At 45.8% G+C, this 60,948-nt stretch overlaps 1 protein-coding gene and 1 long non-coding RNA gene across 6 annotated transcripts; one reads left to right on the top strand and one right to left on the bottom strand.

Moving 5' to 3' along the window:
- Positions 1 to 1,833: 1,833 nt before the first annotated feature.
- On the bottom strand, positions 1,834 to 38,828 carry FAM20B (FAM20B glycosaminoglycan xylosylkinase). Of its 5 annotated transcripts, none has more exons than XM_028152094.2 (9): positions 38,675 to 38,828; positions 26,665 to 26,777; positions 25,587 to 26,095; positions 19,700 to 19,786; positions 13,422 to 13,531; positions 10,616 to 10,787; positions 10,213 to 10,404; positions 8,220 to 8,279; positions 1,834 to 5,636 (listed from the first exon to the last, which is right to left on the bottom strand). In XM_028152094.2, exons 3-9 carry the CDS (start codon positions 25,961 to 25,963, stop codon positions 5,405 to 5,407), a joined length of 1,230 nt encoding a protein of 409 aa, XP_028007895.2. In that variant the 5' UTR covers positions 25,964 to 26,095; positions 26,665 to 26,777; positions 38,675 to 38,828; the 3' UTR covers positions 1,834 to 5,404. The 5 variants fall into 5 exon arrangements, with proteins under 5 accessions (XP_028007895.2, XP_054567437.1, XP_054567436.1 ...); XM_054711462.1 differs by having other exon boundaries at positions 38,784 to 38,798; XM_054711461.1 differs by lacking the exon at positions 38,675 to 38,828 and adding an exon at positions 37,920 to 38,019.
- Positions 38,084 to 43,723, top strand: LOC129147862 (uncharacterized). The gene is made up of 3 exons (XR_008555081.1): positions 38,084 to 38,358; positions 42,229 to 42,326; positions 43,692 to 43,723. It is a non-coding gene; the product is annotated as an uncharacterized LOC129147862 (long non-coding RNA).
- The last annotated feature ends 17,225 nt before the right edge of the window (positions 43,724 to 60,948 follow it).

Below are 60,948 nucleotides of genomic sequence, written 5' to 3'. Positions count from 1 at the left end.
CCCCCAGCAACTTCACTATCATCTGAGTGGGACAATTCCCCCACCCTACTGAAGTCAGTCGGAAAACACCATTGGTCTTGAAAACAATCTTTGGGTAAAAATCAAATCTATCTCCAAATAAGCTTGGCATGCAAAACGCAAACCCTGAAAACATAAAATGAATGTTTTCACAGCTTGTCTATATGCCAACGGCTCCTCTGTTTACCATCAATGCCACAGAGACATCACAGTGGACTGTGTCCTCCCCAAAGACAGGCACAACTGGCCAAACCACAGGAAACCCTGGAAGGGACATTTCTGGTGACCCAGGTACCAACAACAGAGCACAGGCCCAGGAGGCTCAACATTTCTGGAGACAGGGGTTCTACACACACCGCATGTCAGGCCTGGGTCAATCCTTCTTCAGTGAGGGTCCTGTCTACCTCCCCCCTCCACACACCCATGGTTCTTTCTTGGGTCTTATTTTCATTGTAATGAACTTACATCATTCCTGAGGCATTTGGTACTTCACAAGCAGCTTTCTTCTGCTAGGATTACAGGCTCTTTGAAGAAAGGGCGTCATTACAATCTTGATGGCATCCATGGCTCAGAGCACAATGCCCAAATGTCTACTAAAGGAAGATCAAATACTTTACAAATCATGACTTACTACTGTTATTCCCTGGGATTTATACAGCTACCTACCTTACAAAACCCAATCAATGAATGATTCCCTCTCAGAGTCATTGATGTTTCTATCTTTCTTTCCCTCCCTCTCTGAAATCAATAAAAATATGTATTTTTTAAAAATCCATCCTTGTTATACCAGTAATTATGACCATTCTTGTCTCTTACAAAATGAGGGCTGCTAAAAAGTTCTTATAGGCAAACACACTGGGTAAAATTAGCCTATAACAGAAGCATGCCCTCCCTACTCCCAGCTGCCTTTTCAAGCTATACTCCCAGTCTTTCCGATATGCTTGAAAAGCGAACGAAGCCTGAAATCTTGCCGGGAAAAGGATTGATGTGGTGAGCCTGGAAGAACAGGCTCCTAGCCTCCCATTGGTATTCAAGTACAAATGACAAAAACTGGCACAAACAAAATGCTGCAAATCAAGTAAAAAAAGTCTTAAGAACTCTGCTCAGTTGTCTGGTTGAGACTTATGATACTCGATTTCCATTTCAAAAGTTAAAAATCTGGGCCTTTGCTGGTGTGTTCAGTGGTTAGAGCCCCAGCCTGTGCACCAAAAGGGTCTCAGGTTCAATTCCTGTTCAAGGGCATGTGCCTCTGTTGCAGGTTTGATCCCCGACCCCTGCTGGGGCACATGCAGGAGGCAACGAATCGATGTCTCTCTCTCACATTGATGTTTCTCTCTCTCTCTCCCCTCTCTCTCTTTCCCTTCCACTCTCTCTGAAAATCAATGGGGAAATATCCTCAGGTGAGGATTAACAAAAAAAAAAGTTAAATTATAAAAAAAGTTAAAAATCTGAGTGTCCTAAGAATTATAATCAGGGCACCTGGTCCTCTTTTCCATGCCTCTGCGGTACTGCCCTGACAAGTTCTTTAGGATTCATAATTTTTTATCTCTAAAGAAGCTGCAAGAATTGAGTTAACTACTAAATGCACAAAAAGCATCCAAGAAATATCCTTTGGAAAATTTTGGTCCAGTCACAACCTGGTCTGGGCTTTTTGAAGACTCCTAAGGAAGCTAAAGGTCTTATCCATCAGATCCTGTGAAAGTATAAGATGTAATCTTCTGTCCCCTACTAAAATAGATAGGAAAATGAAAAAAAAAACACTGGAAGTATCCTAAAATGGGGGAGAAAGAATAAGAGGAAAACGTAATACATCAATACTTATTAAAATCTTTATTTTCTTTTTTCAGAATTGAAACCCATAGAACATATTAGAAATTTAGGTATACATCTGTCTTGTTTGGTGACTTACCCAGCACAACCTCTATTTGGGAGGAAATCCTTGGTAGATCAACAGAGAGTGGTGTTCTTACACTTCTCTTTTAAGCAAATAAATTAGCTTCCCACTAAGTTATTCCCAGTTCCCACCCATTCTGCATTTGTAACCCCTTAGTTCCTTAAAAACCTGTGGCAGACCCTACCTTTCAACCCAGACTTGAGAAATTGGAGGAAGAAAAACTGGCTTTCCCTGTACAAGAGGTTTCGTGAAGTCAGGTCTATCTGGCTCATACATGTGCCCAGTGGGGCTGGCTCACCAGAGTTGCTCAGTAGGCTTTTACTGAATGAATGATCTCTATGCACGTAGGGTCCACGCTCAGAGACTGAGAAGAGAACCTTTTACTAGCTTCAAGTTCTTCAGCAACATAAATCAGTGTTTCCCTGTGTCAAAATAAATACATTTTTTCTTGCTAGAATACATATATGACTATATACATACATATATCTTTACTCACGTTTCCTGAAGCTTAAGCTCCAGGATATAAGTCAGCTAGCTCGCTGACAGATGCCGTGTTACCATTACTGAGGTGTGGTCACTTGTTGGTCAAACAAGAATACAATACAGGGACCACTGAGAAGGGAGGTTGAAGGAATATGGTGGATGGGAAGGGGAGGCCAAAAGCCTTTTGTTTTGTTTTTGAGAAAAGATGGATTTCTTTGGAAGAACATTGAAAAAATTGCCATGTATAGGATTAATCTTTCCCAAAATAATATGAAGTGGATTCACCCAAATTCTCCCATTTCATTCTTAAGTTTCATTTGACACATTAATTCTGAATGCAAATGCCTTACTAATATACTATTGAACAAATATGCTGAGCAAATCAGGTCCTGTCTATAATTTGTTTTGTACAGAAAATTACTTATGGCCAAACCCACAATATAGACTCATGTTAAAGAACAGTTTTAGAATGAAACCTCTCTCCTATTTCCCTACTCAGACTCTGGAATAAACATATTTAAGAAGTAGAAGGAGATAAAGAAAAAGCAGTCACTTCTGATTTTCCTAGTTTTATAATATTAAAATGTATTTACTCTACCTTTAGATGTCAGCTAGACACACTCTTCTTTGAGCTGACCAAAAACCCTTCCAATGACTTGTCTACTAGTGCTAGATTCTAATAAATAAACCATCAAGGGAACAGTGTTAGAAAACTTTTGAAAAGATATCTACCTGTTTCTTTTTTTTTTCAAATAAAATTTAGTGTTTGTGAATTTCAGGGCTATGTTTATGGTTGATTTTCTCTAAGGTTCACCCAAACATACTTTTCTTGCTTAATCCAATCCTGACTTCTACTATAAATTTATATTCTCAGTGTCATATAGTCAGCACAATTCTAAATATAACCACTACAGATCTGAACATCTTTTAAGAGCATGAATTTTTAAACAGCAGGGAAAGAGAAGGAAATTATTCATTTTCGGCAATGTTATAAAAAGGGATGAGACAGTTTCAAAGCAGCTGAGTCTTCTGCTTCGACATTATGAATCAAGTTCGCAGTCTGTGAACAGCTCTTATGCACTCCAGTGTGGCGCACTGAAGGGACCATGTGCTGAAAGACACTAATCAATTTCGTTCAGCGAACATTTACCCAGGAGAGTGGGGCTGACATCCTTCCCTACCTCACTCCCGCTGGCTCGCTGATCCTGCGGGTACACTCTCTCCAAGGTATCCTCCCGCTCAACTGTGGATTTCTGGGCATGTACACAGTCAATGGCCTTACAACTGGAATCAATACCGCCTTTTGTCAACAATATTTTAGTGTTTTGTGCTAATACTGTCTTCTAAAATTCAAAACCTTTTTAAATAACTCAGCCCATTCTTTTGTACATCTCAAAATGTATATACAAAGTACAAAAGTATCCTAATTTCATGCTCTTTTAAAGTAGTCACAGGATACTTGGTTACCTTTCAATGCGAGGACACCGGGGCATACATTCTACACTGCTTTTGAAAGGGTGGTTGCTTACAACTGGTCTCCAATGGCTGGCATTAACTGTGTTCAACCACACTGTTAACTATTAGTCTCTGCTTGACAGAAGCACAGAACTGGAACAGCACACAGCGCGGAGGACACACTGAGCGGGCACACCAGACCTGCCTCCCTCTGGCCCTATATTTTACTGCAGCTGCTTACATGGCACAACCTCTCTGCCAGAACCCAGAGCTCAGCCTGTGTTTTAGCAACCTGAAATCTGAGAATGCTAACAAGAGACAGAACACGGGTTAGAAACTCCGAACAAGATTAAATGACGAAATTAGGTTTTGACGTAACTCAAAATCTTAAGGCTCTTCCTGGTACACCCTCCTTAGTTTTAAGGCTCAGAAGGCTTAAATCTTTGTTTCCAGTCATCCACATGGCTCAAATCATAAGTCAGCCCAGCCAGCAGCAGGATGTACACGTTCATCTGCCAGAGTGAGCTGGCTCTTCTCACAAGAAAGGCACAATCAGGGTTGCCAATCTCTGGGAATAGCAGCTTCCAAGGCCTTAAAGGCCGAGATGGAAATTCATCTCAGAAGAGAAACCAGGATGGCAGAGGTCACAAGTAACCTAACTGTTATTCAAGGTATTTTTTGTTTGCTTTATTAATCTGGAAAGGATTTGTCTCCTTTGGGCAAAATAAAGAAATATAAGTCTCATAAGAGATTCATGCTTGGGTTGTAACAATAAATCCTTCAGAGACAATTTTTTGGTTAATTAAAACACAACTGTGAGAACGCAAACTTTACTCAGGTACAAGTCACATTAGCTTTTACACACCTTAAGAACTTAAATAAAACCCAGGGGAACCTGCTTTTGCTAATCCAGTCATCTCCCCGATTCTGGTCACCTTCTCTCTCCCTTCTTCCCTCCTCTAAGAATCATCAAAAGTGCTACTGCCTAATCGCTGAAAAGCCCAAACATCTTTCCTGCTTTTGTTCTCCCTCTAAAACATACCCCCCTCCAACAGAGCCTGTTCCTTTGGCTCCACAAAATGTCAGGTTTTACTTGCTGCCACTCCTCAGGAGGCAGTAAAATTCTCAATTTGACTAGTCCTGGTAAAAAAGGACCCAAGAGATTGCAAACTGTTCTCAGAAAATCCACAGGCATGGTGAAAGGACTGTAAGAATGAACTCCAAATACCCACTCCAGAACCAACCCCAGCATGAACCTATCCAAACGTCACACCTGTTGTCCTTTGGCATGAGAATTAAGACTGACCAACTGCGATGCCCACTAGAATGGGCAAGGGCCGAGGACATCAGGTAACTCAGCAGAACATCCGTGTTCTGAACTAACAGTCCTCACTGCAGTTTCTACGATGGAAACACCAATGAAATCCAAGGCCACTCTGTCCTGCCACCAGAACTTACTGCCGGCCATTTCCAATCCATCTCATACCATTTGGAATTGATTGTGCTGTTTCTCTATCTTTGTAAAAAGAAGTTTCAGTTATTCTGTGCTGCGAATTACAAGTGAGAGAGAGGCATCCTGTCTTCCACCAGCACAGTGTCCATCCCAAACTGGTCCGTGCACTGCTTCACAGTGGCCAGGACACTCAGGAGCCGCTGGTCCACAGCGTCCAGGTGCGGGTCGGACAGCACTGGGGAGATGGGGTCATGGGCCATGGCAGATTTTAAGGCAGACTTCAGCACACCATTCTTTAGGTAATTCAGTCTGTTCCAAGTAGAAACCCGAATGCTGGAAGAAAAAGGTTTCGGATGGGTTACATAAAACCTCTCACTATTAAATGGAGTTTAAAGCCTGCTTGGCAAACAAAAGTAAAGAAATTATTATGTAAAATACCTCAACTAAAAAAATCAGTATGAGTAAGTCACATTATCACATTTTGATATTTTTTCTCAAAATATCAAAATGTGATAATGTGGTAATTGAGAGGTAATATAAAGATTTATACATCTTCACTGCAGTGCTATTTATAAAAAGGAAAATGTGAACCAAACTGAATGTCCAACAATTGGTAAATAATTAAATAAGTTTTGGCTCATCCATTCAAGTTAAATACCATGCAGACGTTAACAGGAGTAAAGAAAATGTCCATGATATTGGGTATATGGCAGTAAAGAAGCTGTTTTACTCCAAATCTATGGGGAAAGAAAATGTGTATTTGTATACACAGACACACAGACACGCGATTAGAAAGAAGTCACTATAGTGTGAACAGAAATTATCCTTACATCTTGATGGGTAATTTTATTTCCTTCTTTTTACATTTTTGAATTTTAAAAAATTTCTACCATTAATATTATAAATGAAAAGTTTACTATAAGGATACCAGTTTTCATTATTTCACCAAGTAAAGAGGATCTTTTATCTCAGAAGAAAAGTACTGATCTGCCTGTGGGTACTGTGACAATTACTAGGTATGCAGGAAAATTGGACTCTGTAAGAGGCAGCCTGTTCAGTAACTACTTAAAAAACAAAGGATATCAAACTTTGGCTAAAGCATGGAAGGGATGAACAAGCAAGGAAACAATGTGGTTTTGTATTTTTAAATACACTACTAATGCCCCGAGCATGTGAGCTTCCTGTGTGTGATTAAGGTATCACTTGATACAGTCTGCTATAATGGACAGATTTCCTTTAAGCATCTCTCTCTCCTAAGCTTTCTCAGCAGAGGGCGCTCGAGGAACAATGCAGAAGAAAGGGGTTCTCCAGCTGCTACTGGCTGTTGCACAGTGGGTCAGTCATGTGTGGGCGAGGTCATCATATGGAGATCTGCCCCGGCCACATTCCCAGAACGGGCAGGCCCTTGGTGATCTTGCAGCTTCAGCCTGGCCTGGTGAAAACCATCCTGAGACCCGGCTGATACGGAAACCATTGTGCCAAAGGCCACCTGCCCATTCTGGCACCCTGCAGACCCCAAAACATGCCTTGCTCGCAGCCTAGAGGGCTTCTACCTAGTCATCCGTCCCTCTGTATTTCACGATGCCAGTTATTGATTGCCTGTACCTTGCCTGCACTCTAGAGAGTTGCTTCCTGCTCACCCAGGGCCTGCAAAGTCATGGACTTCTCTGCCTTGCAGTGGGCTGAACGACAAAGGGGGTCCCCTTCAAAGCTTGTCCTTGTTTGGGTGCTCTCCCTCAGCCCTCCGTTTTTCTCATAGTCACTCCTGCGTCAGAGTTAATAATTCTTTACACTAAACTTTCCCATTTAACCCACTATGTTTTTTCCATCTCCTGACAGGACCAGACTGGTAACACTAAGTATTAGTATAAAAACATATTCCTTGAAAGATACAGTTTTTGCTTTGCTGTATCATTACTTTCCAATATTAATTAAGATAATTAAGGGTTGCCTGGATAAGCTTTCTGCAGAATATTTCTGTGATTAAAAAAAGGCAAGCCCAGCCATGGTGGCTCAGTGGTTGAGCGTCGACCTATGAACCAAGGAAGTCATGGTTCGATTCCTGGTCAGGGCACATGCCAGGTTGTGGGCTCGATCCTTAGTGTGGGGCGTGCAGGAGGCAGCTGATCAATGATTCTCTTTCATCATTGATGTTTCTATCTCTCTCTCCCTCTCCCTTCCTCTCTGAAATCAATAAAAATATATATTTAAAAAATAAAAGGAAAAAAATAGATAAATAAAAGTACATTTAAGAAAGAAAGAGAAAAGAAGGTGTACTGCCAGGAGGAGCAGTCTCACATGGTCCCAGGGACCCGGAGAACTGACCAGTGGGAAGTGGTGCTGCTGAAATTGCATCTCTGTGGGGATTCCAGCTGATTCTCAGTGCTCACTTTAAAATTTTACCGCAATCAGGAGCTTCTTAGAGCCAGTTTTTAATTTTATTTTCTTGATTTACCTTTTCTTTGTTCTACAGCATAGACTTAAAAAAAATAGCATCAGTTACTAAATACGTATGGGAAATGTTACTTTCGGTTTATACAATTTCAAATTGAGATATGCGACCCACAGGATGTTTGTGGTGGTGAGAGGACTTGAAACCATAAGGTAAACACAATACAGCAACCAGGGACCCAGACTGTACTAGAATTTTTGGGGGGAGGGACTATATTCTGATATTAAAACAAACATGGATGTATATTACTAAATAGAATGAAGACTTTTATTCATACAAAAATCAAAATGAATTCTGAATTTTGGGTCACCAGCCTCCACTTTTCCTTTATCCTCCATATCAGGCCCTTAAGGGGTTCTAGGTTAGAAAAGCATGAAAAGCACTGCTCAGGTATTAGAAAGTTTTAAGGTCAAGAACACTGCTGTACTGTTATCTGAACCTGGCATTTGATGTGTGTAACTTACATGCAACACTGATAGAGAGGGGCAAGAATGCTTCTCTCATCCAGCGAGGGGTTCCCAAAGCTGAAAATGAAATGAAATCTCGGTGAATTAGGTAGAAGCACCAGTTCCCTTCTTAGCATCAAAGCAAGAACAAATTCTATAAGAAACCCAAATGTGATCCTAAATAATGTCATGCTCCCACAGCTCAAGTCACTTAAAAATAAACAGGGCATGACCAATTAGACACAGATTCCTAACAGCTTGTGCTGCAGCATCGAACAACAAATATACGCATTTACCAGAACCCTCTCTCCTGACAAAATACAGCAAGATGCTGAGGCACAACCATGGTACCACAGACCAGAGCGGGAAGCTGAAGACCTCTAAGCCTGGACAAGTTTTAAGTGTGGGTGGAGAAATACAGGCTATTCATGCCAAGTTCCCCCCAACAAGCAGATGGTCATTACTTGTAAAAACAAGTTTTGCTGTTCTCCTCCAAAATTACCAACCAGAAAAGGTTTGGATTATCCTATTTCCTGCAAGTATATGAACAGATTCAGAATGGAAAAACTACTCGCAGAGGCTGAGAAAACAGTTAGTTCAAAGCAGATGTAAAAATGATCTGAGCAGTAATTCAGGGTAAGAAAAGGAGAACTGGTGCTCTCCTTCCCAGGAGCACGCCCTCCTATGCCTTTCCCTGAACTCCATCACTTGTTTCCTAAGCCCATTTCTTCTAGGAATTACTTTTTCTACCTCTGTATTTTATCCAATAAATGTTCTCTTGCAATTTGGGTCTTGCTCTGAATTCTTTCCTGGCCAGAACTCAAGTACACAGATTGTTAGATTAAAAAAAAGGAGAGAGAGAGAGAGAGAGAAGGAGAACTGATTCTAGAAAAACTGTTAACCTCCTCCTCTTCCTGGAAGCTCCTCATAATAACCAAAGGGTCTGGTAACCCAAAGCACAATGCAGGCCCTCAAATAATAAATGGCAAAGGCAACTATTTCAATGTATATTTCCATAGTTCACGTGATCTTTAAAAAAAGGATCATTTTTACAAGGATAAAAAATTTTCCGGAATGTATGTAGCACTGACTACTGCCTGCTCTGCTGGCAAGGGGTGGGGTGGGAGGGTGGGGAAGAGGGCGGTGTTTGCTGGCCTCTCACTTTCTACAGCTGTTATCACCTTTCACAGAGCACGAGGTGCCTGTGCCCAGTGTAAGATGCTGGCATCATTAGCAAATGCTGCCCAAGTATTCTTTGCTGAGGACCCATGTCTCAGCTTACTCTCAGCAACCAATGTTAACAGCAGTGACCTGGACAATTCTGGGCTCCAAAGAAGTATTCTATTCGGCAAACAAAAGTATTCTATTAAGTATAACAAAAGTGAGGTACTGAACTGGGCACCATGGAGAATGCAGAGTGTAAATTGAAAATACAATGTGTTCTTCAAAGAGTCCAGACTTAAAAAAATAAGGACAATCATTGATTCAAAAATAGTAAAATAATCTTATTGAAGATAAAAGCAAGTTGTCTTTATATATAATCACTAAGCAACTCCTCTTCCTCTCATGATAGCGAAAAGTCTGGGCAAACACTTCTACAAAAATAGCAAAGCAGCCTATCAAAAAAATTAATCTTTTAAACGGCATAAACCTTTGGGTAAAATAAGTTGAACAGTAATCAAATTTCATGTTCTATTATGTATTTCTCAAGATTCTAAATATCATAGTCAAGAAAGAAATGTGAGTGGTGGCAAATCAAAGGCCTTGGTTTCCAGCTGTCTGTGAACAAATCACAGTCTTTGACTCCTGGGACAAACCACTCTTCCATTTTTAAAGTTCTCAGATCCCTGAGGGTGGAAGGAGTGCAAACCTGAACAAGACAGAAGAATGGGATCGCCAACAGAGAAGACCCCAAGCGGAAACAGGAACGATGCCTTCTGTCAGGTGTGCTCTGGAGTTTTCCAGGATAGCCTAGAAACCGCCCCCTGACAAGGTAGTCCTGTGGTCCTACCTTTTGGCATTATCGAGAAGGATGAGCATACTGGCACCCTCATCATCTTGGAAACTCTCATAGTGATGGCGGTCAGCATTGCCAATCAGGTAATCAAAGACAGCCGTGTCAATGATATCCAAGAGACGCGGGCCGGAGTCATAAGGGGATGTTTTCTTCACTGCGTCACAGTAGCTCTCATCGTACTCCCACCTGGAGGCAAGCAGCAGCACCAGGGTTACTGACTGAGAGCCGACATTGTCCCTGCATTGTCTCAACACAGAGAAGGTGAAGTCTCTGCCTAGCAGGTTTGCCCCTGACCCTCCACCATTCTCTTTAGTCTTGGACAGAACCCCTGGCTGCATATGAGCGGCACTGGGCCAGGCACAGGAGAGGACCCGTAGTGACTCACAGGAGCACTTACCTGGCCAGTTTGCCCTCTCGGTAAGTCCTGCCCCAGGGGTGTCGGTGCTTCTGCAGAGGCCACACATCTGGAAGCCAGAGGGTAACAGATCCCTCCATCATGTCTCCGTCGGCACAAGCTGGCTCTGTTTCTCGGCAGTAGTAACACTTCCCATAGAAACAAGTATTATTTCCTAAAGGAGAGAAAGGAACCAAACACACTTAAGGGGGGGAAAAAAAAAGGAAGATTCCAAATTCTCCCTAAACAATGGAGAAGAGAGCAGGTAGGTAAGCAGATACTGTGAAAACCAAGATCCTGAACTTACATTTAAAACAGTATAGGTAATCAAAGCACACAGTATAAAAAAAGTCAAAAGGTACCAAAGGATATACAGGAAAAAGTCAGTCTCCCTTTCTCCATGTCCCTCCTACCCAATCTCTCTGCAGGAGCCCCCTACTGCCACAGTGTCTTTCTGGACTCACTTTAAGGAAAGGAAAGGAAAGGAATGTCCTCTTCTGTTTGGCCAGAGCACTCGGAGGAGGGAGATGGCATGCACAGGGTGGGTGGGGAGCGTATACAGCGTGGATACCCTGGACCAGGGGAGGATTTACACGTCCCGGGATGCACAGACAGGTGAGATGTCATGACGCTACTCAGAATGGTGCACAGTTTAAAACTTATGAACTGTTTATTTCTGGAATGTTCCATTTAATATGTCCACCAATTCTTCCCATTCTAGAGTATCAAATACGTTACTTCTGACTTACTGCATAAGAATTCACTCCAAGAGCCCCCAGTGCTTAAGGAGAAAGTCTCGACTTGTAGGTTGGTGCACAGGGCCCTCTGGTGCCACTGTCCTGACCACCTGCCTTGCTCAGTCTCCAACCCCACACAGAACCTTAACTTCAGCTAAATCACAGTCTCCTGAGCTGTCATGCTCTTCTCGACACCCTGTGTGCTCTGTCTTCCACCCGGGAACTGGATGGGAACAAAATCACAGTTTTATTTTCATTAACTTCTATTTGAAACTTAGCATTTCCTTCAATTATTATGGTAGGGAGAAAACTATACAAGTATTGCCATTATCTGTGACTTTTTCACTAGAAGAAATCACAGTTTTCATATCATAGTAGCACTGTTGTTGCAAATACTACAAGGTATCATTTGTAGTCTCAAATTACAGTAGTTAGTAGATCTGCTAGGTCTTGTTATTTAATGTGTTAAATAACAAGGCACAAGTGACCATCACAAAATTGGTTTCATTTGTAAGTCTATGCATCTATTTATTTATTTAAAAAACATTATTGTGGGAAAGGATCCATAAGCTTCTCTAGACTGCCAAAGGAGTCGTTAGCACAAAAAAGGTTAGGAATCCAAACCTAGGATGTTCCTTCCCACTGTATCCTCCTGTGGGATTGCTACTGTCCCTTTGAGACTTGGTTGCAATAACACCTCCACTGAGTAACATCACCCTGGCCCTGACTTCCAGGCCCCTTCCCCTCCACGGCCCTCTGCACATGTCTGGCTTCCCCATTAGACAAAGCTCCTTGAAGGCAGGAAGGTATCATTCCTTTTTTTACATTCAGCATCTAGCACAGAGTCTGCCACACAGAAGTTAAACCAAATGTTGTTGAATGAATGAATGAATATTAAAGAACATAAGCAAATTAAATATTTTAGAGTTTTAAAATCTGAGCCTGAATCCTGGATAACAATGAGTAGCTTTGTGACTTTGGAAAAGTCATTTTACTTTTCAGCCTCTTTCTCAAGTATGACATGCGGCTAAACCTCCCCAACTTACCGCGCTTTTTGTTGAGGATCAAATATAGTAACTGCGTAAAAGTGCTTAAAATTGAACAAGCACAAGTGCTTAGAAAATATAAGAAACAAATCAGTGACACTGTATGCTTTTGGTTATTTGTAAGAACAGCATAGCTCTAGCCTTATAAGTTTAAACTCTCACAAGTCTTTTAAATATTCAGTTTCACCTCATTTTAAATGCAAACCCATTCACTCTAGCAAAGCAAGGCGAAGTTCATCTTGCAATGACTGTTTCAAATCATAATGTGAAGCACTGTGTCATTGAAAATGTCTCCATGAAGGGGCTGGGACAAGAGACCACAGCACCTCTGAACTGTCCCAATTCTCACTGTGCCCACAAGAAGAGGAGTGAGAATTTTAGCTCAGATCCTGTACCTCAGAGTGAGGTACCACCAGATCCTGTACCTCAGAGTGAGGTACCACCAGATCCTGTACCTCAGAGTGAGGTACCCTCAGAGCAGGGCCCAGAGGGACTGTAGCCAGTTCCATGCACGTGAGTTACAGGCTACCCCTTGCAGAGTAGAAGGCAGTGGTGATCTTCCAGGTCCAAATGCAATCCTATAAGGGAATTTCGGACGTTCTCACAAAGTTGCCTTAAGGATTCCTCAATTCTAAGGAGACAGATCCCAAGAAAGTACATGTATATGAAAAAAAAACTACCCAGCCAACAATATACAGACAATAACAGTTTTAGGCCAAAATTTGAGTTTGTGGTCTAGCTAAGAACAAGCAGAAGGAAATAAAGTTACCAGTTACTTACATTATCAGTAAATGATCTCACTTCCTACTTCACAGACACAACGAAGTGCACATTAGTGAAAACTTTGTTTCCTGCCATCTACCTTTAGATCCATTTCCCCCAGTAATCCAAGAGCAAGTTGCCTGGCTTGCTTCTGTATTCCCTTCAGTTCTTCAATTCCCGCAAGTCACGAACCAGCTTGCTCAATGACGCCCCACTTAACTTAATAACTATTCCACCATCTCCAAGTTCTTTATATCTTCTTACCTACAGTTAGGAAGGTGCTCAAGAGCTGCTCCGTGGCCACAGGCTTGATCTCTGTCCGAAGATTAACAAATCTGCCAACCACCAAGGGGGCTCGGCGAAAACCCAGAATCCTGGTTTGGAGGGTTGAAGAACAGAAGAGAAAAATCTTTGGGGATACAATTTAAACAGCAGTCTTAAAAATTATGGTTAATTATGTTAGATTTATACAGGAATTGTTGACAGGTATAAATATTTTTTAGAGGTGCATATATTTTTGAGTTTAATATCAAGATGTATGTAACTGATTTTAATATACACTTCAGAAAAAATGATAAGGCAAATCTGGAAAAATGTAAACTATTGTTTATTCCAGGGAGTGGATATATGAGTTCATTATACTACTCTACTTTTGTTAGAAATTTTTCATAATAAAAAAATTTAAATCAATTTTAATAAAGGTAAAAAAAAACCCAAAAAAAAACAGAACAAAAAAAATAACCTGGGTCTAAATCCATACTTGGGTTCCAAGCTTTGGATAAAACAGCACACTGACAGAAAATGATACGGCTTAATCTAAAAGGTTAAACCCACAGGACAAATTAAACACAGATTTTTTTTCTAACGGTCTAAAAGTAGAATTTTATGGTTGAGCACAATAATTCTTTCTTTAAATGAAATTTCCTGTCTAAAAAAAATACACATTCACTGAAGAAATGTTGGAGGGGCAGGATCTGGAACACAAAGACAATTTATAATGAAGAAAATAAAGATCACCCATAATTCCAAAATTCAGAAATAACTGACATTTTGGGATATGAGCATTTTTTCTTTACAAGTATATATAAACACATACTCACTCTTGTGTATATATATACACAATATGCAGTTTTGTGTCCTGTTTTTCACTGATCATTATAGCATGAGCCTTTTCCCATGTTATTACAAAGCCTTTAAAAATGGCTGTGTAGGCCGAAACCGGTATGGCTCAGTGGATAGAGCGTCGGCCTGCAGACTCAAGGGTCCCAGGTTCGATTCCGGTCAAGAGCATGTACCTTGGTTGCGGGCACATCCCCAGTAGGGGGTGTGCAAGAGGCAGCTGATCGATGTTTCTCTCTCATAGATGTTTCTAACTCTCTATCCCTCTCTCTTCCTCTCTGTAAAAAATAAATAAAATATATATTTTTTAAAAAATGGCTGTGTAGTACAGTGGTTACCAGAGAGAAGGGGGTAGGGGGAGGAAGAAATGTGTCAAAGGGGGTCAACTGTATGGTGATGAAAAAAGGCCTGACTTCAGATGGTGAGCACACAATGCAATGTACAGATGATATATTACAGAACTACACACTTGACAAATATCTTAACAAATATCACCCCCAAAATTTTTAAATGGCTATGCAATAAAAGTCCATTGTTCAGGGCTTCTGACTTTGTCCTAAACTGAATCTTAGAAAAGCCACAAAAGCAGAGATTAACAAATTTGTCAAAATAACATAAAAACAGAGAGAACCTCCTGAGGCTAGAGAAAGGGGTAAAATCCTAATGAAAAGAAGAAACAGCAACCCAGAGCAAAAACGTGTGAGGAGCCATGGATTGAGAAAAAGTGGGAAATGTTTTCTCCCAATGGCCATTATCAGGCCAAAGAACAGCAGCCAGCTTAGTGCCGAGGAGACAAGTCACAGAGGTGGCAGTTAACAGAAGGGGCGGGGTGACTGGCTAGAGAATATTTTTCAGATTTTGAGGTAGGGAAGGACCTCCCAAAGCACAAGTCATAAATGGAAACATTATCATATTTAATTAACATCAAAAGTAATGATTTCTGTACAAAGACTACTCTACTCTAAATTAAGGGGGTGATGTGCTGTGAAAGGATAAAAAAATACTAAATTTTGCCAATAATTGGGGAATTACAAAATAAAATACCACTTTACATATGTTAGATGAACAAAAACTGATATGTTGGATAATATAAAGTACTAGTGACCCGGTGCACGAAATTCGTGCACATTAAAAGGGGATTAGAGGAAATAATTTAATATTGCTATTTGCCCTTTCTCTATAATAGAAGTGTCAGAGATGAAAGAAAATTAGTAAAACGTATATGAAAACCTTCCTCCTGTCAGAGTCTGGGGCTCACCACGGGACCCAAAGTCAAGTCTCCGCCTACCCACATGCACTTAAAAATCGCGTGAGACCCAGACTCAGCTGCCCCCCCCCCCCCCGCCCCATTGGGCTAGATCCAGACCTGGCCAGTCCCACCCTTGTCAAGCCCTGCCAGGCAGGGGATGTAGCCTCAGGTCCCCTGGCCCGGTGCCAGGATGGGGGGTGTGGCCTGAGGTCCCCCAGCCCAGACCGGGGCGGGGGTCGTGCCTTGAGGTCCTCTGTCAAGCCCTGCTGGGTGGGGGACATGGCCTGAGATCCCCTGTCAAGCCCCGCTGGGTGGGAGGCATGGCCTGAGGTCCCCCGTCAAGCCCCGCCAGGCGGGGGGGCACAGCCTCAGGTCCCCTGGCCTGGCACCAGGAGGGGGGCACAGCCTCAGGTCCCCCGTCAAGCCCCACCAGCAGGGGGGCACAACCTGAGGTCCCCCATCAAGCCCCGCTGGGAAGGGGCACAGCCTGAGGTCCCCCGACCCAGCTCTGGGGGTGCACCTTGAGGTCCCCCGTCAAGCCCCGCTGGGTGGGGGGGGGCATGGCCTGAGGTCCCCTGTCAAGCCCAGCCAGGCAGGGGGGTGCAGCCTCAGGTCCCCTGGCCCAGTGCTGGGGAAGGGGACGCGGCCTGAGGTCCCCTGTCAAGCCCCGCCAGGCAGGGGGTGCGGCCTGGTGTTCCCCGGCCTGGTGCTGGGGTGGGGGGAGCAGCCTGAGGTCCCCTAGCCCAGCACCAGGACGGGAAGTGCACCTTGAAGTCCCCTGTCAAGCCCTGCTGGGTGGGAGGCGCGGCCTGAGGTTCCCCTGTCAAGCCCCATGGGGGCGGGGGAAGGCATAGCCTCAGGTCCCTGATTGCTCGTTAAGGCTCCTTAGGGGAACTTGGCCTCAGCTGTGGGTGCATCCATTTTGTGACAGAGTGATGGTCAATTAGCATATTCCCTTTTTATTAGATAGGATTGGTATGGATGTGAGAAAATGACCTTCACGCACTGCTGGTGTACATCAATAGGGACACAGGGAGGGGTTTGGGGATGAAGAAAATTGGGAAACAAATGACGTATTGGAAAGACTAGTTCTAGTGTACCATCAAGTGATGAGTAGGATTTACCTAACTCTTTCCCATTAATTCTTAAAAGAAGCAGTGAAAATTCATGGCATTGTGAACAAAACATTTTAACCTTTTCCATGGCATTAGATGTTTCTTAGATTGCTACCAGCTACAGCTAAGATTGTGGTATATGTATCTTTGAATTTCTAATTATTTCTCCATGGTCCTTCCTAGAAATACCTTAGATAATATTCATACCCTTTGATGCAAATAAGTTTTTTGACACATAAGGCCAGAGTTCTTGATTGAACCAATTACTGCCAGAGGCAGCATCTGAATCTCAATGAATTCCTGCCAATGAAGTCTGTGTTTTTTTCATTTCTGCCATTTTCAGCAGGAGAAAATAGCATCTCATTGTTTCAACTGGACTTTTTGTATTACTGGTAAGGATGAGCCCCCCAACCCTATATTCATTAGCAATCAGTAATTTCTATTCCATCAACTGTGTCCTTAGACCATTTTCTACTAGAATTTGAGTATATGTATAGATTTGTATAAATATTTATATATTAAGGCTATTAATGCTTAGATTACATTAGATTCAAGTATTTTCTCCTAGTTTGTTCGCATTTAAATTTTGTTTGATGTTTCTTGACATGTGAGTTAATTCTTTAATTTAGTTCAGTCTACTGAGCTTTTTCTTTGTTATTTTTTTAAGACTATCAACTCTTATTCTTAGAAAATCCTTCCTAATCCAAAAAGAGACAAAAATTTACCTTAATTTTCTTCCAATTTCCTTATAGCTACATTTAAAAAACATTGTGGCCCTAACCAGTTTGGCTCAGTGGATAGAGCATCGGCCTGCGGACTGAAAGGTCCCAGTTTCGATTCTGGTCAAGGGCATGTACCTTGGTTGCAGGCACATCCCCAGTAGGAGGTGTGCAGGAGGCAGCTGACTGGTGTTTCTCTCTCATCAATGTTTCTAACTCTCTATCCTTCTCCCTTCCTCTCTGTAAAAAATCAATAAAATATATATTTAAAAAAATTTTTTTAAAACATTGTGAATATTTCTTTACAAATCTGTCCATGTGCCTAATGAATGAGCTGATCAGAAGAGCAACTGGGATACTAGACAGTTCACTCACAAGATTCCTGCTGAAAAAAAATGTTAATTTCCCTAGCTAACTTATACATATAGAATTCATGCCTATTATTTTTCCTTTGGAATTATTAGGGTTATTGAAGCTGTGCATATCCTACCTAATAAAAGAGTAATATGCAAATTGACCACACCTTCACTACACCCACAAAGCCACGCCCACCAGCCAATCAGAGTGAGTGTGCAAATAAACCCAACCAAGATGGCTACAGCCACAGAGAGCAAGGTTTTCCAGGCAACAGAGGAAGCCAAGCTTTCCGAATGCCTTTGCCGGCCTAAGCCTCCACTCAAGCTACAAAGTTTCAATTATAGAAGGTAAACAAATCCAAACAGAAATGACGGCAGCCATGGAGCTGGAGAGAGCAGGCCAGGGTTTCCCCCAGCAATGGAGGAAGCCAAGCTTTCCACTTGCCCTGGCCAGCCTAGGCCTCCACTCCAGGCTACAAAGTTTCAATTATTGAAGGTGAATTAACCCCAACAGAAATGGCTGTCGGCCATGGAGCGAGCAGGAGGCTTGGCTCCGCTCCAGGCTACAAAGTTTCAATTGTAGAAGGTAAATAAATTCCAGATACCAGGGCCTCCGCTTGGGTTGCCAGGGGGCATGGCTGGCCTGCAAACCACCACAGGCCCCTTGCTCAGGCCACCCCACGCCCCAAGGGAACCCCCATCCTGATCCAGGACACCCTTCAGGGCAAACCAGCTGGCCCCCACCCCTGCACCAGGCCTCTATCCTATCTAATAAAAGAGTAATATGCAGATTGACCATCACTTGAACACACAATATGGCTGCCCCCATGTGGTCAAAGATCCTGCCCCCATGTGGACACAAGATGGCCACCACAAGATGGCCACCACAAGATGGCCAGCAGGGGAGGGCAGTTGGGAGGCACCAGGCCTGCAAGGGAGGTCAGTTGAGAGGGACCAGGCCTGAAGGGAGGGCAGTTGGAGGCGATCAACCCTGCAGGGGAGGGCAGTTAGGGGTGACCAGGCTGGCAGAGGAGGGAAGTTGGGGGCAAACAGGCTGGCAGGGGAGCAGTTAGGCATCAATCAGGCTGGCAGCGGAGTGGTTAGGGGGTGATCAGGCTGGCAGGCAGAAGTGGTTAGGGGCAATCAGGAAGGCAGGCAGGCGAGCAGTTGGGAGCCAGCAGTCCTGGATTGAGAGAGGGATCTCAGATTGGAGAGGGTGCAGGCTGGGCTGAGGGACACCCCCCTCTCCGTGCACGAATTTCGTGCACCAGGCCTCTAGTTTTATATAAAGGACAATAACATTCATTATATACGTCATGCTCTATGTTTCTAGCAAATGGGGATAAGTCAGTATTACTTCCTTAAAAACAAAACAGTGTTGCCAGGCTCAATAAATGACCAGTTCAAATTAGAGATCTGAGTTCAAATCTTGGTTTTCATCCTGCCATTTTATTTATCAGTAACATCTTCATTCATGATAATGACAGAGGACAGACCAGAATGAAATAACCCAAAAAAGTCTGGAGTTAAGAAATGTACTTTGGGCCTGGTTGGTGTAGCTCAATGGTTGAGCATCAACCTATGAACCAGGAGGTCACAGTTCAATTCCTGGTCAGGGCACATGCCCGGGTTGCAGGCTTGATCCCTAGAGTAGGGGGCCTGAAGGAGGCAGCTGATCAATGATTCTCTGTCATCATTGATGTTTCTATCTCTCTCTCCCTCTCCCTTCCTCTCTGAAATCAATAAAAATATATGGAGGAAAAAAAGAAAGAAATGTATTTTGGTATTCCTAGTACCACCTGAATTATGAGGGACTCATACAAATTTCACGGAATCAGTCAATCAGATCTCCAAAGTAGGTAACAAGTCAAAGTTATTAGTGTCACAGCCTTTATGGGGGGGAGGGGGGAGTTCACTAGCCCTCTCTTCCAGGATATTTTTGAAAGGAAATAATGCAAGTAAACCACTGTGATTACACACATACCTGTCCAAGTGAAAGGCTGCCACCTCTGCATTGTGTCTGTCATAACCAGCGTAGGGTTCGCCTTCTACCACGTAGTCTCGGTTATACCTGCAGAGAGAATGGGAAGCACAGATGGAGACATGAATACATCAGTACCACAGGTGCCAGCACCAGGGCCAGTGCACAGATACTTCGGCAAGCCTGGTTCTGCTCCATAACACCTTCCCTGTCAACCCTGAGACAATCGTGGATGACACTAGTCACTGGTAGACAGGGCGAGGATGAAGTGGAGAAGAAACCAGTGTTCTCTCTCTATCGCAGCAATCATTCTATTAATAAAACTCAGAAGGTGTTATTTTTTATCCTAGTTCGAAAAGACTTTCAAACTACAAGGTAATTTTCTGGAGGGCAAGGACCATCTTTGTATCTCCACAATAGTGGTAAGGTCTGTAGTTGTTTGGCTATCGCAAAAGGCTTGTAAGAGAAGTTTAAGTTTCTTGGGAAATGATCCCGATACACCTTTTTCTGTTAATAAGTAGGCAAAGGTGCATTTGAAAAGAGCTGGTCTGTTTCTCTTTATGTTTATGATGATACAGCAGAAGAAACACTGGGCTGGAGTAAGAGCTACCTGCCTGAGCAAAACCCTTTTCTCTGGACCTTACATTCCTTACCTACAACACCAGGGGCTTGATTAAGAGGCAATTTCTAAGATCTGTGTCACCTCAAACACCATTCTACATCGTATGCATGACAAACACAGGATAATGAAAACTGGCATATTTCTCTCCACTAATCGTAAAAATAGATACAATTTAAACCTGTTAATTGAGAAGAAAAAGACACCTAACTCACCTACATTTCACTCTACTGTTCACCTACATTTCCTGTTTCAAAAGGAGACCTATTAGCTATACAGGGAACTGTCAACTAGAAATAAACTGAGATTGAAGTAGAGTTGCTCTGCTGAGGACACATGGATCTCCAAAGCTGACAAGAATGTGGGGAAGTGGGAAATGGTACTAGAAAAGGCATGACCTTCAACATAATGACTGTGGAATATAAAGTGAAAGCATGTCCACGAAACACATTTATCAAGGCAAAGTGATGAAACACATGCTAGAAGACAGCCATGCATCAGCACCTTGCTGGACACCAGCTTCTCCTTAGCAGTGTCAATATACTCAAATGGATTTTTTTGTTTCTAGTGTCAAAGCATTGTTTAGGCTACCTAGGATTATACTGGCTCCCTCCTAATTAAAAGTCTCCGTTTTAAAATGGAACTGAAGCCAAAGCTGTCACTTCAAGCACCTCTCTCCCCACTACAGCTGTAGGCTGCAGTAAAACTGGGGGCAGTCCTTGGATACTTCATTTTTGACTCCAGTGGAGCCATAGGAACACACGTGGTGATGAGCAGTCTATTCCTCTTAGTGAATCAGAGGCTGTTCCAAGGGAAAGGTAAGACCAGAGGAACCCGGGAACTCTGCAAATGGGCTGGAGAAGAAGGCGGGGAGGGAAGGGGAAAGAAAGGACTAAGAATCAGAAGGAAAGAGCTTTACAGGAGTCAGAAAGTCCAAACCCTTAGCTCATGTTTCAGGTGTGTGAAATGTGGCGTCAGAACTCTGGGTCTCATTTTTGGCCCCCATGAAACCAGTAGCTGGATAAGCTGAGCTCCAGCGCCCCCTTCAGCACTCCCTAAGACCACTCCCTCACTTCTACCCACTCCCCGGCCCCCGCCATCTTGTCCTCACTATAACTACAGTATGTGCCTGTGACAATCAATTTACTTCCAGAATGGAGACAGCTACATTGAGAAAAAAATCACTTTTATAATATGAGGCAAAATGTGTAAATAAAAGCGCCACTGTGGTCCTACATATCATCTATCTTCCATCCCCCACCTCTGAGAGCAGGACATGGACAAGCAGGCTCCAGCAAAGCCAGAACCACAAAGGGCTGTACAGAAAGGAGCAAGTCTCCATTAGCAGTGAGGACCCAGCTCCTCCTCTCAGCACAGTGATCCATCTTAAGTCCCTGACAGAGCAGCAAAATTCATACAGTAACGGCCAATAAATCACTCCTACCCTCTGGTGAAGGGCATTAGAGTCTGACCAAGGACATTAATTTGCACTTACACGAGGACTAAATAGTCTCTGAAGTCCCCGGGGTCACAGTAGCAAGTGCTGGGTCCTTCAGGACTGGAATCAATTTCTACGAGCACTTAACCGTACAGCCACCTTCCCAAGTCTGCGACAGTGCCAGGTGGAGTCAGCACAGGTCAGTGTGTGCTGGGACTCAGAGCACTATCGCCACTGCAGGGGCCCATACAGCTTGCTGGGTGGGGGAGGACAGTCCTCTGGAGCTGGGGGTGGACACAGGCTCTTCAGGAGGTGGTGAGGAGAAGGGGACCAGTCTGACAGAAATAAAAAGTTGGGTGCAGAAAGGAGGACTAGACTGTGAGGGGCCTATTAGGCTGTGGACACTGATTTGGTCTAGTGAGCAATGGGAAGTCCCTGGATGTTGGAAGCTGGGCAGCACAGGGATTATGGGTACTGGGGGAAGAATAGAAGGGTTCAGCATGGTCTGGAAGAGGAAGACAATGAGAAGATTATACGAGATATGAGATGAAGCAATAGTGACTAAGGTTAGTTTATGCATTTATCTGAGACCAACCTCCCCTAGTCACCAGCCAGGCTCCTCTCCCTCCCCTTATATTAGTACCTTGTCTAAACACCCAGGCGTACCTGCAAAGCACCTGGACTGGTACTAATACTGCACACACCCGGACTACCTGACTTCTACACTTCCTGCTGTCCCATCTCACTCTCAATTCTCTGGTATACAAACAGTGGGTGTGGAGAGGATATCTTCTTATTTAAAAATGCCCACGACTCATCTATTTGCTTATCTCTCAGGCTACAAAACCAAGAGGTCAAAGACCACATTTCAAAACTAAGCTAGCGATATTTGATGATGGGTGTGCCACGTCATCACACTTACAGGAAGGCAAACAAATGAGAATTACATGTGCAGCACACCACCAGCTGCTCACACTCCAACAGAGCCAAACGCCAACTCCATTCATTGCTGCAGGGTGACCTTGTCAAGTTAGTTACTGCCCCTAAGCCTCCGTTTCTTATTCTGGAAACAAGTACTATGACTGCCCCCAGTTGTGAAGAAGGGTAGAGACATTAACAGATACAAATGTAGTTGGTGCAATGCCTGGCAAACAGTGTGCAGTCATTGGAAATTAGGCCCCAAGACCCATATAACTATACTTTCCTTATTACCTGCCAATCAGACTTGTGTTCGCCGAAAGTCAACTGCATTTGTAAGCTTTCCTAATTCCCACACCTTCCATATATCATGCTTCCCAGTTCCAGGTAAATGCAGATCTCTTCAGTTTCTGGGATCCCAATATATTAGTTCTCTGGCTGCCTATTATATACTGAGAGTTGGATAATGAAGGCACAAGGCCAACTACTCTGCTCACAGTTGAGTTATGTGTATCTTTACCCCGTATTTCTTCTCCTACTCCAGCAAGAGACCCAAAGTATGTGTTTTAATTCTTTCAAAAGCTCCTTTGAGAAGTGGGGGAAAAAGTTAGTACACAGAAAATTTCAGATATTACCAACTTTGAGAAAATTCACCCCTTACTAATTCCTGGCAAAGGAGTATGAATTACCATGTTAACCTATTTCAAATTCATACTAGTATATTTGCAGAAAATTTTTCAAAAAAATTATACTACAGAACTGACACACAAATTATCTCCATAGATCCTTACAGAAGTCCAAAGGGGTCACTGTTTAACAACAGACAGTCCACTCTCCAGTTCAAGTTTAGACCAAGGTAACTAAAATGGCCCTGTTTTCTGCTTAATGCAGGTAAAAGGAACAATGAGATATCACTATACACCTAAGACAGTGGTCAGCAAACTACGGCTCGCGAGCCACATGTGGCTCTTTGGCCCCGTGAGTGTGGCTCTTCCACAAAATATCACATTGAAACTTCGTGGTCCATGCGCAGAAGTCAGTTTTCGGCTCTCAAAAGAAATTTCAATCGTCGTACTGTTGATATTTGGCTCTGTTGACTAATGAGTTTGCCGACCACTGACCTAAGAGAATAGCCAAAATCCAAAACACAGATACCAAATGCTGGTGAGGGTGATGTGGTGCAACAGGAAATTTCATTCATTGCTGGTGGGCATGTAAAATGGTACAGACACTTTGGAAGACAGTTTCTTACAAAATTAAATATATTCTTACCATATGATTCAGCAATTGTGCTCCTTGGTATTTACCCAAACGAGCTAAAAACTTACAACTACACAAAAACCTACACATAAATGTTGGTAGCAGCTTTTTTCATAACTTCCAAAACTTGGAAGCACCACAATGTCCTTCAGTAGGTGAAATGAATAAACAAACTGTGATACATACAGACAATGAAATATTATTCAGCAATAAAAAGAAATGAGCTGTCAAGCCACAGAAGGACACAGAGAACCCAGCTAGTGTGGCTCAGTGGTTGAGCATCCACCTATGAACCAGGTTGTCACGGTTAGATTCCTGGTTGGGGCACGTGCCTGGGGTTTCGGGCTGGATCCCTGGTGGGGGCTTGTGGCGGGGGGCAGGAGGGGCAGCCAATCGGTGATTCTGTCTCATCATTGATGTTTCTGTCTCTCTCTGAAATCAATAAAAATATATTTTTAAAAAAGACAGAAACCTTAAATGCATAATGCTAAGTGAGAGAAACCATCTGAAAAGGCTACAAAAGGTCTGATTCCAACTATAAATGGGGGAAAGGCAAACCTATGGAGATAGTAAAAAGATCAGTGGTTGTCAGGGGCTAAGGAGAGGGAGAGAGGAAGGAGAGGGGGAGGGAGGGATGAATAGGTGGAACACAGGGAATGTTTAGGGCAGGGGAGCTATTCTGTATGATACTGTAATGGTGAATACTTGTCATTATATGTTTATCAAAACCCACAGAATATAAAACACAAAGTGAACCTTAATGCAAAGTGTGGACAGTAGTTAATAAATACTGGCTTATCAATGATAACAAATGTGCTACACAAATGCAAGATAATAATATGAGAAACTGGGGAGAGGGAATACATAGTAGCTCTCTGTACTTCACCCTCGATTTTTCTATAAACATAAAACTGCTTAAAAAATAAATAAAAGTCTAGCCCTAGCTGGCTTGGCGCAGTGATTGCAAGCATGTCAAACTCGCAGCCAGTGGGCTGAATTTATAAATGAGGCATGCAGTCTACTGGCCGTGAGTTTGACATGCTTGGAGAGCACTGGCCCTTGGACTGAAGGGTCAATGGGTCTCTCTCATATCAATGTTTCTCTCTGTCTCTTCCCCTCCCTTCCTCTCTCTCTAAAAATCAATGGGAAAAATATCCTCGAATGAGGATTGGAAAAAAGTCTATTCATTAAAATTAAAGCAAGAAGAAAACCCAGGTGAAAGAATTATAGCTTCAGCCCTAAGAGGGACTTTAGTCATTGATCCAAAACCCACTCCAGCTCTGGGTAACTCCTTCTCTAAAACATGTAGTTATCTAGTCTCTAACTGCACAGTTTTGGTGACAAGTGGCTTATTTCCTAACCAACTCATTTTGTATCTCTAACATCTGGAACATAGTAGATACTTGATAAATTTACAAGGACAGCTCTAACTGTAAAAAATTTGTCTTATATGGAACCAAATTATGTTCCTAGAATTTCCCCTACTCAAAGACTCATAGAACATTAAGACCTAGAAAAGACTTCGGAGATCTTCCAGTCTACCCCTCTCATTTTACTGAAGAGAAAACCAAGAGAAGGAGATGACCCCTCTTACACAATCCCAAATTACACGCATCAACCAACTAGCACATGTAACTTCTAAGATAAAGACTTACCGCTTAGGTTTGAAGACAACTTTCTGTCCTCCTTCAAGTATCAGTAAGGCTTTCAGCTGTGTCCCTTTGTAACCCACATCAGCTTTAATGATTTTTTTGGTGGCCATGGCATGCATGATTGCCCCCAGCTCTGGTGTCTCGTCAGGATACACTTCCCGGGGAACCACCCACTGGGCTGCAATCTCCCAGGGAGACTGCAAGGTGTGGTCCAGCTTGGATGCCAGCTCCACCCGCAAGCCAGCTATCATTCGGTGAAAAGCCCTCTGGTCCTCCCGGTTGGCAGCCGATGAATCTAAGTTGTCAATCAGGAAAACTTTGGTGAAGATAAAGATGACAAGGAGAATTGCTAACAACACGACTCGCTGCTTCAGCTTCATGTTGACCTCTTTCCTTCTCCCCAGACCCACTCTCTCTCACGTATCAGGGAGAGTAGGTGGTGATGGTTAGCAAGGAGACTCCATGATTATACACACTGGTCCATTTCTTCACTGAAGTACCTCCCACAATTCCTGCAAGCCCAAGTATAAAGCAAAATTCAATCAGAAATCCTGTCCTTCCCTTTGAAACTTTTGCAAACCTCAAATACATTACACCTTGCTAATCCTATGCTTGAGAAGACCTAATAACTTAAAATTAACTAGTCTGGGGAAAAACTTAATAGTTAATAACTAGGTATAGTTAAAATTTAAAAGCAAATACTGCTTTATAAGATGCAGAGCCATCTAGGAGCCATTTGAACAGCTACGAATTCCTAAAAACCAAAACAATGAGGAAAAACACAACGAAAGTAAAACATTAAGAATTGAGTAAATCTGCCCTGGCCAGTGTGGCTCATGGTAGAATATCGGCCCTCGAACCAAAGGGTCTTGGGGTTCTATTCCTGTTCAAGGGCTGGGTTGCAGGTTCGATTCCCACCCCAGTTGGGGCATGAGAGGTAGGCAACCAATTCTCACACAGATGTTTCTTTCTCCCTTCATCCCTCCCTCCCTCCCACTCTCTGTAGGAATCAATGGAAAGAATATCCTCAGGTGAGGATTAACAAGAAAAAAGAATTGTATTACATAACTTTCATTTTTACCTTTCAAAATCCATAAAGGAGTTTTGAACATCCAAATCACCAATATTTGGTAGCTTTCCAGTTCTTCTCTTCTCTGAAGGTAAGTTTTATGACACACTGTAAGACAGGAACTCCTAAAAATGCCAATGAGAGTACAGAGGAGACAAATAACTCCTCCGAATCCAAGTTCCCAGCAATAATATCTTTCATATGATACGTGTCATATCTGCTGACCATGTATTTACATACAACACCCAAACACATCTCTACTTAATCAGCCTTCCACTAATTATTTTTCAAAATTAAAATCTCTATAAAATATAGATAACCAAATCTGGATAAACTAAGTAAAGGAAAAACATCCCTATACCATCTGGCTATAAGTGAAACATGACTGGAACACTAATGGAACCTGGTACTATAGCAACACGATTAAGTCTGGACTGATCAAACACATAACAAAAACACTGATGCCACAGACATAAAGAAGTTCTATTTGCAGTTGGGGCCAACCACATTCAGTCAATTCTCAAGCTAAAATATTCCAGATACAAGATCTGTGTAAGGGTGTCAAGAGCATACAATCCAGTCTCATTTGCATGCTGACAGGTTGCTTTCTACCCCACAGGGTCATTTGAAATCATGCACAAGCTTGCTCTCTGTGTGCTTACAGACAGCCCAGTATTGGGCTAAGACAAAGATGACAAGAAGATAACAGGGTGTCGCCTCACCAATTCATTTAACAACATAAACCATTAATCGAAGAAATAAAACCAATACAAAAGGTTTTATCATTTTTAGGCAAATGATTCCGCCTGAAGCATATCCACCCCAACTGGAGACTGACTGTTCCCCTAACAACAGCTGAAACACATCCCCAACAGTCTACTCGAGCAAATGTGTTCTAAGAAGCACTTTGAGGTCAGCCTGCTGACATGCAGTGTCTTCTTAGTGATTGAACAACTATTCTTTTCATGTTAGTTTTCAAGAAGTAGAAAAATCAGAGTCAAATTCAAGTTCTAATTATCTCCAGCCACCTGTTTTGTTTCATCATCATCATTTCCCAGGGAGTATGTAACACTATTAGCTGAAACAAAGGCAATTCCAGTGCATCCAAAATGTAATTGTGACAGCTATCAAGTTTGGTGTGACATTCAGTAAAACAGTTCCCTGTGAATACTGATAACAGCAATGCTAGGAGAACAGGTTGCAGACTTTTGCTAGTCCCAATACAACCTGAACCACACAACTTCTTCAGTTATTTGTACAACAGTACACATTTCTCGCTGCAGTGATGAAAGGGAACACGGAAACCTCTCTGTGTCACCAATCGCTTCCTAGCACCTCCAGCTACAACTCCCTACAGCACTGGTACAGTTTTAGAAAAGGCGTCGGTTCAACAGCCTTTCACTTGCCATAAAACATTCTTCAGAACTAAAGTCTGGTTAACCTATAAACTTCTAATGATGCTGCTCATTTCATTTATAGTAATAGGAATTCCCTCATGCTATATAAATATATCATATGTAAACATTTAGAATAATGGTAAGGAATACTGAGCTGTTTTTTTAAATTACTAATATAGAAAGTTCTAGCAGCTTCAAAATTCATACAAAACAAATTGTCCAATTCTGCAATCTGAGTGTGTGCTTTTAAGTTCTGCAACCTTATTAACCTTTGGAAAAGGCTTCAGAAGAACACATTCATCAATTTAGGGCTGCAAACAATTCATCCATTCAACTGGAAGTTTCTATCAAGTGAACTGAAGAGTTCAACTGTCAGATTATTTCACTTTACCACTGCAGATTAGCAGGCAGGGCAGGTTTAAAAAAGAGACGAAGCAAGTTTTCATGCTGAGATGTCATCAGATCGGGGTAGAATAATATCACACACAATTTGGCACTGTTCTCTCCAACTGTCCTTCATCCCCACAGCCGCCAATTTAACTTAGTGCTTATCACCTTCTACTTGATCACTGAAAGAACGGCCTTCTGGGCCACCAGGTTCTCCAATACAGACTAGATAATGCAGCAAAACCAGTTTTCTAATCACATACCACATTTGATTTCCACAAATTCCTTAGCAAGGCATTAAAGCCCTCCCCTACATGGCTTCAGCCAATCTCGTGGCTAGGCATCACTCTCTTCTCAGCTTCAACCTAAATGAGTATGTATCAAGTGGCGTTGGCTATCCATAATCAGCTGTCCTCCCTTTTTTTGGCAATCTACTTCTTTACCTACACTATTGCTGCTGACATTTCAGAAAACACAAAGATATTTAAGAAATTGACAATGTACTAGTAGAAATTACAGTGGAATTTCTACAAAAGTTTGAGTTTGCCCTAGTTGGTTTTGCTCAGTGGCTAGAGTGTCGGCCTGCGGACCAAAGGGTCCTGGGTTCAATTCTGGCAAGGGCATGTACCTTGGTTGCAGGCTCCCCCTCCCCGCCGCAGCCTGGGTCCTGGTTGGGGAATGTGCAGGAGGCAACCAATCGATGTATTTCTCTCACATCGGTTTCTCTCCGTCTTTCCCTCTCTCTTCTACTCTCCCTAAAAATCAATGGAAAAATATCCTTGAGTGAGGATTAACAAAAAATAAAATTAAAAAAAATTGAGTTTGCAAGACTCCTCTTCCAGAAAAAAATGTATGATATGGATTAATTCCATCTTTTAATGATGGTATACTTTACTCCTGTATCCTTGAGAGGGAGGGTGCCCAAGACAGGCTTTCCATGGAATATTACCTTCTTTGAGATAGCAGCATACTATACCATCTACAAACTGGGTTTCTAAGATGCCCATTTCAAATATTAAGGAAATTAAAGCAATATCACCGGGTATATTCCAAATTATTCATGAAAACTTCACCTGCATTCCAGCTCTATTTCATGCCCTCACTTCCGCTTGTAAATGCCTCTAACAGTGTAACACTGCCCAGTTATAGTATGGTCATTAATTCATGTTTCTGTTATGTGGAACAGAGCCCACCTCAAAGAACAAATAAACTCAAGGTAATAACATAACTCAAAAAATGTTAAATAGAAGAGAGGCAGTGCAAATGGTAGTCTTCACACTAAAAGTTGGCATAATCTCCCAGATTCGAGTTCTGGAAGGCAGACCTTTATAAGGAATTTTCCTACTGAACCCTGGTTTCACTCTCGGCTCCATCACCTCAATAAGGCTTGCTGGGGAGGCTCTATTTACTTTCATTCTACACACACATACATCATCCTACATGGATGATAGACTTAGGACTGTTAAGTTGTTTGAGAGAAGAGTGATAGGTAACACAGAAGTGAGGTCCTACTATAAAGTCCTCTGTTCAAGAATCTGGCTGATGTCTGGTGAAATATAGATAGAAAAACACATTGGTGCAGAGGTCTCTAAGTCATCTACCTATAATAATCTATAATAATAAAAGCGTAATATGCTAGTTAGACCAGACAGCCAAACGACCTTCCGGACGATCTTCCGGACAAAGCCGGGGCTGTGCTGGCTGAGGCAAGCCGTCACGGCTGCAAGGGCTGAGCCCCCTGCACAAATTTCGTGTATCTGGCCTCTAGTCGTGTGATAAAATTCAGTATGTGTGGCTTCTGAGGAACATGAGAACAACTGGCCCAATACTCACTACCTTACTATGGGCTCCCAAGCTACCAGTGAGATTCCAAGCCTCATTGGCAGCAATGTCCCTTGAGTCTCCCTCCAGTCAAGTGACACCTCACACTACTTCTCCTAAGGTCACAGAGAAGAAATCCAAACCTTTGCTCAGATTAACTAAAAGTGAAAGCTTCAGTAATAACCTTTTTTTGTTTCCAATTCGATAGTCAAATCAAGTGCTTACCACATAAATGGAGCATAACATACCTTAGGAGTGTAAAGTACCATAAGGAAAACCATCAGTATGAACATTTCAACGAGAGGGCAACTGACAAAGGCAATGTGGCAAAGGGGATGAAATTTATTATATAACTAGTATATGATCATATTTACTCACACAAGCTCCCTGCCCTAGATTCTAAGTAGGAATTACAAGGGCCCTTTTATAAATTTTTTTGTTAATTGTTGGTTTCAGCAAACCTCTGAAGGTTTGGTGAGCATAAGAGGTAAGACCTGAATTTAATTAAGAGTTTTTGATTGTCTTTGTAGATAGACACCAACAAACAACTCCTGCCATTAAGTGGTAGAATCTTCCCCTGAATCTGAGCTAGCTTTGTAACTTGCTTTGACCAATAGAAGGCTGTGGAAGTAACTGTGTCGGTTCTGGGCTTAGGCCTTAAGAGACCTAACAGCTTCCACTTGGGATTGAACCAAGCAGCTTAGGGCAGACTCTTGAATGATAAGAGATCTGGCACCCCAGCTGAGGTGCCAGACACAGAAGTAAAACCATCAAGGGCATTATAGTTCCAGTTAAAATGCTAACTGAATACAGCCACACATGTGACTGCAGCCTATACCATGTGGGCAGAAAAACCAAACAGCTGAACCCAGCTGTCCTACATAATTATAAGAAATTAATCACAATCTTAAGCCATTTACATACATTAGAGCAATTAAGGCTAACCTTATACACAAATTCACACCACTACACATGCACCGTTTATAAAGCCTAACCTTTATACTTCAGCCAAACCATAAATAAAAGCAAAAATCACAACCCTTTAATGAAAAAAAAAATTAGAAACACACACACTTTCACCTGGGCTAAGTCTGATATACTGCCCTTTTGTTTTGTAATTGGTAGTGACATTAGAGCATTGTGCTATATTATCATGAACAGCCCCCCCTAGAAATAAAGCAGTCTCTCCTGATGGTTAGTAGCAATTATTAGAAGTAAAAGCAAGAGCATTCAGAAACCTTTCCACTTAGCACTGTGTGCTTCTATCCAGGAAGTCAAAACCTCCAATACCAAATGGCACTGTTCATCACCTGAACAAACCCCAAGTAGCTACAGGAAGCCAGCCCACCCTGCACTGCCACCAGCTGCCCACCACCACAGCATATTACACCTTTTTTTTTTTTTAGTTTTTTAAAAAATATTTTTATTGATTTCAGAGAGGAGGGAGAGGGATAGAGAGATAGAAACATCAATGAGAGAGAATCATCGATTGGCTGCCTCCCAGACGCCCCCTACTGGGGGGTATCCAGCCCGCAACCAGGGCATGTGCCCTTGGCTGGAATCGAACCTGGGACCCTTCAGTCCACAGGCCAACACTCTATCCACTGAGCCAAACCAGCTAGGGTACAACTCTTTGCAGCTTCAAATGGTAGTCTTCACTTAAAACAACGTATATCAAATAATAACATTAATCAGTATCTGCATATATTTTCCTTTCCCAGCTAATTCTCCACTTAAAGGGTTTCTAAATTCACCTTCTTATTCTAACTATAGACTCAGCTGTAGCAGAGGGATTAAGGGTATGTGCTCCGATTGTGAATGGCTGGCCTGAATGCCTGCTGTATCCCCTACTGCGGGACTTGTGAAAGTGATTTAATGTCTAACCATTCTAGGCCTTTCTCCTCATAATGAAAAATAAAATAAGAACACTGTTACTTAACTTACAGAGTTGTTAAAAATGAATGACATTACCACATGCACTTTGCTAAAATTAGTGCCTGGACAACCCATAGCAATTGCTTGTTAGTCATTATTATTTTATCAACAACTCAAAGATGACTTCCTGAGAGGAGAAAGAATTACAAAGAAAATAACCCCCACTGGTTATAGTCTTCTGAGTTAGTCAGGGGCTAAATACACTTGTTGCATTACTGAGTTCAAGTAGTCTTATATGCCCAAACCAAATCCTTTCCCAATTTGAGGAGCAGCTAAGACTGTAAGCAAGCAGGCATGTTCAGAGTGGGTACTATGTGAAGCACAAGACTGGCTCTGTCACTCATTTGAACAACCTCTTTCTCTCCTCTACAAAGTTCAATTCCACCACATTTAATCTAAGTGAAACAGATGGGAAGCATGAACTTATTCTATTTCACAAAAAAATGTTGAAATAATGCCTTTCACAATATTCTTCAGTTTGGAAAATTAGCTGTGTTTTAAAGATGACAGCTTTGCATGTCCTTAAGCTCTTAAGCCTTAAGAATAACTTAAGCCCTAGCCAGTTTGGCTCAGTGGATAGAGCATCAGCCTGCAGACAGAAAGATCCTGGGTTCGATTCCAGTCAAAAGCACGTACCTAGATTGCAGGCTCGATCCCTGGCGCTGGTCAGGGCACAGGAGGCAACCAACCGATGTGTCTCTCTTACATTGATGTTTCTCTTTCTCTGTGTGTCTCTCTCTCCCTTCCACTCTCTAAAAATCAATGGAAAAATATCTTCAGGTGAAAACTAACAACAACAAATAAGGAGTAAAGTTACAGGCACAGAAAATCTAATTTCCATAGAGTCCAAATTGTTCTGAGTGCTAGCTTTTCCTCCCTGTTTTCACTTCTACTTAAACATGAATTCATCTCTGTAAGCTCAGAATCCCTGAGGTGAAATCCTCTGACAGTTCCCTGTGAAAGAAGCCAACTTGAAAAACTCACTGGGCATTATGAAGCATTAAGGTAGCCTTTCTTTCCTCCTGGGTGTGAGAGTAAAAATGAAATAGGCAACAGTGCTTGTTCCCTCTTTGAAAAAAAAACTCAGTGCCTGCAATCTGTCCCATTTAAACCTTGATTTAGGGCAACCCTCTAACCCTCCTCCTTGAAAATGGAAAAGAAAAAATGTTTTTAGCTCATACTGCTAGTGAAATCTGTTCTTAAAAACCAACACAGGCAGTGTTCACTGATCTAGAAACTCTGGAAATGCCTAAGAATTTGCATTCTGTTTCAAATGGGCCCAGAATAATGAACCTTCCTAAGTTTCAGGTATTTCACTGCTCTGTTATTAGTGTATAACTATTGACGGCTTACTGTGGGATGCAATTCCTATATAGTGTGGAAATATCAAATTTCAGTTAATAGAACATTTTCCGTTAGATTTTCATGTTTTCCATCTTAACTGTTCAGTTCACTACAGTTCTTGGAAAGGTATATAAACTTTATGCAACAATAACACTTCATATTTTTAACCTTAAGTTCTAGAGGGGTGTCAAGCTGACAGGCCACAAATCACTTTAGAAACAGAACCTCAAGCAGGTCTCTGCTGAATTATGGCTTAGTGGCTCCAGCCATAATCCCTTGAATACACACACACACACACACACACACACACACACACACACACCTTTTTGGTATGCCTATTTCTACTATTGTGAGTTCCTTAAGGACAGGAGATATGTTTTACTCTCTTTGTACTTCCAAGTAAGCTAGCCCAGTGCAGGGCACATGAGAGGTACTCAATGAAAGCTTGTTGAATAAAAGGAGTGAAGAGCAAGGAGGAGAGACCTTTATGGTCTCTGCTGAAGAATTTCTTCAGCTCTTTGGCTTATAGGTGGCCTCTTTTTATGGACACAGGGAAACTAAGTCCCCAAAAATGCAGAAATAGCAATTTTGTATACCAATTTTATACACTCAATTCTAAATTGCTGCCTTCTGCATACCCTGCTTCCAGCTTTTAAGGCAATACTACTGTCAACCTGGATCCTGGGACTGGTGGGACTGGGGGTAAAGATGAGCTGGAAATGCTCCAGGAACACTGGAGATGGTCCAAGACACTGTCCATGAGTGATACAAGACAGGGCTGGAACCAGAGTTTCAAGTGGCATTGGCAATGCTTTCTGAAACAAGAACCAGTGCTAGTACTTGCACATCATTTTTTTTTTCCTACAGAAAGGACAACAGGAACATAAATGCACCTATACATAGTACAAGTTCACTACCTAAACCAGGGGTGGGGAACCTTTTTTCTGCCAAGGCCATTTGGATATTTATGATATCATTCACAGGCCATACAAAATTATCAATTTAAAAATTAGCCTGCTATTTTGCAACTGGTCAAACATTTAATTAACTCACCCCTAATGCCTTGGCAGGGCCAGAACCAGTTCCCCACTCCTGATCTAAACCAAGGATAGGAAACAAGAAATAAGTAAAAGGTTTTTGGGCAGCCAAAGTTCACCCATTAACAGGGAAGAGGCTGCAGACCCTCATGAAGCCTATTTAGCTGTTTTACATTCAATTGCAGGAGGCAGAGTTATCTGGGTTGCTACTCCACAGACCAGAAGCTGCAAATTAAAAAGAGGGCAGCAGGGACACTAACAACAGCAAAAGCACAGCTTTCCCACCTCTGAAAAAAGAGACAGATTGACTAAAAAACAGATTCAAGAATTCAAAAAGCAGACAGGGTAAACAACCTGCGTATTTCAATCACCTCAAAGCCCCACTCCATTACTCTTAGTAATGGATGCCAGGAATGACCTTGTTTAAACTATACTGTTTAAAAAGCAAACAAAGCACATAATACACTAATTTTTTTCCACAAAAGTATAGTTAAAATAAGATTTTTTTGCACATAATACTTTATTCCCTAACAGTAGTAGATAAATGAGGTACTGCTATATACATAAAGCATAAAGTGAGCATTTGAGAGCATGGAATGATGGACTTCACTGCCTCACCTGTACTTGGTTCTATACACATTCATTGTTTCACATTCCTTGACCTCCTTCCATAATGTACCCTCCCCTCCATATGGTTGTTACCTTCTCAGAAAGTACAGACCCCACCAAAGTACAAACATACACCAAAGCTTACTATCTCTTTTCTACATCAGCCTCCTTATCTTATACTGGGATAACGGACACACCCCAAGACATCAGGTCCAGAGCCAGGCCTTTCCTCTTTTACTTCTGGGTAAGAAAGATAAAACCGTTGTTAGATCTTTGCATTATATTCTCTCCTACACTCCTCTAGCAATCATAGTGACATTATCAGTTGGTCAGAAGCTAGATTTAATTGCAAAGTAAGGTCTCCTGTTCCATACCCCAGGTCTGTGCTAATGAATTCCTTGTCCTTGGGAGTCACACAGGCAGTTCAAGGAAGGACAAGAGAGAGAGGTGTAGCATGAAGAGCTGCTGGAGAAGCACTTCAGAGAGGGTTAAGTCTCCTCTCCCACCCCCAATATAAGGGACAAGAAGATGGACAGTTACAGTCAATGTTACTGGCAATCACCAAGAGATATAGGTCGTCTTTTATTGCAAAAATACTGACTATCAATCTAACTTCTCAGTTAGCCTAGGGCCTAGGCAGAGAAGGCGGAAGTAAAGTCCGTGAAGCTTCACCTGCCCGGAGCACCACAGGCTGCTCCCAGGCTGCAGGTAGCTATACCATCACATAATCACACAATCTGATCTCAGAGCAGCTCCAGCAAGGAACACCCTTTACAGATACCCACCACAGATTTTCAACAGGAATCCGAAACATTTTTTTTTTTTACAAAGAGGAATGAAACTATTTAGTATATGCATTAGAATTTTTCCCTTTCTTCATACTGTTTTCCATTCACTCATTCAACTACCAAATATTTCCTGCACATCTACTATATGCCATGTACAGTTAGGCACAGAGAGAAGAGTACCCCAATTACCATCACTATTACAGCAAACTGGAGTGCCTCATTGCAACTGTGCTTTCCACCCCATCTACAAACCACCAGCACGTGGTCCCTGAGGGACGTGACATCAGCTTCAGAAGACTGTCTCCTTTCTACTGTCTGCAACTATGGCCACAGAAAACAAAGAGCAGCCTTCTGATTCTGTTTGTGATTGCAGCATTCACCAAGAGACAACCACTGTGGTTACTACTGTAAAAAGTAAAAAGTTATCAATTCAAGAGCTGAAGTATCTGGCTTCAGGGTTTACACCACTGAAATGGCAGGTCACACAAAGTTTGGGAAGCTGAAGACTGCCCAGCAAGTAAAGGAAAAGTAACATTTAGGAATTCAAAATTCAGAAAAGATAAAGAGCAGAAGCTTTAAGGCTGTGTGAAAGAGTTGGCGTCTACAAATGGAAATCAAGAGAACACACTAAAAGTCAAGGAATCAGCAATTCAATATGAAATAATTCTGTGACATAAAGGATTAGCTGATAGCCCTGGCCAGTGTGGCTCAGTTGGTTGGAGCATTGTCCTGCACACCAAAAGGTCTCAGGTTTGATTCCCCATCAAGGCACATACCTAGGTTTCAGGTTTAGTTCCCATGGGGCATGTCTGGGAGGCAAATGATTGATGTTTCTCCCTCTCTTCCTTCTCCTCTCTCTAAAAAAAATCAATGAATATGTCCTAGGGTGAGAATTTTTTTTTTAAAAGAGGTTTAGATAGGAACAGTAAACAATGATTTGTTTGTTTCCTATTTCAAAGTACCTAGAAAGAAAAGCAGAGCATGTGTTTTCAAGTTTTCATTCTTTAACCAAATCATAGCTATCGTCCTACTGGTTCCAGAGAAACCAACAGAACAAATGAATGTCACATTTTCACCAGCCACACTGAAGGAATGCTATGAGCTCCACGATTTCCCCATCCTCTTTTACCTCCATCCATTTCTATTACTGCACTTTACTGTGAGGCCGAGAGTCTGAATTACCTGCTTGTGCTTTTTTATCTTTGATAAGCACTTTCGAATATAGAAGGCCGCCTGTGGACTGAGTGCATTGTATGGTTCTAGGGGCCAAAGTCCAACACCTTCACAAACTTTAGAAAAGATATTAATTGAAAACAAAACATTAACTTTAAATCTACCTTAGATTGGCTCTGAGTCTAGGCAAGTAATTTAGCTTCTGTACACCTGTCCCTCGGTCTCAGAAAGACATGTCTTGATGATGACAACATTCAGTATGTGGAGTGCTCTAAGGCTTCGCTCAAAGGTCCTGCATAAACTCAAGGAATGTTTGTAATAGACAAGCACACTGAGGTATCGAATCCGCTCCAAGGAAATTCAGGCATTCACGTCCAGCTCAAGAAGAACAGGAATAACTGGTAAACAGCAATCTTAATGACTAGACTGCATGTTTATCAAGTCCTACAAGTTAACAGCTAAAGGATCCCACAATTCCTACTTTTCTTTTCAAGGTGAGAAATCAAACCTCCAGAGAGCAACTGGCTGGGTGGACATGATACTGACACCTGGCCCTAGACTCAAGTCCAGGGTATCAGCATCTCTCCTTTTCCCCAAATTAATAAACTCCTCCGCCATCCAAATGATGACCTGGCCACTAAAGGACTAAGGTTTCCGCAATGACCCATCCTGCCCTGTCCTCTCCACTTTCCCTCCAGCCTCCTCCCGCCCCTCCCCTTCCTCCCGGGGCGGGGGAGACTCGCAGGTCACAGACGCCTCCTTAGAACTAAACTCACATCAAATCCCCACAACCGAGGACGCCGCTTGACAACCGCTCACGTTCATCAATGGCAACATTTTAGGTTCTTTCTCGAGGGTGGGGCCATCACACCCGGAAGTGAAATCTCAAGTGCAACCCACTCCGGACTACGTTATCATTTCCTTAAATCGCTCCCGAGGACGCGCGCGGGGTGGAGGACCCCCGAGGAGAACACGGCCCTGGGCACAGCTACCCCGCCTCCCGCCTCCCGCCTCGGGCCTGCAGGTCACTCGTGTTTCCCGGCCACGAGGCGGGCCCAGGGGTGCACGATCCTCTCCGGGCCCCCCCCCCTCACCACCCGCAACTGGCGCCCGAGGGGACGGGAGGGCGGCACCAGTGCCCATCGCCTCAGGTGACCGTGTCCGGCACGAGGGTTGGTCACTAGAAGGACCCCCGGCGGCCCGAGGCTTCCCCAGGTAAGGCCGGCGCCTCAGGCGAGCCGAGGACACTCGGGCCGAGGCCACGTCCCATCCACCGCCACGGTTCGGCCCGCAGGAACCGGGGGGACGCGGCCCGGGCCCGCTCTCCCTCTGGGACAGGTGGCGGCCGCTGGAGACCCCTCAGGACGCGGGTGCCGGGCTCCTTGGGGAGGCGCCCCGCCCCCAGGCGGCCCCCTGCCCCGCGTGCCACGCACCCCGTGCGCCGCCGCCGCCCGCACTTTCCCGCCAGCACTGCCAGGGGCAGAGCCGGGGCCCCGGGTCACGCAACCTCCGCCCCCCTCAAGCGGCTCACCTGCGGGGGCCCTAGGTTCGCTCCTTGGCCGCCCCACGCCGCCGCCGGGCACTGCAGCCCCCTCTGCCCCCGCCACCTCCGGGGAGGGGCCGCCCCACGCAGCGCTCACCGGTCCCAGCCGCCAGCGCCACTGCTGCCGCCACTGCGGCTCCCACCCGCCCCTGGCCCGGCCATTCCCTGGCCCTCTCCCTGCGCTGAGCCGGCGGTCCCACCCCCACCCCCTGCCTCTCGGGCTCCCGACCGTTGGTACCGTCCTAGCGTAACGCCTGCCTCTCGACCAATCCGAGAGCTCACTCCTCGAGGCCCCACCCCTGCCCTCCGGTGGGCGGGGCTATCGTCTCCGCTCTGGACCGCCCCCCCCTCCCTTAACCCTTTCAGTCCTGGGCCGGCCGCTTGCAAGCCTGCTCTCCTCCTTACGCCTCCCTGTCCCTTGCCTGCCGACACAAAGTGACCTGTCACTTCTCTGGCTTTCTCTTTCCTGGTTTCCCTAAGCAGGCAATGGGACTGGAGGGTTGGGGGCCCTCAGGTCAAGTTCTGTTTGTGGGAAGCAATTTCCCTCCTCCTTTTGCCCTTTTAATTTGCCTGGACTTCTGCCTACCTACATGCATCCTCTTGCCCAAAAGAGGCCAGCCTTCCTCCAGGGAGCTCAAGTCGCTCTTCCTTCGGACCAGAGCAAAGCTCCCTGCTACACTTAGCTGCATGTAACGAAATTGTGATTAGTTGACTGTAGTATTAGTTGTTTAACTAATACATCTGTTTCTTGCAATGGACTATAAGCCCCGTGAGGGAGGGCTGGGCAGTCCTGGGTCTCCAATGCTAGACACACCCTGTAGGCTCTCCATGAATGGCCTGAGAGATTCTCCATGCCCTTCAGCTGTTTCTTGTCCACTGACTCCACATAGAGCATCCACTGTGCAACGCATCCACACATTTATTCACCCTGTACTAAGCTTGGGCTTAGTGTTCCTGCCACTGAAATATTATAATTCACGTAGCAACACATCATGGCATAAAATGGGTGATGAGGAAAGACAGCCTCCGGACGCTCCTTTCAGCCGGCATAGTTCATGTAAGCCACAGAGTGTCGTGGAAAAAGTCCTCCTTATAGGCTGTGCCCTTACCCTCTCCGAGTATCGGTCTCTTCATCCGGAAAATGGGAGTGAATCATAGTACCTACTTCACAAGGTTGCTTAAGGACTAATTTCAGAAATGTGAGCACTTCTCTCAGAAGATCCTAGAGATCCTTGACACCAGCCCCAGGCAATCCAGTTAGGGAGGCAGCCCTTCTGCCGAAAACATTAATTGCTGTGAGGAGCACATAGTCAGAGGCAGGAGAAGTTGTATCCGCCTTCTACTGAAAGGCCTGAAAAGGTTGGGGAGTCATTTTCTGCCCATGGGAGTCATTTAAGAATTATGGAGTACATAATTCTTCGCAAAAGGAGCTGGATGGTAATGAGTCTTCCTTATTTCTCTACACAGGAACATAGGTCCGCCTGTAGTCAGCTAATCTCCCTGCACCTTGCTCATTTGATGTTCAGATCATAAAGCAAAAGTGCAAATCCACAGTTCCTCTAAGACGCTCTACCCCAAAGGTCTCTCCTTTCTCACCTGCAACTGACAAAGTCAGCGAGGCCGGGGAGAAGGCCAGTGCGTCCTGTAGCCTGTTTGCTAGCAATCGCCCCTTTTAAGGACATTCCGAGAGGATGGTTTACGGTTTCCGCTCCAGTGCTTAATTTCACATCCATCAAACCCTCTGTCCACCCCACACGCTGCAGGACAGACACCTTCCCCGCTTCTGTCCTCAGAGGAGAGCCATGGGTTCAGGGCCTCTGAGTCAAAGGCTTTCAGACAGCAGAACTGTCCTGTCCCCGAGTGTCCCCTTCACTAGGCCACTTTATCCAGGCTGTGAGTGTACACACAGCACCAGCACAGTGCCCGACACGCCGGACACGCCAGGATGTCAGTTTCTGCCCTCTCCTCCTGTGATGGGCCTATTTTCCAACCAAGCAGCAGTCAACGTGGTCTAGGTATTGTGGGGGCTGCGATCGCTTGAGAAGGGGACTCTGCCTTCAAGGAGTTAGCACGGTAGCACACAGGAAGCAGCTGCAAGGAATACGGGGGTGTAAGTTATACAGCACAGACTCTGTGATCACTGAAAGAATCCGGGTCTAGGAAGACAGTGTGGGCTGGTACCACCAGGGAGGGAGGGCAGGTGAGCAAAAGCTGGGCGGGAGGAGAGAGGGACAATATGAACCAAAGGTAGGCAGTGCGAGGTGAACTTGAAGACAGACACACTCAGCAGATGATACATGATGGGAGAGTTGTCCCTCCCTCCCATCCTTCATTCAGTGAATGTCTACCAAGTGCCACATACTGAGCTAGCCCCAGGCCATGCAAAGACAAGGAAGGCCTGACCCTCATCCGGAGACGCTCACAGTCTAGCGTTGACAAACAGCATGGAAGGCCAGGCAGAGCCCCCGTTAGGGAGGTCTGAGCACTTTGCCAAGACTTGCATGATGCTTCCTTCACAACTCACGTGATGTATTGTGCTTCCAGCCGTCCTTGTCTAGTCTCCCCGCTTCCCTCTCTTTTCCTTGTCCCCAAACTGCAAGGCTCTTAAAAGACCGGCCTGACTTCACTTCAGCATTATTCCCGCCTGTGGAGTGCCTGACGCAGGGTACCCTCTTTGCACTGCTGTGTTGAAGTGCATCGAGTCAAAATCAGAGCAGGAATCTGGCTGCCCCCCTTCGGCCAAGGGCGATGCACACGGGTCCTCACAGAGGATCCACTGCAGAACCCTCCGGGGGCTTGTCCACAGCCTGCTGAACCCAATGGCCACTCCTCTGCTTGGCTTTCCGGGGCCAGTCCACCTGCCCAGGCCCGTTTTCTGCTAATTCCTTACCCTCCACCCTAAAGGGCTCCCTTACTCTCAGAAGCCACCTCCTCCCCGCCCCGTATGGTTGTGATAGAGTCTTCCTCTGGAAACCCCCCTTACCCCACTTCCAACTCCATCTGTGAAAAACATTACATGCATCTCTAATGCCTTTTGCTCATGAAGCCTTTCCTGACCGTCCTTTCTCACTGTGGTTTCTTTCCTGGGCTTCTGCGCCTCAGTCCCCTGCTTGTACCTCTTGTAGGTTGTATGTGCATTGACATCTCTGGGGATCTGTCTGACCCCTTCCCCTGGACTGTAAGCACTGCAAGGCCGAGGACAGTGTTTTATTCATACCTGCATCTCTGTAGCCCTGACACTGTACTTGGCCCAGAGTAGACACTCAATACTCAAAAGAGAAGTTTTTAGGAGAGCAGGTCCCGCAAACATGGGGAATCGGGAACTTTGCACATTTCCTTCTTGGCCCCTTCATCATTGTAAGCATTTCCCTTCAACTGTCTCAGAATTTCCAGTTTTCTGACAGTTTGTCAAGTACTACGACTCAGATAACAGTCCAGCAGTAGGCGAGGTCTATGGGGAATATTGTCTCAAGATGCCTGCACACACAAACAAACACACACACACACACACACACACACACACACACCCTCCTTCTTTAAAGAAAATACACCCACGATGATGGATCCTACTGAAACTAGTGAAGTGAATTCTACGTCAAGAAAATTGATGGGAGCTGGTGCCACCAGGGAAGGAGGACTGGTGAGCAAAACCCGGGCGGGAGGAGAGCTCCTGCTGTTCTAAGGTGCAGGAGCCTGGGAGAAGGTGACGGGACATTGGTGAGTGACGGAGCACACCTGTCCCTTACCTGCGAGGCGCACTGAGTAAGGATGCAGAGGTGGCTGAACTAAAGCCACAGCGTCATTCACTGTGATGCCTGTGTGCCCATTCAGTGACGTCAGTCAGCAGCAGGTAGGTTATTCTCAGGCAATTCACTTCTTGACAAGTTTGAGGAAAGTATTGGTTCTATAAAAACATTTGTGGCTCTTCCTAGTGCCTACTTGATACTCATGTGGCACGTTAGCGGGAGGGGTCGTGGAGGATGGATTGCTCCCTGGTTAGGTCTAACAGGTGGTGGGGGTGAAGAAAAGGGTTATTGTCAGGGGATGGAGAGTTGTTCTCAGAATGTTGCTTTTAAAAAGTGCTTACAGGAGGAAACCAACCAACCTCAAACACACCAACAAAAGCAGTTCAATGCCCTCCTTTCCACGACCTCACAGCAATCAAGTGGCATGCAAGGATGTACTGGCCTTGGGTTTGGTCCAGTCGCCTCAAGGTGCTGATGTAGAAACAGGTCCGGAGTTGATGTTAACCTGCCCAGAGAAACACACCTGGTTAGCGGAGGATCAGAACTAGAGATTGGATTCCAAGTCCAGTTCTGCCTCCTGATACCAACTGGATGGGCTCTCTGATACCCTAGGGGCACCTTCTCACGTCGCCCAGCCCTCCTTATCAAAAAGGAGCCATGTCTCCCTGGATCTGGCTAGTGATTAACTCTCATGGCTCTTACTATATGGGGTAGACACTAGAATACAAGAACAGCAGCCACCACCCACTCCCGCTGAGACAGAGTGCCGAGGAAGACCACACCCCCTCCCCGCCCCGGAGCTGAGATCCCGACACCTGGCTCATGAGGATGGGCGCGCCCTCTCCAGCAGAGCCACGTCGTCCTCCTGAGCCAGGGCTGTGCCCTCTCTGGACCTCAGCTCCGGGAGTGGAGGGGAGGGTGTTCCTTGGCACTCTGTCTCAGCTGGGGCAGGCGGTGGCTGCTATATTCTTGTATTCTAGAAAATTCTATTAACTTTTTACTAGGGAATCCCTCCTTACTCCAATCCACTGTTACAGTTAATAATCCTTTGTATTGAGCTTTCTCTGTTCAAATACTCTCTAGTTTTTATTTCCTGATTAGACCCTGATGGAAATAGTCCTTTTCTGATTAGCTTTTTGGTGTCTTTTTAAAAAGTTTTCCTTTTCCTTTAATTTTCCCTATTGTTATTGTTTCAGTACAAAAAGCTCTGCCAGTTGACTTTATCTCCTCTTTACAAATGGAAACATTATTTCTCCCAGTTTCACCCTCTTTAAGAAACCCCTCCTCGGAGCTTCCTGACTTTTGTGCCCATCCTGCCTTGATCTGCTTCACATCACGTGGGAAATCTCCGTGGACTCTCCTGTGTGCATCCCCGTCAGCCAAGTGATCCTAAATTTTGTCATTTTTGCCTCCTCCTCCTTCCTGACTTTGCAGGTGTGTGCCTTTAAAAAATACCCTTTGAAGCCCTAGTTACAGGCTCGGGTTTATGTTTCTTTAGTCTTGCTTTAAAGCAAGTTTTAATTAACTTGTTATCCTTTGCGGAGAGTCTATATTTATGAACATCACTGCTGAGATTCTCATAAAGCAATGATTTTATTTAGGAAAAAAAAATTCTTTTATTGTTTTAGTGAGGCTTGGGGAGGAACCAAAAAAGCACACACAAACTCTCCATATTATTACTTATCCTTTTAATACAGTGTTTCCTTAAACTACTCTAACATTTAAAAAGCTTTTTGGTATTCTATGCTGAGGATCTACTGTAATTTATTTAACAGGTTTCCATTTGTTGGACAGTTAGGTTATTTGCATTCATTTGCCACTGAGAAGTTTTTGTAAGGGTCATGGGGCAGACCCGTGTAACAGGCAGCGTGTCACGTACACAGAACAGCTACACACTCAGAGGCTCTGCAGAATCCACAAGCCACTGGCTTTATCTTCTTTGACGCCTCATCCATCCTGCCTGCCTTCTTAGCTAGCTGCTAAGCAGCAGCTTACCCAAGAGAAGATGAAGTTCATGATTTTCAACTCGTCTTCAGTTTTTCCTTGTCCCCTTTCTTCTCTATTTTGCATTTAACTCCTAATTTTGCCTTCGATATATGAAATAAACCTATTGCTGGTTTCACTTGCGTGCAACTGAATAGTGTGCTGGTAAGTCATTTTATGCCTCTGAGGTAGTCAATGATACCACGACACACAATGTTTCTGTGCTCACTCTCCCGGCTAAACCAGTCTTCCGCTCACCCAGTGAGCTCACCCAGCACCGTCTTCCACGGATCAATTAGGCCCTCACTTCTGGTGGGTGCCCTGCACCATCTTGGCTCATCGGACTTCAGCACACGAGTGGGGGAGAGAAGCCGTCAGCATCTCCAGTTATAACATGCCCCCAATAATGACCTAGCTACTCAGAAATAAACAGGCCACTCCATGGAAAGCTAAGTTCTGGAGAAACTTCCAAGGAAAGTGAAAAGAATTTGGACCCTTCAAGTCCTCACCTGCCTCCATCCACAAACACAGACTGGCAATTCACAAGTCAATGCAAGGTTTTCCACATCCAACGGGTTTGGAGGAATGAGAAAGAAAAAAAGTCAGAAGTAAAGCCGCCGTACAGTGCCTTTCCTTGTCCTTTGTGAAACTCAAAAGAGCCTCAAGCAACAACATTCTCCTTCTGAGCTGAAACCAACAGGGGCCGAGGCGCCCCAGGACAGTGCCCCTTTCATGGGTGTGAGTGAAGACTGGGCTTATTCATAGAACTCGCCTGGCTGGCAGACCACACCCTTTCTGGGCGCTGCTCGAGAACCCCAGGGCTGACCTCTAGAGGGCAGTAAAGGGCCTGCTTCTGAAGGGCCTGCCTCAGGAGGAGCACCCTGAGGCGAAAGCCTTTCTGTCCTTCCATCTGTCGCTCTTGCTAGGCTTTGGACCCACATTTCCCGAGATGCTGCCAGGTGCCAGGCCTGGGAACAGGGCACCGGTCCGTGATGAGACAGACACGCTCACCCAGAATCATGAGACTTTTCCAAGCCTCTGGCTCATAAAACACACACCCACCCTCTGGTTATTTGTGCCAGCTCAAATAGAAGGGGGGCGCGTAGGGGAGCCTGTTTGGTTAGAAGGGGACAGCCAAGGAGATGGATCGAGAAGTTTCTTCGTAGAATGCACCCTAATGAGTAAAGCAAACATTTCCAAAGATGCTCTTACTCATGCACATAAGATTGAGAAAATATCAGCTTTCCATATTAAGCAGTTCACCACACTTAAAAATGTCTTTCTTCTTGTTATGTCGAGGTGGGGGAGGTGCTGGTGGGGGTCGTAGGAGGCAGCTAAAGCCCCCCCACCAAGCCACCCCCTCAGGCTGTCTCTAACCAGGCCCTACATTAGGCACCAAGAGTGGCATCCAATCCTGTCCCCGCTGCAGAGGGGGTTACTGTGTCCAGGGAGTCAGCACACACATTTAAAAAAGTGCAGTGCAGGGTAATGAGTGCTTATTAATCCACCTACTGGATCATTCTGTCATTGTTTATTGAGCACCTACTGTGAGCCAGCCACAGACCTGGGCCCTGAGAGAGTCCTTGTTCCCTGGACTCACAGGGAGACCCTAGGAGTAGAAGTTGCCTGATAAAAGACAGGATGGCCAGCTAAATTGGAATTTCAGAAAATCAAAGCGCAAGTTTTTAGTATAAGTATGTCTCCCACAATATTTTGATTGACAATGTCTGGCAGCCCTTCTTAGAAGGATGCAAAGTGCCGGGGAACCCAGAGGAAGAAGGGCTTCCTTCAGGCCCCTGCTGCAGTGGCATCTCCTCGTCGAGGCCTCCATGACCGTCCTGCACCCTCTCGCCTTGCACCTGTGTGTTTATCCTCAGTCTCGCCCAGGAAGGTGAAAGCTCCTCCCAGTCAGGGTCCTTTTCCATCCGATTCTCGGTCCCAGTTCCCAGCGAGTCGGTGTGTAGTCACTGATTACTGAACCAATGACTGTTCCTGGGGAGATGGAAGGAGGGCATTGGGGATCCGGGAAGGTGACAGAGGGGAGATGGCATTGGAGTAGGGGCTCAGAGAAGTACATGCGCTGAGGAGTGACAGGACATGACCTTGTGGGGAACAGTGGGCACTCTGCATGACCAAGGCTAACTGACCGTGAAGGCCCTAACCCTGCAATTCTCTAAACAACAGCTCACTCACTGGGAGGAGCCCTGGATGTAACAGGTGATACGTTTTCCTCTGTGCCCTCAAAGGGGCTCTACAATGGCCATGACCTCAGAGCAAATTCTCCCTTAGGGAGTCGTGGGGGTGGCCTGGCTGTTTGAGGATTAGAGAGCAAATCCTTAGGTAATGTCTAAGGATTAAAGAGCAAACACGCAGGGCTGGGCAATGAGCGAGTGGCGTTTCACAGGATAATTCCAAAGGCAGGGAACCGTAGGGTAGGAAATGAAGCTCCTGGTGTCTGCTCTGAGCCAGGCCCTGTCTTGTTCCTTGAAGGCCTCTACCATCGTCCTACGTGAGCTCAGAGGAGCGAAAACCAGGGTCCCTGAGGAGAGGGCAGAGTTTTGGGGTGGGGTTTTCTTTTATTAAAAAATTTAAATGTACATATAATAAAAGCCACTCTTTTTGGTGTCAATCTATGCATTTTATACACATACAGATTTTTGTAGCCACCGCCTCAAACAGGATACAGAACAATTCCTTTACCCCAAAAGATTTCTCTCCTGCTGCCCCTTTTGTATTCTGACCTTTCCCCCTTCCCTAAGCTCTGGCAACGACTGATCTGTTGTCTCTTCCGATATTTTTATCTTTTCCAGAGTGTCATATAAACGGAATCATGTCGTGTGTAAACTTTCAAGATTGAGTTTTCACTCAGCACAATGCACTGGAGTCCACCGTGTGTGTGTGTGTGTGTGTGTGTGTGTGTATGTATGTATGTGTGTGTGTGTATGTGTGTGTGTATCAGTGGCCCTTCCTTTTCATTGCCGAGTTGTATTCAATCGTACAGATCTTACAGCTTATCCATTCACCATCCAAGGACATTTGGGTGGTTTCCCGTTTGGGGCCATTACGACCAAGGCTGGCATAAACATTTGCATACAGGTTTTTGTGTGAAATAAGTTTTCATTTCTCTAGGCTAACTACCTACAAGTGGCCTGTTGGGTGACGTGGTAAGTGAAAGCTTCACTTTTTAAGAAATTTCCTGTCTTCCAGAATGGCTGAACCTCCTCCCAGCAATGACCCCACAATCCCGCAAAGGAATTGCCGTCCCGACTTGAATCACTGCAGGTTAGTGCTGCCTGTTCTAGAGCTGGTTGAAATGGGGTCACACAGCATGTCCTCGTGTGCCTGCCTTCTCTTCAGGTCACACTGACACCCATCAGGTGGATGTGTGCTGCAGCATCAGTCTTGTTTGTGTTGCGGAGCGATGTTGCTTTGTGTGAACAGGCCTCGAAATAACGTATTCACTGTCCTGTGGTGGACATTTGGCTTGGAGCCAGTGTTTGGCTATTAGGAATAAAGCTGCTCTGAAACTCTTGTCTGTGTCTTTCTGTATGTTTTTGGCGGACACAAGCACTCATTTCTGTTGGACATATACCCAGGAGTGGAATTACCGGGCATGTGTAGCATTAGCAGAAAGTGCCAAACAATTTTCCAAGAGGTGGATCAGCCCCAGCACAACGTAGCAGAGGGCGCCATGTCCCGACACGGGCCTTCCCACGCTGGCCCTTCTGTGGAAGATGAGTGGTGTCTCGTGGCGGTTCTCATTCCATTGCCCTGATGACTAACGATGCTGGGCATCTTTTGTTTACTGGCCGTGTGCGTGTCTGCTGTGAGGCCCTGTGTACGGCTTTTGTCCAGCTTTCACGTTGGGTTACCTGTGCTGAGCTCTCCTCGCGGGTGAGTGAAGGCTGTATGAAGTCTAACCCTAGGCAGGGATCCCTCAGGGAGAAAGTGGACATTGGCCCACGGGAAAAGCCGCTTTCTGGGTGTGAGTGGGGACACGGGAGAAGGAGCTGTCCGCTCTGAAACCCCGCGTGGCCTGGGCGCTCTGTGCAGGTGGCTCGCCTACCTCACGGGTCCTCTAGGCCCCTTTCCCACCCCTGGCCTTTCTCACAAGCCCCCTGGGTAAATCCCGGGAGATCGGGGTCCTGGGAGGGACCAACCTTTCACCCGGGTCGAGGGGCCAACTGCTCTTCACGACCAGCCAGGCCCTGTATTGATTAACGACTGCTCCTCTAACACAGTGAGAGACCCCCAGGGAGTCGGGAGTCATTAATACCTGCACCACCCCTGCCCCCCCCCCACCAGCCGGCCCGTGAGGGGCCTACAGGCAGAGGGCAGTGAAGAACTTATCCAGTGCTCGGCGCATAGAAAGCCTGCCCGTCAGTGTTAGCCGCCGCTGTGTGGGTGCTAGAGTGGTTTGCGTGGGTTGGGCTTGACCCGTTTAAAGTTGTGGGGCAACGAGAGGGGTGTTGGATGCATCAACATGATCAAGTTTCTTAGTTTACCAATAATACAGCACTCTTCCCCCCCTCTGCCCCCAACACACATTAGACTGAAAGCTGTATGTGGTCAGGAATTTGGCCTGTCTTGCCTCCTGCTGTATCCCCAAAGCTAGAGGAGTGCTTGATACGTATCGGGGGCTGGATAAAGGTTTGCTGAATGAATGAACATTGTTTAAAGGGCACCAGTCTGTCACTGCTCGTGCGTTTCAAGTCCCAGGTGGGGATGTGGCGCGGAGGGAACGTGCTGGGGTGGAAGAGCAGTGAAAGAACCCAGACAAGAGTGGGAGCAAATTTGGACCAGAGGCCTCCTGACGGAGCTGGGAAGAGAGGTGAGTAGCTGGCGAAGCCAACCTCATGCCCGCACCTCTTAGGTTCCAGACAGGTGAGGTCTCCGAGGTGAAGCTTACAGCTAATGCCCACGCCTCCTCCTAGCCCCAGGGTCTCCCCTCCCTGCCAAAACAGCCTGGCCCCAACAGCAGGTGCCTCTCTCTGCTCTGCTTCTTTTCTAAAGTCCGTCAAGCCACCTAAAACCAGGCCCTAACCGACAGGGTCCGGATGAGAATACAATGCCCCTTAATGAACAGATGGGGAGGGCCTGTCTCTCTACATCTAGCAGGCAGAAGGAAAAACGCAAAATCCCGTTAGCAATGAGGACTTCATGGAGGCCACCAGGTGGGAGCTGAGGTTAACACCCCCCAGAAAACGATCAGGTGAAAATTTCCCTCGTTATTGAAGCTTCAATTTCCCCAAAGTTTGGGAGAACCAGGGAGTTCTTAAACGCTATATAAACCCAGTAACCAAATAATTATAATAACATGGACTATGAATGAGCTTGATTAATCATCCTAGCTTGGGGGCAGAGCGAAAAATCAACACCAGTCCAAGCACATTCATTTAGTTCATTGATTTTTCCAACACCGATTCAGCACCTACTTTGAGTTAGACCCTGTGCTGGGGATTGTCATACAGAAATGAGGAGACACTGGGCCCGTCCTCAGGAATTGTATGGCTTAGTGGAAGCCAGTTGGCTGTGAACGCGAGATCACAGGCACAGAAGTCTTGCCATTCTGGGTCAAAGATGTGCCGACAAAGAACTTGGTTGCCTTTCTTGTTGTCAACCTCAGAGGTGATGTTTCTCTCCTGTCCCCGCTGCTAATGGCCACCATGAGACCTCAGAGTATGACAGCAGCATTGGGCCTGAGCAGCGGGGGTAGAAGATGAAGTGGAGAAACAGCTGTGCTGAAGCCCAGGGTCCTACAAAGACAGTTCTCTATCCTCTGGCCCCAACTTACTCCTTTCGTCCATCTGAGTGGGGCCCAGAGATCTCGCTGTCCCATCTGCCGCCCCATTCTCTTTCTTTTTAGGTCCCTCAACACACACACACACACACACACACACACACAAACCCCAAACACTCCTTCCCCCTTCAAAACAAAACAAAACTACTCTGCCTCTTTCATTTGGCCAACAAACACAAACTTCTGTTAAAAACAAGAAGACAGGCCCAAAATGGAGTTGCTGATGCTAAGCCTGATGTCATCCAACTGAGACTTAAATAAATTACAATTCATTTTTCCCAGAAATGGAATCTGAAACCAGTCAATCAGGAATCGCCTGATAAGCCCTAGTTAGGTCATCTGCCCTGCCGTTCCCTGAAGGAAAGTAATTTTGCAATAACCACTCCACCTTTTTTGGCCTAAATTCCTTGTTCCTGCTCCCTTCTGCCTATAAAGTCTTTCGTTTGTGCAGCTCCTCAGAGTACCTATCTGCTAGAATGGATGCTTAATAAAGCCAATAAGATCTTTAAAATTTACTCAGTTTAATTTTTTTTTTTTTTTTTACATTTTCATTCATATAAGCTCATGCAAGAGAGGAGAAATGGCGTCTCCAACGTGGCAGACATTTCGGAAGCTCACACACTGAACTAATATTTGGTGACTGACTGAATGAACCTACAGTATTTATGTTCCAACGGCTTTCAATCACACACCCACTTACCCTCCTCCCTTAAACACTGCAGAGGCTCCAGGGTCTAAACCTGCTTTCTCCTTCGCCATTTCAATTGATTTTCTCAAGTGCCATTCAGTCTTTCTCGGGCACAGAGGCTCTCCTGGAGGATTCCGGGAGAGACTCCGGCCGGAGGGAAGGCAGGACAATAGGCATTGTTCTGTTCCAACACATTTTCAGGGATCTGCTCTCCTGCTCCCTAATACACCTGGAAAGCTTTCCATTCTGTCCTGCAACAAAGGCATGTTGATATTTACCCTGCGCCAATCGCTCTGCCGGAGGCCAGCATACGGAGTGAGCAAAACCAGTCCATATCAGCCCTTAAAGGAGGCAGCTCACAACGCGGAGGGGTAAGCGCTACAGTGGGGGTGGGGACAGACAGGGACAGGCACTGAGGCGGCACGGGGCGGAGGCTCCTCAACCAGGCTTTGTTACGTTTTAATTTCTTCTTCTGGAAACTTCCAAACATACTCAAACGTTGAGAGGATACTACAACACACCCTCCCGTATCCCTCACCCAACTGCGTCGATTGATGACACTATTCTGCCATTCTTATTTCGGCCGTCTCCTGCCCCCCGTTTTCTTCTGGAGTATTGGACAGCCGATCCCAGGCATCACCATTTCGCCCATTTCGGGTTTCTCTGCACAGCTCCAATGGATGAGGCATGCCCTAGGCCCGTGGTCGGCAAACTCATTAGTCAACAGAGCCAAATATCAACAGTACAACGATTGAAATTTCTTTTGAGAGCCAAATTTTTTAAACTTAAACTTCTTCTAACGCCACTTCTTCAAAATAGACTCGCCCAGGCCGTGGTATTTTGTGGAAGAGCCACACTCAAGGGGCCAAAGAGCCCCATGTGGCTCGGGAGCCGCAGTTTGCTGACCACGGCCCTAGGCAGTCTCGAAGGGGGCAGGAACGCTTCCTGGGGACGGTGGCACCGAAACTGAGGCCAGAGGAGCAGGGCTGGCAGGTAAAAGAAACAGGGGGCAGGGGGGATAGGGACAGAAGGACACAGTGGTGTGGCCAGAGCAAGGGGCAAGGGGAGGCAGGCCCGCCAAGACAAATGATCCGGCTTCACCCCCTCGCCGCTCCCCCCCCCCACACACACACACCAACACACACAGAAGAGCCATGGCAGTTCTGAGCAGGGCGTGATGGAACCAGATTTGCCTTTTGGACAGTAACTCGGCTGCATGGAGAGTGGGCTGAGGTGGGGGAGACAGGCACTTCGGAGACGAGTGGGGCTTTTGTTCCCTGAAAAGCTACAGGGGGCAGGGGGCTGGGCGTGAACTCTGGAGCTCCACAGCCTTGCCTGCGTGGCATTTTTATTGTTACCGTTCAAACCCCAGCTTGGCTTCTTACAGACGGCGTGGCTTTGACTTGGCACCTAACTGTTTACCTTTTCTGAGCCTCACAGTCCTCGCCTGTCCCGAGCACGGCATTTGCTTTACACCGGACCTTGATCACGGTGGCGATGAAGAGAGAGAGCCTAAATGAATCAAATGCTCCCACTGCCTGGCTGTGCACCCACTCCTTCCTCTAGCCCAGACTGCAGCATTCAGGTCCTTCCCCTTCCAGAAAATTCTGTGGTCAGAGAAAGAGCACAGAATTGGGGCTGGGGACTCAGAGGCGAGAGAATTCAGTGCTCTGCCTAACCTGGAACCTTCGCCGAGAGGCGGCTCCGCTGGCCACCCCCATGCCTGTTCCCAAGCCTGTCTGCAGGCCTCTGCGCAGGCCCTTTCCCTCACCCGGAATGCAGGTGTGCGCACGCGTCTGTTCACTCTGCGTTACTAAGCGAGCACTCACCGTGTTTGGGACCCTGTGCCCTTTGTTCTGTGCCCTGTGCTCTGGGGGCCTGAGGATGGGTGAGAAACAGCACTCGCCTCCCCTCAAAATCTTTCCTCTTCTTTGAGCTCATGCCCGACCGCTCCATGGCACCTCTCGTGCCCATGCTGAGCTCAGATGGTCCAGAAGCCGCAGTCCAATAACAGCACAGAGTTGAGGACCCTGATGGGGACAGGTCACCAGAGGAGAAGTCAGCAGATTCTGAGGGGACCCGGTCCCTCCCCACGGGTCCTGTGATGTGAGTCGGGACAGAGCTGGTCTGGTCAGGGAGAGCCTGAAGAGGTCCTTTGGCTGAGGCCAAAGGGCCCGGGGACCCACCACATTGGTGCCAGCATGCCTCTCTGGCTGCTGCACCTCCACAAGTGGCCACACGGGGTCAGTGTCCTTTCACGCTTCAGTTGGCGCGGCCGAGGCCCACAGCCCTCCCTGCCCCCTTTCTGCAGCGTCGTGCCTAACGGTGAAGAACTTCCCTAAGGCTGGGAGCCGTGCGGCCCATTAGGCCAGAGGGACCCAGTGGGCAGTGAGGAAGAAGGTGACATCCACAGTCACACTGTTTCACAGAGAGCGGCAGGGCCCTGCCCAGCTGCTCGCACCGCTGGCTCCGGCTAATGCAAACACGAAAGCGCTCATTTGGACCCACATGGGGTGGGCAGGAAGGTCTGCCAGAACAGGGAAGAAGTCCGACTTATGCACGTTTAGGAAGACGGAGTGTCATGCCCGGGAGGAACATACGTTCTATTCTGTCAGTCCCAACGAAGAGGAAAACTGACGTGGCGTGCTTCTGATTGTACTAGTACACGCTGCATTGTTAAGTCTGTTCCTGACGGGAGAGGACCTCCTGGCAGAAGAGAACTTCGACATCGGCGAGAACCGAACCCTGCCCTTCACATTTACGACGACGGAAAGGATCTCCCACAAGCTGGCTTCTGACTGTGCCCTTTGAACCTTGTTTCTCTTCCACTTGCCACCGTCTACCGGTGCCAGGTGTCACGGGTCACACGCATCCTGCACGATGACCTTTGGTGGACAGTGGGGAGATCCCGAGAAGCCATGTCTACACTGGGGAAAAGGCGCTAGAAATGATTTGACCAGGAAGTGACGGCAGATCCCACAGAGAAATGCACTCCCGATTCGTTTCCTCTTAGCAGATACTGAAAACGCCCACAGCCACTCCGAACACCACCCAACATGGAAGGAAGGGTGACTGACCAAGGATCGTCAGTGGGGAGAGACTGGAGTCTTCGTTGATTACAGTTAATATAGCTCCCTTTCCCAACTTGGATGAATTTTAAGCGATTGTGAACAGCCTCTCCCAGGAACCTGGAAGAGATCCTTGTAGGTGAGGGTTCCTGACGCCCAAGCTGCATGAGCTTCATGGCAAACCCACCCTGGCCTGGGACCCCTCACTCTTTCCCTTCTGTCCTTCCTCCTGCCCCCACCCCCCCACCCCCCCACTGGCTTGCCTTCCTTGCTCCACTGCCCAGCTGTGCTGCTTCTGGGTGGAAGGTGGGAAGGTCTTGGTCCCAGCCCTCTGGGCCTTGCCCTTCCTTCTAGCGGACACACAGCCCTTCCAAGCTTTCCGTCGATTAGACAGCCAGAGGCTCAGACACAGGGACTAAAACAGATTCTTCTAACAGGCCTGTACCTTCCTGCCACTTGGGGGCCCCGGAGAGACCAAGCCCCACACAGGTGTTGATGGTGCAACCTGACCTGCGGCCAGAGGGCGGAGGTGAGGAATCATGTTTCAGAGGAAGACAGATTTGGGATCTCCTGGGGCTTTTGTCCCTGGAGGTGGGGTAGAAGATCTAGGTTGGCAAGATGGGTAGAGCCCGGGCAGCTGGTGGCTGAGGCGGGGGCCACTGCCACCTGCCCTCTGGCCCCCCAGACCCTGCCCTGAGTTGTTCCCTGGATGAGGCCAGGTGTCCCGAGGGCAGAGGCTGTGTCTTATTTATCTACTTGACCTCTGCACCTAGCGTGGTTCTTGGGATTTAGTTAGTGCTCAATGAATGCTGAATTTGAACAGCAGATTGGAGCTGGGGGATCCAAATGCTCCCAGGTGCCCCTGGGGGAATAATAAAGGAGCAGCCCACCAGACTCTGAGGATAGCTCTAAGAAAATACCGGTTATCTAAATAAAAAGGTAAGTGAACACATGAGCAGTTGGGAAGGAGCTAGTAACATGGAGGCAACATCTCTGGTCATCACAAGAGAAAAATGAGGACTGGTGATTAAACAAGATGGATTGAAAACCTGTTCTCTCTCCTCCCTCCCCAAACTCCACTTATGAAGTTTTACTAAGAAATTAAAAAGGTGTGAGTTCTCAGGGCCGAAGATAAGAGATGTCCATCACTGTTTAGAAGACAGAGTGGGATAAATGGAAGTGGCCTGTCGGGGTCGAGGAGGCTGCAGTAGACGCCAGCTTCCTCCGAAGGTGGGAAGAGATGGGACAGAGAACCAGGGCCAGTGGGGACCCCTTCCTTCTCCCTTCCCCTCCCCTGAAGTTTATTACCTGCTGAAACAGACCAGGCGGACCAGGAGGACGGAGGACGGAGGGAGGCACACAGTGAAATCAGGGCCTGTGAGTGCAAGCCCCAGCCTGTGCCCCGAGACCCAGGCGCCCTCCTGCGCTCCGTCCCAAGCAGCCGGGTGGCTGCCTTCTAGGTGGGAGATTGGAAGATTCTTCTCTAGAAAACCTGAGCAGTCCAAGAGAAAAGGCTTACAGCTACTGAAATTGGGGTCCTCTCAACAAATAAGCAGACCCACACCCTGGCCCCATACTCAGAGAGGCCCCACCAACCACCCACAGGCAGCCCAGGGTCCCAGAATGGGGGACGATCACTAGTAAACACACACACACACACACACACACACACACACACACACACACACTTTGACTTCTGTTCATGTTTTGGGGAAAATGCTCAGGAAACACTATTTAAAACAATCACCACGTTATTACATCTCCAAAGTAAGTAGAATTATTCTTATCTGCTAGGGGTTGGACTGAGTTTGGAAAAACAAGCTTTTTAATGAAAAAAAAAAAAAAAGCTTACAGCAACTTCGAATCACTATTATTTATGTAGCTGTAGGTTTATGATGAATGTAATGATCTAAATAAGTTTTCACTTATCTGGTGACTAATCCAAGAATAGGGGTGTTTACTATGCACTTGTTTTATTAAAAACAAGTTTAATGCAAATGAAATTTCTTCCTTTTTACTCTTTGAGTGTCAAGAGTTTTTAATAACAGAAAAAAACAAAACAATATATAGTATATGCAATCTGATTTGGGGTTTTACCTAGCAAAGCATTTTATTGGGGGGGAAAAACCCACCCTGATTTTTTTCCTTTAGAAGGTAACATATTTTGATTAGATTTTGCTTTTTGGGCTCATGTGTTTTTTTTATCCATATCAGAATGCCCCCAACATTAAAGACAGACATCAAAATAAGCCTACAAAAACAAACAGAAAAAAAAAGGATCCAGGAAACAATAGTGTAAGGTGCTGAAGAAAACAAACAATTATAATAATCTTCAGAAAGCTCAAGATCCATTAAAAAAATAGAGGATTCTATATATAAAGGAACAAACACCCAGAGAAAAGGAAGTAGCCCTTGGAAATATAACATATGATAAACTAAACTCAGTGGGGGTGGGAGGGAGGGCAATGGAATATGAACTCGTGGAACTCCCCCCAAAATAGAGGAAAAAGACAGAGAGATGGAAAATAAGAAGGCCAAATATACCAAAGACATTTCACTGGGAGAGACCAGAGAAATTGAGAACAAGGCACAATCAATAAACAAATGCAAGAAACATCTTCAGCCCCGAGGCCATAAATCACCAGCTGAAAGAACCCAAAGGACCAGCAGGAGGATGAAAACAGACCCACGTGGCGGTCCTTCATCTTGGCTTGTCAGACCGCCCAGCACCAAGAGGTGATCATATCAGCGTGTGAGGCAGAGGAACAGGCACATACAAAGACCAGCACTGACAGGAGATGAGGCTGCTCGCAGGCAGCCGGGAGCTAAAAGACAAGGAATGACACCTTCAAAATAATGGGAGCAATGCCTTCTGGTCCCGAACTCTGTTTGCAGTCCAACTTAATCCCGGGAGAGCGGGCTAAAGGCACCTGGTCGTGCACAACTTTAAATTGCCTCCCACGCGCCCTTTTCTCAGGAAGCGACTGGAGCAGGAGCTCCACAAAAAATGAAGGAACAGCCCAGTGGGTGTGGCTCAGTGGTTGAGCATCGACCTATGAACCAGGAGGCCCCACCAACCACCCACAGGCAGCCCAGGGTCCCAGAATGAGGACTAGGAACTCACTGGTTATCTTGCCCAGGTTTTGGGCTCGATCCCCAGTAGGGGGTGGGCAGGAGGCCGCCGATCAATGATTCTCTTTCTCATCATTGATGTTTTTATATCTCTCTCCCTCTCTCTGAAATCAATAAAAACTTTTTTAAGTGAGGGAGTAAACCAAGAAAGAGAAAGATAGGAGCTACAAGCAACTCAGGAGGAGGAATTTCCAGGAGAAGGCCAAGGGACCACAGCCCTGGGCTCTTTCAAGCCCAGGCAGAGCGGGAGCTGAGAGCAGGGACACGGAGCCCAGAGAAAAACAAGTGTCCCATTACTCAGTGTCAGGTCCCAGGGAGGGGACTTTGGAGAGAAGCTAATGACAGGCACCTGGAGGACAAAGCCAACAACAAGGGCAGTTCTCTATATGGGTGGGCAGGAGGAAGAAGCCATGCAACCCAGCACGAGGAGACTGAGCTGGGAGCGGTATTTACCCAGTAGTAATGCAAACACTGATTTAAAAAAATACATTTTTATTGACTTCAGAGAGGAAGGGGAGAGAGATAGAAACATCAATGTTGAGAGAGAACCATTGATCATCTTGCCTCCTCCCCCACCCCCCCTCGCCCCATCTGAGGATCAAGCCCACAACCTGGGCATGTGCCCTTGACCAGAGTTGAACCCGAGACCCTTCAGTCCATAGGCCAATGCTCTATCTACTGAGCCAAACTGGCTAGGATGCAAATACTGAATTTTAAACATTGCCACCCATTACTGTGAGGTGGTGGAGTGTGTGTGTGTGTGTGTGTGTGTGGCAGGTAAGATAAATAAATCCTTATTTTTTCATGGTGGAAGTGAATAAAGGATGTCTAAAATGAAAAAGAAATGAAATGAATAAATAGCCTTTAAATATGGAGGTGAAAATTTAAGACCAGCTAAAAGACGTACAAGTGGTTGCCCGTGGGCCTGGGCTTGGAGGGCGATAGGGGATGCAGACGGCTCTTGGTTTTTGTTAGAAAGCCTTGAAGTACCATTTAACTTTGAAAATCTCCTTTTGCTTTTATTACACTCAACGCAAAAATTAATGGCAATTCCCCAAACCTCTGCCCCCGCAAGCCCTCTGCACTCAGAAACCAGGTTGCCATGAATCTAAGAAAAGGCTTCACCTCTGCCCCCCGAAGCTCACCCGAGTTCCCCAAATCCAAAGCGCCCCTCTGCTCCTTTGTAAGAGAAAGGAACCCAGCCGACAGCACACCAGCGGGTCAAGCTCTGCGCCAACTCCCCCACCTTCCTTCCAGCTGCTGGGCCTTTGCCAAGACTTGGTTCTTTACTGAATCAAAGCAGTAAACCCTCAATCTCCTGCCCCCTCCCCCATACCAGATCCAGCCAAACTGACTTTGCAGGATTTATTAAAACTGGAGGAATTTAACCTCGGAAGGGACAAACACACACACCTCGAACCACAAGGGATCTTCACAATCCCCGTTGTCCTCTGGAGAGAGCGGAATGGATGGGCTGCCCTGGGAGACCCAGCAGATGGGAAACGCATTAACAGATGTGAGCCTCCGAGTCGGAGGGACACTTGAAGACCTGTGCATTTCAGGAGTTCAGGGGTATTCATGGGTTGCCTAGAAACCAGAGGCCAAATAGGAAACAGGAAGCCCTAGGAGAGTGAGGCTTGAATATTTCAGCATCATTTCCAGAGGGAAGGCTGCGTGCCAATGCCTGAGGGCTGCAACGCTGGTCCTTATTTCTCTTCAGCCTCAGGTCCTCAGAACTCCTTTCACCGCATCACCCCCCTCCAATCTCACTTAGAGGTAGATGTAGGCTTCTTAAAGGGTCCATGTTAGAGTCCACGTGTGTGTGTGCGCGCACACGTGCGTACACATGTACACTTATGTGTACACACACACACACACACACACACACACACACACGGGATGTGAAGCCAATTTCTGGAAGTTTAACAGAAGTATCATCTCACACCTCCAGGTTTCCTGCAGCTGCAGGGGCTGCCTGTGCAGGGCACTGATTTACTGCTTCCATTTGTGTGTCCCTGGGTGAGGCTGTGTCTGTCTGAGTTCGTCCCAGAATTCACTGCGGGAGCCGAGTGTGGCCAAGCTTGGCGAGTTCCTGGGACACAAGGGAGCCCAGAGCATGAAACACAAGTCCGTCTCCCAGGCGGACTCGCCGACCCTGTCTTTCTGTGCTGCAGACACAGGCCTGGCCTGTGTGTACGTCCCTTCAGAGGTTCGATCCGTGTACCCCGACAGTCTGTGCGTCTGTCACTGCAAACGCATGTAGGACCCCCTCCCTACTCCCGCCTGCAGATCTCCACGGGGCTCCAGTTCTTCGTGCTCACCCCTCCTCCACACCCCACAGACCTCTGACTGCCGTTCTCATTTGGCACCAGCATCTGCGAACTGTGTGTGTGTGTGTGGTGTGAATTTCAGGGTCGGGCTAACCTTGCTTTCCATCACTGATTAATGGAGCAGCCTAGCCTCTCTTTAGCCGTGGTCTCTCCTCTACAAAAAACATGGATGATCCTCTCCTTCAGCGATGGTGTGGAGACTGGGGGATATGAAACATCTGGGTCTTCAGTAGACGATTCTCCCAAGGAGTCATACAAATAGGCAACAAGCACATGAGAGGAAGCCCAGTATCATTTGCCATTAGGGAAGATGAAAATGAAAACCACAATGAGATACCACTCCATTCCCACCAGAACGGCTGTAAGAAAAATTAAAGGTAACAAGTGCTGATGTGGATGTGGACAAACTGGAGCCCTCGTACATCACTGGTGGGAACGTAAAACGTAAGCTGCTGTCGAAAACAGTTTGGCAGTTCATCAGAAAGTTAAACATGGAATTACACGTGACCCAGCAATCCCACCCTTAGAGATATATACCCCAAAGAATCAAAACCAGACACTCAAACAAAAACGTGAACACGGATGTTCGTAGCAGCAGCACTCACAACAGCCACAGCGTGGAAACAACCCGAATGTCCTTCAACTGATGAATGGACAGTGTTCCATCCACACAACGGGATCTTACTCAGCGACAGAGGAAGGAAGTTCCGATACATGCTACACCACGATGAACCTATACGAAGTGAAGGAAGCCAGAAACCAAAGTTCCCATATTATATGGTTTCATTTATGTGAAATGAGATGAGGTAAGTCCACAGAAACAGAAAGCAGATTGACGGTGGGCTGGGGCTGGGGTCGGGGGCCGGGGGCCATGGGGGTGGCCAGGGAGTGACTGCTTATTATGTACAGGGTTACAGTAAGCCGAGGAGGGAGGGGCGTCTAATCCTTCTGAAAATAGGAAAATTCTCAACATGCTTTTCCAATGGTCTTTTGAGGGGGCAGCCACTCTAGACTTAATTCCGACCAAGCACAAGAAACCGGGAAGTACAGCTGGCAGAGCCTGTGAGCAGGTACGTGTGCCATCGCAGAACGATAAGCCACCGGGCAACCAGCCAGCCAGGGAGCACCGGGCCCGGGACCTCAGAGTCCAGGTTAGCCATTGCTGCATCACCAGCCAACCCGAACCATTTACAAACGGGAGATAACACCTCACGCCCCCTGAGATGTCTCCTCTCAAGGCAAACAGCGAACCCCAACCGAAAGAGCAGAAGTAGGGAGCGTCGGAAAGGACGCGGAGAAACGGGAACCCTTGTGCACGGTGGGTGGGGCTGTAACACGGCGCCGCTGCTATGGAAAACCGTGTGGGAGTTTCTCAAACAACTAAAAATAGAATTACTGTATCATCCGGCAATCCCACTTAATGTTTTAGACCCCAAAATAACCAAAAACTTGGAGATAACATTTGCATACCCACGTTCACAGCAATATTATTCACAATATCCCAAAGGTAGGAGC

This window comes from Eptesicus fuscus, chromosome 22 (genome assembly GCF_027574615.1).
Source record: "Eptesicus fuscus isolate TK198812 chromosome 22, DD_ASM_mEF_20220401, whole genome shotgun sequence".
Lineage (NCBI taxonomy): Eukaryota > Metazoa > Chordata > Mammalia > Chiroptera > Vespertilionidae > Eptesicus > Eptesicus fuscus.
The sequence above is the reverse complement of the archived record's forward strand: the minus strand, read 5'-3'. Positions and strand labels throughout refer to the sequence as shown.

Coding starts and splice junctions, on each gene's coding strand:
- FAM20B (XM_028152094.2), bottom strand. CDS start 25,963: ATGAAGCTGAAGCAGCGAGTCGTGTTGTTAGCAATTCTCCTTGTCATC. Junction 19,787..25,586: donor GTTGTCTTCAAACCTAAGCG/GTAAGTCTTTAT, acceptor TTCTCTCTGCAG/GTATAACCGAGACTACGTGG. Junction 8,280..10,212: donor CTTCTCGATAATGCCAAAAG/GTAGGACCACAG, acceptor TTTCATTTTCAG/CTTTGGGAACCCCTCGCTGG.